The sequence below is a fragment of the Lepidochelys kempii genome, chromosome 1 (assembly GCF_965140265.1).
Source record: "Lepidochelys kempii isolate rLepKem1 chromosome 1, rLepKem1.hap2, whole genome shotgun sequence".
In the NCBI taxonomy this organism is placed as follows: Eukaryota; Metazoa; Chordata; order Testudines; family Cheloniidae; genus Lepidochelys; species Lepidochelys kempii.
Genome location: NC_133256.1, coordinates 179,907,343 through 179,979,431, shown reverse-complemented (window position 1 = coordinate 179,979,431; position 72,089 = coordinate 179,907,343).

Here is a 72,089-nt window from a genome sequence, read left to right as displayed (position 1 = left end):
ACCTTCTTAAACATTGGAGACCAGAACTGCACACAACATTAGAGATGAGGTCTCACCAGTGCCATGTATAATGGTACTAATACTTCCCTGGCTTTACAGATTCATTACAAATCCTTGCTATTGGGCTTTCAATTTCATGTGAAAGTTCCTTTAATATTCTTCGATGGAGATTATCTCTCCCCCTTCCGCCAGAGTTAGTCCCGTTAAAATGTTTGAGTTTGACTTCCACTTCAGATGTGGTAATTTCTACCTCCATATCCTCGTTCCCATTAGCTACCCTGCTACTACCTCTATGCTCTTCATTAGCCTTATTAAAAACTGAGGCAAAGTATTTGTTTAGGTGTTTGGCCTAGATTATTCTTTAATCTCCACCCCATCCTCAGTGCTTAGTGGTCTCACTTCTTTCCTTTTTTTTTTTTTTATTTATACAGTGATAGATCCTTTTACTATTAGTTTTAATTCCCTTTGCAAGGGCACTTCTCTGTGCATCAGGTTCCCCAGCTGTAACACAGCATTAATAATACTTACCTATTCCACAAGGATGTTGTGAGGCTTAATTATATAAATATTACATAAGGACAGTCATACTGGGTCAGCCCAATGGTCCAGCTAGCCCAGTATCCTGTGTTCCAACAGTGCCCAGTGCCAGATTCTTCAAGGGAGTGAACTGACCAGGGTAATTTACTGAGTGATCCATCCCCCTATCATGCAGTCCCAGCTTCTAGCAGTCAGAGGATTAGGGACACCTGGAACATGAGGTTGCCTTTTAGTTTTTAAGTAAATCTATTGAAATCTACCAAGAAAACAAATACTAGCTAAAAGTCTGGTGTTAGTTACCAGTGGATAATGAAGAAGTGTTTTATTGAAGAGGTTAGTTTTAAAAGCTCCTGAAGATGAAAGGAAGTGGAGTTTCTGCAGGAAGTGAACAGAAGGTCAGTTTGCTATTCAAGTGTATTGAAGCCATTTGTAGGAAGTAGGACATGGGGTCATGAAAATGCAAAACACAGTCAGTCAAACTGGAACACACAGAAAAATTGAGATCAGTACCCAATGGTGGTTATCAAAGTTCTGGCTACTAATTTTTGTAAGAGGCAAATGAAAAACAAACAAACAACCCTACTATATGGCAGAATGGAGCTATGGAAAAGTTATATGCAGACATTTTTAATGAAGAGTAGTATAACCACTCTCTTCATTTCTACTGTCATTTGGCATAAGTGTTAATATGCTGTCACTTAATTCAGAAAATATTCTTTATCTCCTTGCTGTTCCTTGTAAAAATAGCTACGTTGCTTTTAATGTTTGTGAATTTTATTCAAATTTTGAACATGACAGTAACAATGAAAAGTTTAAAAGAAATACTGGAGAGTATTTCAGGCTCCAAATTATAGACTGTTCATAATGAACACTGTATTAATTTCCTTTATTATTTTGGCAGATATTATTTTAAGGTCAGAAGGGACCACTGTGATCAACTAGTCTGATCTCCTATATAAAACAGACCATAGAATTTAAAATAATAAACTTACCCTGTGAAGAAGGTGATTTTCAAAGGGATGAAGGGGAGTTATGTATTCAATTTAGCCTCCTTTTCATTCTATTAATACTATTACTATTCTAATCTGCTCATATCATTACCATTTACACTATCTTACTTCATGGTCTGGACACATTTGCAAATACCTTAGAAGAAACACTGGGCCAAGTTTGTGATCTGATTAAATGAAAGAAGCTCTTTTCTTCCCATTCACTCTGTTCCATTCTGCCTAATGAGTGCTAAATGCAGGGGGGTCAGATGGGAAGAATGGTCAGGGCAAGTCTTTTGAGCTATTCAGCTATACTCCTTACTTAATGGAACATGCCATAGGGAAATGGAACAAGCCCCTTAGGCAAAAAGCTACAGGTATATTCAATGCCCAAGTAACCCAGTTACTTTTTGGTCAAGCCCAATTATATTGACACCTAAGAAAAATAAGGACAAGATTATTAAACTAGTTTTGACAGCTTTAGAATGGATTGAAATGTTATCAGGAAGGTTTTATGTCTATTGTAGGTCTACAGCAGGAATGACCTAGTTAACAGGAATACCCAAGTTAATGATATTAGCACTTCAGATTTGTGTAAGGGGAACAAACAGATCCCCTTAATTAATCATATTAAACTGTTGACAGCCTTCACTGTGACTTCCAGGATTTTTCAGTTTTGTTGCTATCCCTATAGAATTGCATGAGGGGGGCTCATGCAAAATGTCTGATAGCATGTGAATCAGGTTTTCCTTTGGCATGTCAAGAATGCAGTAGATTGCTCTAACAATTTTCTGTTTCAACTGCTCTGTGCTTGCAGAGAACTTCTCCAACATCTAGCTGTTGTTTTGAAGCAGCTACAAGAAACTGATTTATCTGTCAGTGCAGGAGAATGTGCTTTGCAAAGCAGTAAGTTACATAGCTGGGTCACATAATGTATGGTGTTAGACAAGTGTGTGTAACTCAGTCAGAAACTGGACAGAAAGCTATCAAAATTTTTTAAAAATCTTCAAACAGTGGGGTAGAAATGTTCTTGGGTCGAGAAATTACTGCACATTAAGCTCTGTTTGCCACTTATTAGATAGCCATAATATTAAACTATGTCTCCCATGACAAAATGCATTGGTCACTTTAGTTTCTGGAATTTAACTAGTTTTGTACAGAAAGGTAAACATCTTTGCATGAGCTGGATTTTAATGGACAATGTTTTTGTTCCAGATAATTATGAGCTGGAATGGGTTCACACAACCTTCTTTTTAACAATACTAGCCTTTGGGCACTATCTCAGCTTTCATTTAAAATGAAAATAAGTTTCTAGCCTGTTTCATCACAGAGATGGGGTAAACTGGTCACTGGGATGAAAAAGAACAGGACACTTGTCTGCTTCTGCTGCAGGAATATGAGATAGGGACGCCTAAGAATTCCCTCCCTTCTCCTCCACTTCACACACACACAATTTTAATGTAAAATGAATTAGTTAAGTTTGGACTGTACCCCACATAATTATCTTGCTTACCTTCCCTGGAGTCCTTAGGCTAGCCCTGTGCATAGAGGTATAACAATAGAGGACAGGAGTCATTTATATTTGGCAGGAAGCAGCTCAGTATATTATTCTCTCACAAGCTTGCCTGAAAATGGTAACGCTGGCTCTAATTGTTAATTGTTCAACACTTTCTGAAGCTGGGACTGAGCAGGCTTGTAACAGAGTGGCTTGCCCATGGGCTGGAGAATCTGGGGCTAAGCCAGCCCTGATTACAAGATGAGTGCCACCTGAGAGGAATGAGGCCAGGTGATTCTAATATAAAAGGCAGCAGGAAACTGTAGGGAGGGGGTGTGGCTGAGAGAGAGGGTAGCTGAGACTGCCAGAGACAGGAGATCCTGTAGTAAGCTGGGAAAGCTCAAGAAATGGGAGACTGAGTGGATCTGGGGTAGGTGGAAGAAGCAGCTATAGGAAAGAAGTTTGGTTCCTGGAGAGCCCTGGCTAGATAAAGCCTGTGACTGGGAGTTAAAGAAGGGAAGATGAGCTGAAAAATGTTGTTTGTTTGGATTTCTGTTTTTTGGTGAACTTTTTTTGACAGGAAGAGGAGAATTGCTGAAGAGTGAATTAAAGGATTGAACTCAGAAGGTCACTGGAGACTGAGTTCTTGGAGTATCTTGAATGAAGGGGAAATAGAGGTGGGATGGCTACAGAGGCAACCCTAACCACTGGGGGCACTCAGGCTGCAGTAATCAGTCACCATGCTCTAAGGGTGCTGCTTACTCTGGAAGTTTCCACACTGTTGGTATATCAGCTGTTGCTGTCATAACTTCTGGTAGGGAAATGCCACTCCTGAATACCCCGACAGCACCTCTGATTACTCATAGGAGATACACTTCAAAGTCCACATTTCCTCGTCTTCCCCATCTTGCTTCCATCACTGGCCACAAAAGCAGTGCATGAGGACAGGAGGCAGGGCAATCTGTTGCTGCATTGAGTGGAAGTATTGCAGCTCACCTCTTCCTCCCCTGCCATCAGTGTCCACCTGATGTGTCCCTGCCTGGAATTTGAAGATCCTATACCGGGAGGGAACCTGACTGCTGATCCTTTTCTCCTACGTGTCAATGAAGTCCTGCTCTTTTGATATCTAGGGGTTGCCTGTTCCCCTACTTTACTCCTGTCCCTAGCAACAAGATGAGACCTTCTTATCTATCTATTCTCCAAATCCCTCACCTGGTCTTTCTATGCTAGCCAGGGACCACCCACCCAGATCAAGAACAAAAAGGATCCATCCCCCAACTGGCTCTCCAGCTCAACACTTAAAGGGACCTGCATCCCATGCAGCCAATCATCCACAGCCAGATGCCCCAAGAAGTTTATTTGCTGACCCTAGGACATGCAGCTACCAGGTAGGGAGTCATCTAGAAAACCCTCTGTGACATTGTACTGGGGATGAGAAAGTATGGGGGATTGAAATATGCTTGTCAAGGGATGGGTGGTGGAAGGATATGTGTCTTTGTGTGTGTGGTGGGGAGAAGAGTATGGAGTTGATGGATTTTATTTTTTTTTGAACAGGGAAAAGTATATTACCCAGCGTTATCACAGATATCATCCAATGAGGGAGACACATTTTAAATTAATATTTTTAAGCACATCTCTGCACTGAACCAAATTCTTCCCTTGTGTGTGACTCTATTAAAGCCCACACATGAGAGTTTGGCCTCAAGTGTTAGGGATCAAGGCCCAGGTCATCAGAGGTATTTATCCTCCTAACTTCTGTATGGAAACTAAAAATGGTGATCAATGTATGTGCAAGTGTGGTGGGTTTTTTTAGGTGTGAAACCTTACTTGAATTTCTTGGCTTCTTGATTTTATTTATTTATTTATTTTTATTTTTAAACCCATGATATTCTTGTAAGACATCTCTCCTGAGATTACCAATATGTATTTTCAACTTTAATAGTAAAGATTCTCTCACTTAAAAATATCTGTTAATAAGGTTTGCTCTCTGATGGGTTTATTTGAACATTTTAATACCCCTTTTGGATCATTCAGTGAATAAATGTCCATGAAAGCCATACACAATACTTTAATTATTAACTCACCACATTCTCCTAAACTAGCCAAAGGCACAAGTCCTCATGGAAGTCACTGGAGGAGGTTTTATGCCAAGCCCTTTTGAGACACAAACCATAAATCCAATCCCAGCTCCCAAGCTAAAAGCAGGAACTAATTAATAACAAAATACTAGAACCAACTCATTTTCCAAGAAGTAAAATGTCTTGTCCAGTTTGCCTCAAACATCCCTTCAAAATGATTGTACTCTGGGATTTCAAATGATGAAGTTAGCTTCCGATTTAAGTATGGAGAGGTTAAGTATCAGATTATTACATGCTAACAGTGATGGAAAGATACAATCTGGGAATTTGTATTGATCATTCATGAATCATTCCTTATTGTAAAACTGTGGCAAAGACTATCCATTCTGTGAGGAAAATTTTTGCTCACTTTCAGTTTCTCATAGGCTCATGTAGAGACAAAATAATTCCTGTTAATGCACTGAATGCTTCCTCTCACTTTCTGATCATTTGTGGTGTGCAATTTTTGTCGTTGCCTAACTTGACTTAATGGTCCCTATGTCATAATCACCAAAATATTAGTAAAACTCTACAGGTGGTGAAATACAAGTCAGTCTGGAATCCATCTCCAAGTCTGGATTGAAGAGGACTGGGGTGGTGTAGTGCTCAGATACAAAGATTGTCTCCATGAAAATGCAGCATCACTCCCAAGCAGTGCTCCGAGAGGTGCTATACTATTCTAACAAAATTAGATACTGAACTCAAGTAATATGCTCCTAAGAAGGATTGCAGGGTAGTAGATCCACTTGAGTTAAGTGCTTCCATGATAGAATTATTATGAGCTACTGTAGCTCCGGTTCAATGTTCCTTTGTGTAATTACATGACTTAGGAAACTTGGTGAAGTGATGTTGAGCTCACAGTTTTCATTCTGTTTCATTTTCATTTCATGAAGTCTAGTGTGTATAGCTCTCAAGTTGAAATTATGTCCCTTTTGTGAATGGTCATAGATCATTTTTATCATATAAATAGAACTTTACACATTTAAAGGTCTGCAAGTAGGAGCACAACAACTCTACTAGCTTTAAAATAATAGGTTCATCCACATCCTTTCACTTTCAAATGGCATTTAAGGTCCCTCTTCCCATAAAATCTACACTTGCCAAATCATTCTTGTATGAAATTCTAATGGAAGATGAAATTTGTAAGGTGACTAACCAAATCTCCTTATATAGTGCATTATAGAAGTTTGCCTTGCTCTTAACTTTTTTTTTTCTTGTTTATCCCATGGGTAGAAGAGCTACTGAAAAAATTATGAAACTGTGGATCCTTTTAAAAATATACTTCATAGCAGTTAAGGAAGATGAGCGGCAGCTGTTATTAGCAGAAAGGAAAGGATCATGCTGAGAGTACACTTTATAAGAGCAGTTTAGACCAACACCTGTCAGATATAGTCTAGATAATACTTAGTCCTGCCATGAGTGCTGGGGACTGGACTAGATGGCTTCTCAACATCCCTTCCAGTCCTATAATTCTATGAAGTTAATTCATCATCTAATTTTCAAGTCATGGCTAGAGCACATACGAAGGATGGTCATGTGGTATGCAGTAGACCTCAGAAATGTAGGGATTTCCCATAGTGTTGACCAAAATGTCCACTCTGCATTATTATTATTCTGGGCACAGTGTGCCTGTTCACTGGGGCAGAAAACAAAAGTCAATGGCGGTATGAGTGGCAGTTTGTGAAGCACACTGGGGTATTTCAGATAGATGTTGTACATATATATGGAAACCTTCAATTATTTACTACCTTTTTAAAGAAGCAGTTTTATACTGGTTGCCATTATAGATCAGCATTTTTTTTAAACTGCCCTAAGCTTAGAGGATATAACTGTTTTTACCAAATGCTCATTCTTTAATGGTAACCGCTATCCTTAAAAAACCAGCCATTGCATCACATAAACAAATGTTACCTCAGTATTTGCAGGATTCACTACTTCAAGTATAAGAACCCATAGGGGGCAATGCAATTACTGAAGTAACCTGGCCTATTTAAGACAAAATTCCTAAGTGTTAAGTTTCAGAGTAGCAGCTGCGTTAGTCTGTATTCACAAAAAGAAAAGGAGGACTTGTGGCACCCTAGAGATTAACAAATTTATTTGAGCATAAGCATCCAAAGAAGTGAGCTGTAGCTCATGAAAGCTTATGCTCAGATAAATTTGTTAGTCTCTAAGGTGCCACAAGTCCTCCTTTTCTTTTTGCTAATTGTTAAGGGCATTCTGGTTGGAATTTAGCATGAGCATGTCTGGAGGTCCCCAGGCTAAATGACACTGTTGGCTCTGTGGCTGAGGCATTGGAAAGCTTGAGGGCCTGTTTATCTGAAGTGCTGAGCACCCACAGCTCCCATTGACTTAATTAGATCTGTGAGGAGACACATCTCTGGAAGGTAGCCCATTAGCTGTTTTTATGTAGCCTGTTCTACTTGAGGTGTAATCTGGTCCCATAATCAAAGTAAGATTTGGTTCTACCAGTGATCTCTCATGTATCCTAGGGCCTGCTATTTTCTCAACCAGCTGAAGTCCGGTCAGTTGAGCTGCAGTCACTGAATGGGCATATGATGATTAAACCTCTCAAGATAAGTATGTGTATTTCTATGAGCCCTGCCTGCATCTTTCCCTATTGCTCAATTTGGTAATGTTCAGAGCCCATGCAAGCAAAAGAACAACTCTGAAACGGTAAGCAGGGATTTCACTTGATGCACAAATTAGCAATGAAAGGGTTAACCTGCCTTGAGGAACTGAGGAACTTCCACAACTGTTAATGGTGATAGGGAGATCTCTGCAGCTGGGGCCCATTCAGACATAGGACACAGAGCAGGCAGTGCTGAGTGGGCTGGCTATTGGGAAGAGGCAGAATCATTCTTCCTTCTGCCTGGGGGAGAAAGGGAGGTTTATAAGGGCACTGAAACTAAGGGCTTGACCATAGCCATTGTGGAGTAAGATCTGTTGAACATTTCTCCACCCACAGTGGAGAAACTGGGCTGTACTAGGATGGAGTGAATGAAAATGGCCTTGTCACTTTTGAATTAGTCTGGAAAATGTTGTTTCTCCTTCCTCCCATGAAATAGTAGATTCTAATAGACTATTAATATCACACCACTATGCACTGGATTGGCCTAAGATTTTTGGAGGGTGTTAGTGATCTGCTTTTTTCCCCACATATGCCCTAATTATAGCTGACAGATACACAAGTCAAGTGTAAAATAAAACTTCGGGCTTTACACCACACTCCAGCCACAAAAGTGGATCCCAGATGATTGTTCCTTACAGTGCTAGTGAATGGCTCACATTAATATTTATTTTCAAGCTAACATGGCAAGGAAAAGCACTAAACATTTGCTATTGTAAAATGAAAGCTGAGATTCTCCCAACTCAGTGGGCTGCCTAGGACCCATCTGTTTGACTCGGACTTCATCCAGCTGCTCATTACATAATGGAGACATGGATACATCAGCAGCGTCCCTTGCAGCAAATACGTTGTCAAATATTCATTTCTGTTCCCTGGGTGGCATAGCAGAGTTTCTAGGTGTGACCAGAAATATAGGTGTTAATGGCGCACTTCACTATGAATGATTCCTTCAGACATATGTTAACTACTTATACTAAACAATCTGTTCCACCTTGTATTTGGCTGAGAGACTGAATACCTTTCCCAGACCTAAAGAAGAGAACTGTGGAGCTCAAAAGCTTGTCTCTCTTGCCAACAGAAGCTGACCCACCTAGGCCATGTCTATGCTAGTGAGCTTACAGCGGCAGAGCTGTACTGATCCAGCTGCACCACCGTCAGATCTCTCATACGGTCACTTTGTGCCAATGGGAGAGAGTGTTCCCATCGACATAATTAAACCACCCCCAACGAGTGGTATCAGCAGGAGAAGTTCCACCACTGACATAGCACTGTGCAGACCGATGGAACTGATGTCGCTCAGGGGGTGGAATATACACGTCTGTGAGCAACGTACGTTTTGCCAACATAAGTGATAATGTAGACATGGCCTTAGTCTCTCTAAGAAATGTGAAGGGTGGCACCACCTACCCGGAACTCCATGCTTGCAAAGTGTACAGTTTATGGTGCAGATGAAAGAAAATGGGAGAGAGAGGTCATCTTGCGTAGATGCTATTTATTGGTAGCAGCACTTTGGGTCACTACATAAAAACACTGATTCAAATCAAGCCAGAGAGAGACTTGATTTAAAGGTTTAATCTTGTAGAGCCAGCATCCCTTTGAACAGATCCACGTTCGTGGTATCTCCTGCAAAGCATCAGCACTAGAGTTAGTCAACACAAAAAAGTTACAGGTCTGAGTGGGCTTAAAAGTTATATGAATGAAACCTCCTATCCTTAATGTTACAGGCTGCTACTGCTGTATTCATATAACTATAGTTTGTTCTTGTTGGGACATACATAGAGATGATTTCAACCTCGGACATACGTAGGAAGGAAAGAGAAATTACGGGTAAAGTCACTGGAGTGCCCTATTTATAACTTAATCTTTCTGTAGGGCCAGGTTCTCAAGTGCACAGTGTTGCCAATTGGGGCCAGCTGCCAGGATGGCAGAGTTCTGCAAGTGCTCAGCATCCAATATCCTGAGCTCCTTTGAAAATCTGGCCACTCATTTAGGCCCTAAGCCAGATCTGACCAATCTGAAAATCTGCCCTTTAGTGCTGTGAATATTCACAGTATTTTAAGAGTATGTCTACACTTACAGCAGTGTATAGACGCTGCACAGCCAACTAGAATGGGTATAAAGAGCAGTGGAGACAGTGAGCCCCACCTTAGGTGAGTACAATAGGGTGACCTCCATAGCTCTGTATACACTCAAGCAGAGCCTTCCAGGTCTACGTGCTATCTTTAGCAGTGTCCCATTGCTAGGGCCTTTTCCCACTGCAGAGAAGGTTCCTGATGTACTAAAAGGCCCAAGCAGTAGGGAAAGATTTTGGCAGTGAAAAGGCTTTGGCACAGGGGAGCTGCTGGAGATTTTTCCTGCTGCCTCCTCACTGCTGGAACTTTCATTGCAGCATATGGCTACGCATTTTGGTGATGGGGATGCAGCCTGCCTTTAGCTTCGTCTTATAGCTACATGGACCCTAACCGCCAGAGGCTTGCCATCTTTCTAATTTCTGAAAACCTGACACTACAGCAGGACTGTGGAAACCTTCCCCTGCTCCAGCTCTTCACCCTAAGACCCCAGCCCCTGCTTGCTCCTCTCATCCCCCACCTCTATCGCTCACTGCTCTCTTCCCTCCTTCTTCCTCATTGCTTCGCCACCTCCCTCTCCCAGCTGGGCTCCCGCTGTTCTGGGGTTGGGATGGGAGCTGTGCCCCTGACAAGGAGCCTGCCTGCCTGCCCATGAGATTCAGGTAGGAGGCAGACCCAGCTGAGCAGGGCCTGGCCTGGGTTGATGACCTGGCAGACCCCTCCATCTCCCCTTCACCCCCCTGCCTGAGGTAATTGGATTTTTGCTGTCCAGTCAGTACATCTCTCCGGTTGAAAACTGCATATCTAAAGATAGACCCTGCCCCAAAGTACCCACAATCCAAATAGAGAGAGACAGGTACTTGTAAGAGGCTGATCTAGTAGCTTTGCTGCAAGTATTAAATGTGTTACAAACATAAAACTGAAAACAAAACAATATCAGTATGCTGAGATGGTTGCAATACACAAGAAGCCCACAATAATAGTTCATGAAGTAATCTGCCTCTCCAGTGGATTCAAGGGGCAGCAGCATGTGTTAAAAATTATGATCCTACTGTACTCAGATGTGGTAGGAAGTTTGAGAATATCTGAGAGTGGGAGATGTTTAGCAGGGATGAGAAACAGAGCTCAGATGATTCCTGGCTGAATTGTCCAGTGCAAGCCTATTGCACTCTTTTTACACTGGGGAGACCAGTATCTTCTTTAGTGTCCCTTTGCTTGTCTCTTCTTGAAATTCAAAGTGCTCTCATTTGACTTATACCAAGTGGCGCGCACTGCAAATAGGCAGTTCTTAGAATTAATTTCAAGCAAAGACACTTCCTAATTCCATGAGGAAATGGGCAAGGGAGCCTTTAGAGAGACGAAATTTAATAAAGCAATGAAACAAATGTGCACTTTGAAAGTAATTTTAATTTTGTTAGTAGGCAAGAAAAATAGCTATTTTGCTCCCTTTCTTCTGCAGTTGCTGAGGCACTGGGATATATCAAATGCTTTCTATAGGCCGCTCCTTAGAGTAATCCTATTTTTCAATTGATATTCATCTGTGAAGCGGAGGGAAGAGAAGAGACGCCTATGATAGTATGTCCCTTGTGATTGGATGGGTGTCTTGATGACTTTATTAATAATGTGTATTATGGTGGTAAGGGTCAACCAAAAATGGGGGGGCCCCCCATTGTGCTAGGGACTGCACAAACACAGAGTAATAGATGGAAAGAGCTTCCAGTCTACCTAGACAAAGCAGACACAGGGAGGGGAGGAAAAGAGAATGCACAATGTGATGGTGACAAGTATCATGTTAGTGCCATGATTTGTGTGTATGATAGAATGGGGTAAGCTAAAGGGAAATAGAAGGGAAGGAAGTGAGAGGGGCAGGAGAGAAGAGGGTTAGAGATGTGAAGTGATGCTGAGGTGAAGAGATGGGGAAGGAGGGGGGAAAGTCTTTAAGCTAATTAGCATACAGAAGAGAAGTCCAGAAAAACTGTAAAAAGTTCTCAACATCCAGAGGTTTCTGCTTTGGCTGCTTCTGCCTCTGTTCCAACTAGCTTGAATGTCTGGCTAGTTTCCTCCAAGTCCTCAATTTTTGCTACATGGCTGGGGGAGAGAGAGGAGGTGCACTACCTAGGTCCTAGTTTCCCTGGTCTCCTCTGCACACTTCAGGGGCGGGGGATTGGTGTCGCTGGAACTCATTTTACCCCAACCCCTGCAGTGCAGCAGTACCTGCTTTGGCTGCTTCTGGTATTTTATCATGGACTATTTCCTGCTCAACTTGGTACCAGCTTCCTTGGAGGCCCAGATCATGTGAACAACTCTGCACATTCTGAATTTAGATTGGAGTCTGAGACTACCATTCCCTTCTTACTGCTTCTCTCTAGGTATTTTTCCCTTCCCATGAAAATGAAAGGTGTTAGAAGAAATTGATCCAATCAAGATTCTGTGGGAGGAAGGATGGGGCTAGGCAAGTGGCTTTTGGCTGGAACTCCATCCAATGAACTACTAGAAAATAACTTCCTCATTTATGATGCGAATTACCTCCATGTCCTGCGTGCTACTCATGATAGCTGTAGTTACTTCTTACTTGCAACGATGTTAACTACACTGTGAGTCCTGGTAACAGTCCTGCAATTATCTTATAGGTGTGCTAGCACGGTTACTGAAATTCCTTAGCAAATATTTACAGGCGTGTATCAAGCCCATTGAATCATAGCTTTTAAATTGCTGGGAATACACTCTTGAAAACAAATCCTGTTTGTATCTGAAAGAAGTCACAATCGTTCTTTAAACTGTACAATAAATCTTGCAGCGCTGAAAAGGTTGAAAGCTATTTGCATTTGGGAGAGGTAATGAAATGCATTTTAATAGACTTAAATGTTCGGCCTTGTTAATAAAGAACAGCAGAATGTAACCATTTTATGGTGTGATCAGGTGGCTGCTATGAAATTAAGGTCTGGTTTTACAGTAAGATCTTGTGCATTCCCGGAACTCCTATTTTCTTGCTGCAGCAAATAAAGCAATAGACTTTAGAACGAATATGGCATCAGCATTGTTATCCTGTGGAAATAAACAAATCGCTTGTTTAGTCAGCAAATGCATGCTTAATAAACAATACAGATCAGTATACGGTTTTCAAATTGCTGTTCGCTTGATTAGTAAAATGCTCTTTGTAAAGAGTTTTACTGAACTCGGGAACAATAAAATATAATAGAATCTATATCCTGCGAGGGTTTGCGTGACACTGTGTAATTATCGGGTGCTGGTTTTGTTACAGCAGCTCTAGCCAAAGGCAGAATTCTATACGTGCAGCAGCTGCTTTTTTCTTGTAAGAACTAGTTGACATTTGAAAATCTTCTGGACTCTTTTTCTTTAAAAGAAATCGGCTAATTTGATGCTCAAGGTGGTAGACTTTCAAAGCTTACATTACTGTATTTAGAAAATGGTGCCATATGCTAATGAAGGGCTGCATGGTATTTCATAATTAGTATTCAGTGTTCATTTGCTTCAGGGAACATTGTCCCAACTGAAATAGTGGTTCCCCTAAACATAAAGGGAGCACTTATTTTCTGAGGTGCTGAACTTGAAGGTTTGCACAAAAAAAGAGAGAAATCTTCTCTATTAATGGCTCTGTGTGCATGTTTGTTCTTATTTGAATAATGTCCTTAAACAAATATAAACACCATTGCATAATGAAAAATGTCTTTTGTGTCCAAAAGAACGTCATGTTTACTGCATCTGGCTTTTCTTTCTTCGCCATCTACACGTGTAACAATGATTAGAGATCACATTCACTGATGAGGACAGGAATGAAGTGATTTAAAATTCTGCTGATTACCGCTGTAAAAAATCTCTCCACTGAGGTTCAGCCTTTCTCATCTTAAAATAATGGATACGTGCAAATATTTAACCGATGATGCCTGTAACCTTAACTTTAGTCTTTAACCAATGTTGTTTGGTTAGGTTAAGGCCCACTGTTTAATGAGTATCAGAAAGTTTAATAAGATCTCTTTAACGTTTTTGCAAATGGAAAAACAAACTGAGCGGAATCCAGCAGTATTAGTCAGCAGCTGCACCTTGCTGCCTCTGCTGATGTTTTAATTCTCGACATGCTGACTAGTAATGAACAAACCTTTTTATCATTTAAAAAAAAGGTGGAACTTCCAGATGTTCAACAACCCTTTCAGTGAATTGAAATGAGTCTTGTACTAGGCCTGAGTACTGGCAGGCTTTGCCTGTTAATTTGTATGGATTCCTACACGCACATACTGCAGAGGCTCACTCCCTCTCCAAAGACTCTAGTCATCAGTGAGCTTGTCCACTCTACAACCCAATGTAATCTTAGTTATTCTCATCTCTTACTTTTGCAGGGAGATAATCCACCTGCGTATCCCCTAGTTCCAGAACAATGGGAACGTAAACATAATTTTGATTGAGATAAGTTACAAGAAAAACTAGTTAAATTTCAGGCTGCATACGTAATGCCAGTATGTCACCGAGTAGGGAGTTGACAATGGGGCCACATGTACAATCTTCAGTTCTAGGCACTGCATTTACTTGGAAAAAACCTCGTTGAGTTGGAAGGAGCTTAGAGAAGAGCAACAGGAAAAACTGGTGCTGCTTTCTTGAAAATCTGACCCTAGTTTTATGCCGAGACTTTCCTTTGTTGCAAGTGCATCTTCATTTTCTTTTTGTCTATAGTGCCAGATCATCTCCTTTGCTGCAAAGCCTCCTTATTCTGCCCAGCTCACAGCTGCCAAGCTCGCATCCATTCAGCTAGAATGAGTCAAAAGCTCCAGTTGTATACATCTCAAGGGAGCTACTTTGCAAATCCCTGTATGTCAAATTCCACCCTGCTTCTGAGAGGGCCAAAAGGTCTTTTGACAGGGATTCAGAATTGTTTCATCCATTTGAGCTGTCTTCTCAGAAGCAAACAGTTTTGATGCTCTGAACACCAGCATTTATATCAAGTCCCCAAGGATCAGAATTTATTTGAACTGAAGAATCAATAATGTTACCTCGGTGGTTTATTTAAAGAAACTTTTGTTGTTGCTATGTAACCTTAGTTCTGACAGATACTGTGTGATGAGTAATTCTTCTGATTAATTTGGTGCCTATTTTATGTTTTAGTTTTTTTTGTTTTTTTTTAAACATGCCGTACTAACATTAAAACATTCTGATCCTTGGGGACTTGCCTCCAACTTAATGACTTATTGGATCCTTCTTGTCTTAATCCTCTTTGATAGAGAGTCATTTGGTAATACTTCTCTTTTGGTTTTCAAATGTAAATGAGTTTATGTGTGAGAATAGTTCTATTTGGCTTCCAGCTGAACTGAAATAAAGGTGGGCCACATTGTGATTTGTAGTACTTTGACAGCACAAGGGCTGCACTAGTGCTATGATATGGTTTTATGTATAAAGAATGCCTGAAAGTTGCTTATATTACTTAAATATTTATGAACAAGACAGTTGGTATGAAGGCTGCAGACAGAGCGATATAAATTATGTAAGCGGGAAAGTGGAAGAATTGCAATGGAATACCACAGCCTTGGAATGTATAGCAACAAAACCTTTCAACTCAAGATATAACTTGGGGAGGAGGGAATAACAGCAGAGTTATTTGGTGACACTTACACTCTGAGACAACAGCAAGAACAGAGCCATATACAATATTTTGAATATTTCAGATCTGTTAGAAGCACTTTTCTTAGTAGTAAAGGAAGATTAGGAAAACTCCCCTGGCTCAAATTTCAGGTACAGGATATCTCCTGAGTTAGAGGTAAAATTCAATGGGTCACTTTGCATCTGCAAATACTGAGGAATACAATTTAGGATGAGTTTTTAAAAAAAAAAGTGTTTCATCATAAAGTGCTTAAGATTGGCAATCATAGAATACCAGGTTGGAAGGGACCTCAGGAGGTCATCTAGTCCAACCCCCTGCTCAAAGCAGGACCAATCCCCAATTTTTGCCCGAGATCCCAAATGGCCCCCTCAAGGATTGAACTCACAACCCTGGGTTTAGCAGGCCAGTGCTCATACCACTTAGCTATCCCTCCCCCACTATCATGTGGATTTCCTTTCAGCTGGCCTCAGAACAGCAGGAATCCCCAAATTCCATATATGTTACAGCAACTAAGGACAGAACTTGAGTTTCAGTTCTGAATTTGGCTTTTGTGGCTTGACACACACCCTGAAAACATACATTCTCTCTTTCTCTCTCTCTCTTTTTTTGTTTGGTTTTAAATAAACAAAATTATATAAGAATAGAAATTTCATAAAATGTAACATACTTGCAACACTATAATTGCTCAGTAGGAGGCATTAAAATGTGTCAGGTAAATGTAACACTGTTTTTTTTTAGAGACTATTAAATATTATGTATTCATACAATACACTTTCTATCTGATTAGCTATCTACTTTGCAACTGTTTATAGCTCTGTCATGTGTCACCCTCATGCAGGTGGTGTCAGCAGCAACAAGAGCTGGGTTCAAAATCTAGGATTCCTCTTAGCATTACAAAACAGAATTGTCTTGAGCCCCAACCCAGAAATTTGGGGACACAGAGGCACCCAGGCATGGTGTTTAAAGAGGCAATATGTGCCTATTTATAAGTACTTTATGTATAACAAACTTTTAATAAAAGTTAGTGTGAACTCAGCATTAATTTGGGACAACAGTGTAACTATTTCAAAGTATGCAAGCCACAAGTAAACACTGTCCTGTCAGTATCCCAGGCATGCCTTCTTTGCCTCAGTGTCCCCCTTGCAGTATGAAATTTTGACAGACCAATGATCCTTGAACATACTACTCCCTTCTAGCATCCAATGCACGCAAGTTACTGTTGATTTCCAAAGTCAGAAAAGTATCTGAAAAATTAGGGATGAGTTCCCTACCTACCTCTGAAGGGGTGGCAGGAGGGAGAGGGTTTAAGTAAGGTCTCTCGGCTGCTGCTTACCGCTGTCACCTTTGCTGATGATCACTGCTGTCTTTGATGCTGCCACCTGTCACTGCTGTTATCGTTCCGCTGATTAGCGCTGTCTTTGCTGCTGCTTTGTGAAGCCTTTACCTGCAATTCTTTGCTCTGACGCTCCACAACTTAGGTTAGATACTCTTGATTTTTAGTTCTTTGATTTCAATGGGTAGTGGGGAACCTCACTGCTGTTGCATCCTTTGTGGTTTTTTTCACTGCAACACTGGCTACACTGCAATAACATCCACACCCTCTCTGACTTTCACTTGCATTTGGCCTCAGTGCCCCCTGTTTAGTGAGTGAGGTTAAAGTTAGTGACCCCTTCCATTAAGGCATATTAATTATCGTTCTCCTGCCCTTTAGTCATATAGTAAGGATGATATTTCATTACCCCTGCATTCAAGACAAAAGTGAATTTTAACCTCAAACTGCCAAAAATTAATCACTTTGGCAGAATTGATCACCTATGCAAAGAAAGTGTGTCTGTGAAAATCTGGTCTACTCCTGAGTTCTTTTCCCCAAATTCATTAGTAGAAGGTAGGGGAGAGCTCATTCAGACCCTGGTTTACATCTGTATTCAAGGACTTCTTTAAAAAGCTATTTTTGAGTTAATAGATTTTTTTGAGTAGTCATAGTGCAACATATGAGTGTACAAACTTTGAAATCCACAGATTGTTCACCTATCATGTATGTGCACTAGGTGTAGCCTATAGGATTAATCTGCTTGCTTACATAGATATATCTTGCAGTTTAAGTATTTGGTTTATTGTATTAGGTTTATAGATTTATATTTAAAGTAAGTTTGGCCAAGTAAAGTAAGGGACCTACAGGCCATATCCTACATGTTAAGCTAACGCAAAGTTAGTATATTTCTATCTGGGACCTTTCACCTAGATAGCAAGTTGACACCCACACATATGTCTCAGACCTTTTACCTAGACAGACAGATAATGGAAGAATGGTGTAGGGGGTTTCCAAGTTTGTACCCACAGACTTAACAGATACACCACAAGGAAAGAACTGAAATGACTAAAGAACAAAAATAACATATGTGCGTATGTACATGTTATCAATACGCACAAACATACTAGCCTATGAAGTAAGTGTACCCTAACATTTTTGTAGGTGAGGAATGAAATTTGGGCACAGAAGGATGGATTTCCAGCACTTGTGGCCTATAAAAGAGGCGACCCATCTTGCTAGAGAATTCTATTCTATCTATCTACGATGACTACTACTATTAGTAGGCTGTACTTGTTTTTCTTAACTTTCTAAGTTCCAAGGGGACTAGGATAAGCTTGGTTTTTTCCTTAGCTTATTAGGTTTTGATTTTAAACTTAAGCTAGTTGAGTAAATTCTAAGTTAGCTTTGATAGCTCTTAGCATTAGCTTCTCTAAGCTCTGCACCACTCAGTCAAGAATTGAGAAACCTGAACCATTAGAGGCAAGGCTGATCCTGTGTCTCTTACCAACAAGTTATCAAGAAAGGGTGTGAGTATATTAACCAAAGCTTTTTAGCATATAATACCATAATACTTTAAGTATCTTTTGAATAGCAGTAATGCAATTGTAACTTTGATTATTTTACCATTTAATTACTATTTCATTGATTTTAATAAGTCTTTATGGTTATCTCTCTCTGTGTGAGCTTCCTGTCATACCCCCAAGGGTCCTTTTTTAAATTCTGTGGGGCCTGATTCAGGACAAGAACTTTTATCTTCTGATCAAACAGATTGGTGAGCCAAAAACCCATAGTATCCAAATTTATATTAACACCACCCTAAATCAGGCAATATAGGTCTGCAAGGTGAAAAGTCCACTAAAACTTTCATGGGAAAAGGCACTGCATTCTAAGCATCACTTTGAAATAAAATAAAAATTGTCACACTGCCCCCCACTCCCCCCCCCCGCTCTTCCCTTAAGTATCTGAAAACAGTTCCAGTTTTCTAACAACTGGTCTGCAGGCGTAGAGCAAAGGAACAGGTAAACTGGCTTCCCTGTCTGTAGGGATGATGTAGTGACTCCTATTTAACCCCTTCTTCCACATCCCTGGACAACAGTGCATGACCAGATGAAATGGGTGTGGCCAGGGAGCTGCTGCTGCTGGTTGGTCTGCAGCTGAGGAGATGGCCCCTTGGGATGGGTGTGTACAAGCTGTTACCATCTGGAGCAGCTCGCAACACCATGTGGCTATGCTACACCGTGCCTCAGGATCAGAGCCAGGATGGAGGCAGAGTAGGCCTTGTAGACATTGTGGTGTTTAGATGTTGCTTGTTGTTGCAGTTCAAATACAAGACAGCACAAAGCTTTAAGCAAGCAAGCAGGCTGGTCTGCCAACGGGCTGGTCCTGTCAGCTTTCCACCCTCTCCTTTATTCTTTCTCTCCCCCCGCGCATTACATTCTCCAACAGATAAAAGGAATACACTGGCTTTGTTTAACATTCTTATTTACCAATTTCTATCTACCGCATTCCTTGCTCTCGGGCCTTGAGCCCAGTCCTGGGAGGCTTCCCACGGTTCATGTCATCTGGGCGAGATTCCAAGGTTCATGCCCTTGAGGGGAGCGGTGTGTTTACTGCTCCTACACAACACTCCGGGTGTGCCCTGAATGTTGCCAAGTGCATGAACCTTGTATGAATGCTACAGCTTGTAATTATTAGAATTGGGAGCACTGGCAGGACAGGAAACAGGAAGGAGTGGGAGGAGTTGAGAGGCTGGGAGAGAGCTACTGAGGGTGCAGCAGCAGCAGCTTGGTAAAGAGGTTTCCACTTTGAAAATAAAGTCCTATTGAAGCTTGTTCGTACCTTGCCTGGTTGATACAACATTTTGGTGATGAGGATGGATCTTCTGCCTCTGAACCCACCTGCACCCTTTCTGCAAAGCCCAGGTGAGCCTCCAATTGCTTTTACTGCCTGTATCCATATGTTTGAGACTTATCTGCTTGCAATCACTGCTAGAGATTTTTGAAGTAAGAAAGCGTGCTCTGCTAATCCACTGCCTTGGAGCAGAAGGACAGTGTATATTTTACACTTTTCCCCTTGCAGATAAATATGAGACTGCATTAAAGAACTTTTTTGTGCCAAAACTGAATGTAGTAGCTAATTGCAGAAACGAGGGGAAACTATAATGCAGTATATTGCTTCCCTGAAGACTCTGATTGTAATTTGTGACTTTGGGAATATGGCAGATGAGATGATTAGAGACCAGCTCATTGAGAAAACAACCATGCTTCATGTAAGAGAGCGCTTACTTCTAGAACCACAACATACACTAGAAAAAGCAATAACCATTGCTACTCATATTGAGTCAGCTACAGCTGAAGCCAAAATAATGAGCGTGGATACAGGAGGCACAGTCCAGGCTGTGACTCCTTTGCAGAAAAGTTCACTATCACTGCAGACACACAATTGCAAGAGGAAAACTAATGAAAAACCACTGAATTAGTAAACTCAAAATACAGTAAAAGCATGTTTTTGCTGTGGATCCCCACAGCACCTTGCAAACTACACAGGATGTCCAGCAAAAGTAGCTCAGGGCAATCATTGCAAAAAGATTGGACATTTTTGCTAAAGTATGTCGCAGAAGCCAGTTCAATCAACAGGTGCGTGCGGTTACAATACCAGATGTTACTGTGCTGCGCGTGGACAAAATCACTACTGCACATATTCCAGAACAGATAAAGTGCACTGTAAATGTTTGCGCCATACCCTCAGGCAAACCACACTCTATTCAGCTAATGTTGGACACTGGCTCAACAGTATCTATACTACCTGATTCCATCTATCTGTATTACTTTAAAGATGTGCCTCTTACTGAACCCAAACTTCACTTGGTGTGCTATTTGAAAAATTGCATTCCAGTACCTGGCTGCCTGCCATCAATAGTTACTTTTGGTGATTGCTGTGTAACTGCAGAGTTCTACATTGTCCACAAAGGCACTCCTATCCTTGGCAGACATTTGTTGGCTGCTTTAAATCTCAGGGTAGTTAATGGACAAATTGATCTTCCTCAGCAAAGCACTCTTGCGGTATGCGCACCAGTTTCAGCTGGGACCCAACACCAGGTTGAGGAGAAACTCAGCTATGCTTATGGGTTTCTACATAAAGTTAAAATGTGGAATAATGTGATGCCTGTACGACAGAAGTTACAGCACTTACCATTTTCAGTCAGGAAAGCTGTTTCAGAGGAATTTAGAAAACTTGTTCAAAAGGACATTATTGAAGAGATCGACTCCTTGGAATGGCTTTCACCTATAGTAGTGATGCAGAAGAAGGGTGGAGGCATTCGCCTTTTGTGTGGATTTAAGAGAGCCAAATAAAGCTATTGTGATTGACAGCCATCTTCTTCCTCACATAGAAGAAGTATTTGCAGAACTCTGTGGATCAAAGATGTTTTCTACTCTTGATTTGCAGAGCGCATACCACCAGGTTATTTTGCATGAAGATAGCAGAGACCTCACAGCATTTATTACACATGAGGGACTATTTCGCTTTAAACATGTTCCATATGGTCTTGCATCTGCCCCAAGTGCCTTCCAAAAAATGTCACTGATTCTGAAGAATCAACATGGAGTTCAGTGCTATCTGGATTATATTATCGTGTTTGGAAATACTTCTGAGGAGCATGACAATAACCTGCAGTCTGTACTAAACTGCATCAGCACAGCAGGCCTCCAGCTCAATAGGTCCAAATGCAAATTTAGACAAACTGAACTCTCCTTTCTGGGGCATACAATTTCATGGGCTGGACTAAAACCTGATCCAGATCATTTGAAATTGCCAGGATACGCTCCTCCTCCAACACATTTGCAAACCTTACAATAGTAGTGATCATTGGTAGTGTAGTGATCAATGGGTAGTGATCAATGGCTCCATGTCTAGTTGGCAGCTGGTATCAAGTGGAGTGCCCCAAGGATCGGTCCTGGGGCCGGTTTTGTTCAATACCTTCATAAATGATCTGGAGGATGGTGCGGATTGCACTCTCAGCAAATTTGCAGATGATACTAAACTAGGAGGAGTGGTAGATAGGGTGCGAGGTAGGGATAGGATACAGAGGGACCTAGACAAATTGGAGGATTGGGCCAAAAGAAATCTGATGAGGTTCAACAAGGATAAGTGCAGGGTCCTGCACTTAGGACGGAAGAATCCAATGCACCGCTACAGACTAGGGACCGAATGGCTAGGCAGCAGTTCTGTGGAAAAGGACCTGGGGTGACAGTGGATGAGGAGCTGGATATGAGTCAGCAGTGTGCCCTTGTTGCCAAGAAGGCCAATGGCATTTTGGGATGTATAAGTAGGGGCATAGCCAGCAGATCGAGGGACGTGATCGTCCCCCTCTATTCGACATTGGTGAGGCCTCATCTGGAGTACTGTGTCCAGTTTTGGGCCCCACACTACAAGAAGGATGTGGATAAATTGGAGAAAGTCCAGCGAAGGGCAACAAAAATGATTAGGGGTCTGGAACACATGACTTATGAGGAGAGGCTGAGGGAACTGGGATTGTTTAGTCTATGGAAGAGAAGAATGAGGGGGGATTTGATAGCTGCTTTCAACTATCTGAGAGGTGGTTCCAAAGAGGATGGTTCTAGACTATTCTCAGTGGTAGAAGATGACAGGATAAGGAGTAATGGTCTCAAGTTGCAGTGAGGGAGGTTTAGATTGGATATTAGGAAAAACTTTTTCACTATGAGGGTGGTGAAACACTGGAATGCATTACCTAGGGAGGTGGTAGAATCTCCTTCCTTAGAAGTTTTTAAGTTCAGGCTTGACAAAGCTCTGGCTGGGATGATTTAATTGGGGATTGGTCCTGCTTTGAGCAGGGAGTTGGACTAGATGACCTCCTGAGGTCCCTTCCAACCCTGATATTCTATGATTCTTGGGTCTTACCTCCTGGTATGCAAAATTCAATGACAGGAACATAACTGGGAATGAACTGTTACGAGAATTACTATGAAGAAGTTCAATCTTAGTGTGGACAATGGATGCACAAGCTAGTTTCGAAACAGTGAAAGACTTGATTGTACATAGTCCAGTACTTGCACTATTTAGTCTTGCATTGCCCACAATTGTAACTACTGATGCTTCTGATTATGGACTTGAGGCTGTCCGCACACAACTTCATGAGGACAACACAGAGAGGACTGTTGTATTTGCTTCAAGGACACTAAGTAATGCTGAGAGGAATTATTCTACAGTCGAAAAAGAAGCATTTGCTTGTGTCTGGGCTACTGAAAAATGGAGAACTTACCTGTGGGGCCGCACGTTCAAGTTGCACACAGACCACAGCCCTTTGACGACGTTGCTCACCATGAAAGGACTGGGAAGAGCAGGATACTGTATTGCTCGATGGTCTGCAAGACCACTCTCTTTCAATTATGAACTGGAATATAAGCTTGGAAACCAAAACATGGTCACTGATTGCCTTTCTCGCCTGCCTTTGCCTTCACCAGATGGTCCACCAGAGGATGGGATGTAGTGGTTGCGCTTATTACAAGTGCTTGCACTGCAGTTACAAGAGAACAATTTCAAGCTGCTTGTTCAGCGTACCCAATTCAACAAAAACTACGGGAATTTCTGACAAAGAGATGGCCCAGTCACCCTAAAAACCTTGACCCAGTTTTGCTGCCTTATTTTAGAGTTTGGGATTAACTTTCTTTGTTTGATGGCTATGTGCTATGAGGTAAACACCGGCTACTTGTGCCAGAAGAATCTGAGTCAAAACCTGGCACACGATACTCATCGAAGAATTGTCCGAACCAAACGACTACTACGGGATCTGTATTGGTGGCCAGGGATGGACTCTCAAACTGAAGCACTCATAAAATCCTGTGTCACTTGCCAAATGCATAAGACAGCAGTGACATGTACCCCTCCATTACAGCCTGTTCCTCTTCCTGCATCTGCATGGCAAAAAGTGGCAATTGACATTATAGGACCCTTTGATACTGCTCCAATTGACTGCCATTATGCCATCACTTTAATAGACTATTTCAGTAAATGGCCTGAGGTAGCATTTACATCGCAAATCTCTTCTGCTACAGTAATTAAGTTCCTCTCTTCAGTTTTTAGCAGGGAAGTTAAGCCCAAAGAACTGGTTTCAGATAATGGTAGTCAATTTACATCCTTGGAGTTTGAAACTTTTCTAGCACAGAGGAACATTTTACACAGAAGGTCATCCCTATATTACCTTCAAGCCAATGGGGAAATCAAATGGTTTAACAGAAGTTTGAAACCGAGTTTGCAAATGGCTAAACTGGAAGGGCAATTGTGGATAACCTTCACTACTGATTGCTTGCAAGCATACCAGGCTATACGACATGCCACAACACAAAGATCACTCACAGAGTTACTGCATGGGAAACAGATGAATACTAAACTGAACATTGCTGGATTGTTAAAGGCATGACCTGAGGCCCCAACCGAGGATGATGTGAGAAAAACGGTTGAACAGAACCAAGCAAATTATAAGGCTTTCACAGACAAGTGGCGGGGTGCTAACGAACCAAAGTTCAGTTCTTCGTTAGAATATGAAAACCTGGAATTTTATGCAAAGGGGACCATAAATTCACAGCTCCTCTTAAAATCATAGAGAAGAAGGGACCTTACACCTATAGACTGCCTGATGGGAGGGTATGGAATGCTTCTTATCTTGCACCTGCCTGTGCACCAAGAGGAGATTATGCCAACACCCAGTCTTCGCTGGATGACTTCACTGTAGTATCAACACAACAAGACATTGCGCTGAAACCGGAACTTGAGAGAGCCAGACTACCACCTGTCTGGACTAGAGATTGTTATGTAGCATCTACAGTGTTTTCAGTGTAATATTTCTGCCAACAGTATAGTGTTTTGTTCTATATTTGTTCCTGTGGTTAGAACAATAATGTTTATTTTAATTGGGAGCGTTTCTTGAGAGGAGGAAATGTGGTGTTTAGATGTTGCTTGTAATTATTAGAATTGGGAGCACTGGCTGTTGGGAGTGTGAAAGGACAGGAAACAGGAAGGAGCGGGGAGGAGTTGAGAGGCTGCGAGAAAGCTACAGAGGATGCAGCAGCAGCAGCTTGGTAAAGAGGTTTCCACTTTGAAAATAAAGTCTTTGTTGAAGCTTGTTATACCTTGCCTGGTTGATACAACAGACATCAGAAAATTGAGAGAATTTCAGAGGACAACTTTTGCATGTTTTCCACAAAGCAGAGATTAAATAGCTGCTTCCAGTCTGGATTATTTTGTTTTAGACTGAGAGCAACCAAACAAGTAGGGTTGCCAATTCTCATTATTTTAATGTGAGCCAGCAGTGGAAGTAGGCTGGTACGCCATACCAGCAAGCTATTTATAGTTGGTACGGCGTACCAGAAAGACATTGCAGCAGCCCCACCGGAGGAGAGGGCTGGGGGGCAGGTCTGGGAGTTCTGCTTCTTTCCCCCCTGGGAAGGGCAGCAGTGGGGAAAGGTGCAGAACTCTGGCCGCTTCTCTGCTGGCTGTATTGTCCCCAGCCTCTCCCTCCAGCGGGGCTGCTGCTTTGGTACACAGAGGGAGGAAGGAGACATAGCTTTGTGGAAGGGCAGGGGGCAGGGCTGGGAGTTCTGCTCCTTTCCCCACTGTGTTTCCCAGGAGAGCCCTGCCCCAAAGTCTCTGGTGCAGCAGGAGGAGGACAAAGCCCCCGCCCTCATGGGATGGATGTGGGGAGGGGATAGAGTGAGTATGGGGGCCCTGGGCTTGAGGTGGTGGGGAGTCACGTGGGGAGGTCACGTGCCCCCCTTAGCTGGTGCTTGCCTCCCCCCCACCCCGTACTGGTAAGAAACGGCTTTTACTTGCAGCACTGATGTGAGCCTTGGGATACTAAGAGTTTTACTTTAAAGCCTCAGCTCCTGGAGAAAAGGGTGAGTACATGAGAATCCTGGATTTCATTTTTTTTAAAGTACATTTCTAGCCCTTCTGATTGCAGAGAACTTGAAAAAAGTCAACATTTAGACTGGAAATAGTGCATATTTGCAACCTTGAGGATAATTAACCAATGGAAAAATGTAGTCCTCAGGATGTGGAGTATTCCTTTTCACCTGAGGCATTCAAATCCAGACTAGATATGTTTCTAAACAGTATGCTCTAGCTCAGCCAAGAGTTATGAGCTTGATGCAGAGTAAAACTCTGACTTCTTATGCAGGAGGTCAAACTAGATTATCATCATGGTCCCCTCTGGCCTGAAAATCTAGAAATTGCACTGTAGAATTACAATTCTCATAGACAACCACATGTCAGATCTTGAGAGACTTACTTTTTCTTGTCTGTTCTTGTTGTGTTTTAATTGAACCCCTACACATTATGCGCAAAAGGTCTGAATGTTTTTAATTACTGTAAAGCTTTTTTTTTTTTAAAGCCATGGCTTCCAAGTACTGATGCCTCTTACCCACTACATTTTCCTTTTAAAATGTTTTTTTTTAAATAGTTCCCTACCCTGCTCAAGACCCCAATAACTTTAGACTCATTGGACAAGATCTTTAGCTGGTCAAGTCAATGAAACTGTGATTACTTTACACCAGCTGCTGATCCATTCTAGAGTAAAACTTAGCCAAGCTCTTAAACCCACCAAAAAGAGTGTTTTGTTATTAAAATCTGGCAGATATTTAATAAGAAGTGACATGAATGACCAGCTATAAATCTTAATTTGGCAGCAGGGGATTTTAGTTAGCAGAGCACTGGCAGTACCAACAGATCATTCTGGCGTTACCATTTCTCCCAGGACTTCCTTCAGACTGCTCCCCTCCTAGTTTGACTCTCTGTGAAATACTTTGCCTGTGGTTAGACAGGCAGAGCTACAGGTCTTCTCGAAGGCTAATGTAAATGAAGGCCCTTCCATGAATTGATCTCTGGGGAGCATTACTAAATATAGCTTCTCTGGCAAACCTAATCTCAACCAGTCTGCAGATCAGAAACATCAAGTTAGCCATTTTGATTGCTGTAGAGAGAGAGCAGATTTTTCCTTGTTGCTTAAAATATTCCTATCCTTCTGACTTCAAGTCAGAGAGGCTTTTGAGCTCTAATGCTTTGACTTTGCTTCAGATATTTTCAACCTTTTCCCATAATTCTGAGTGGCATTTTGTTTGTAAACTTTTCCGAAACATTGCTTTTAATTCCCAGTCATTCCTGTATATATTTTTAGATCATTTACATTACACTTGGACTGAGTCCCTCAAAGAGGCTACTAAGAAAAAGACACCAAGATGTGAGGTGAAGTACCACCATGGATTGCAAATTGTTTGTGTCACAAAACACAGAGAAGGAACATTCACTATTGCCATTATTAAACTTTTTGCTAAGGTATGTCACATGAGATGGGTGTTCAATATCCTGATTTTTCCACCTCACTGTTTATATCTCTTTGTAAAATCTGCAGATTGAAAAATAGAGTAGGGAAGACTATGACAAACTTTAGAGCAACTTATCAAAGGGAGGTGAGTAGTTAGCATGATGCCAGCTGAAATCCTTTATTGTAAGTGCAAGGCAATACAGATGAGAAGGAATAGGGTTTTAGGGGCTTTTTTATGTTGGGGAGAACCAGGTTTTCAAACAATTCTGTTTGTGTGAAGTGTCTGTTTTCTGTGGGAAATGTTGACTTTGTAGAAAAAACAAAACTCCCAAAACGTTTGGGTTTGTGTTTTGTCAGTCAACGTTTTCCTCAAAGGATGATAAATTTTTCCCAACCAACTCCAATTGTCTTATATTCATATGGCTGGGATAAAATTACCCTTAACCATGAAGGGGACAACTCAGTAAAAAAACAGTGTAACGATACTCCAATAAGCAAACAACATTAGGATGTACAAAGAATGGATTAGCAAAAATTTATAACTTATTATCTTTGACAGAACTGTGCTCTTTAAGGTCTTGGTGTACCTCCGAGTGCAAGAGGTTCAGGGAGGCAGGTTGAGACAATATCGCTCTCTGCTGTTTGAACCCCCATAGAGTGAGCAGACAGGACCAGGGAGATGCATTTGCTCAAAGGCTACAGAAAAAGTTGTGAAGTGATTTGTCGGCAAATTCACAACCCCGGGGGAAATGGAAGGTTCTGCTGTTGCATAGCTCCCCATTGTGCAGTTATTCTGTCTGTGAACAGGTCTAAGGATTGGTACCACAGTTCTTACTAAATTTTGTGTATCTTTCCCTGAGACAGAGCTATGCTGGTATATTTGTTCACAGTCCTTTTATGCATTGTTTGTGCTTGAAAAATCAATAAAAACCTTCAGACTATGTAGCTGTCTGTTTTATGTTTTGAACGAAGCTCACTTTGCAGTGCTAGAATCATCTTCAAACAATTTGTCTCGTTCTGTTTACTGTCTAAGGGTCGTATTATGCCATCAATTACATTTTTTTTAAAAGTAAAGTTCCCGATGGAAATCAACAGGGAGTTCTGCTTAAAAATCAATGTTGTGTTAGGCCCCTGAAAACCAAGACAATGATGACACTTAAGCACTTCAAGTGATGTGATTAGTGGTCTGTGTGAGCATCCTAATCTGCAGGCAAAGGAAAGGTTACCCTATGTTTCTCTGTAATTTAGTTGAGTATGTCTATACTGCAATTAAACACCTGTGGCTTGGTGGGTCATCTGACTTGGGCTTGCAGGGCTGTGGGGCAGTAAAACTGTGGTGTAGACATTAGGGCTGAGGCTGGAGCCCTGGCTCCAGGACCCTCCGTCCTCATGGGATCCCAGAGCTCAGGGTCCAGCTCTGGGACCCTGCTTCTACACTGCAGTTTTGCAGCCTGAGCCACATGAGTCTGAGTCAGCTGATGTAGGCCAGCCATAGGTGTTTAATTGCAATGTAGACATACCCATTATGGGGATATTTACTAGATGCTTAACTTCCTTCAGTTCCTTTTCCTGACTGAGAGCAACAGAATTGGGCACAAAAATAATAGGCAGCAGCAACGTCAGAAGAATTACCCATCAAACAGTAGCTGTCATAGGACTAAGCTTACATACCAAAACCAAAATGGTCTTTAAATAGACCACCCAGGTAACATCACTGATTGTTCAATTCAAAGAAATTCTGATCCTTGGGGACTGGGAGCTCTGAACATCAGCATTTATCTCTAGAGCATCAAAACTGCTTGCTTCAGACAGGACAGCTTAAGCAGATAAAACAATTTTGAGTCCTTGTCAAAAGACCTTTTGGCCCCTTAAGAAGCAGAATGGAGTTTGACATGTGTTGCAGGGATTTCTGAAGGGGATCCCTTGAGATGTAAAGCAACTGGAGCTTCTGACTGCTCCTGGTTGTTCCAAGCCTCCTCACTCGCTAAAATATTATATCTTGGTTTCTGTTTTTTTAAATAAATAAAGATAAATGGAAAAGGCTGCTGAGAATGTTCCTCTTGGAAGTATCTTATTGACTGTCTTGTTTGTCCTGTTGCAGTCTATGGCCTTGATCCTGCAGTGACCTCTGTGAGAGCAATCATCAATTGTCTTTAATGGGACTTCATGCAGCCTCCCTGGATGGAGCCTCCCAGCGCTACATGGAACTCCTGGCAGGAGCAAGGCCTCCGAAAGGTCCCTTGGGAATTCATTGTTCATTAGTCCATAGTACAATGCCCTTTATACAATCAGCACTTGGCATTTAAAAGTGCAGTTTTAGGATGGAGTAATGTGGCTAATGAATTGGGTTTGATAATGGCTCGACAACCTTTATGGCAAAGTCAGAGATACTTCTGCCTTTTGGAGAAAATACAGAAGTGGTGACATTTTGTTTTGCGGTTTGCAACAGTAAATTTATTAACACGAACAATGAGAAGCTTGTGAAAATGCCCACAAAAGGATAGTATAGGCAGCACTCAGTACCTTTTTGCCTCTTGTGGGGCTCCTTTCACTACCCACATCTGGCTGTCTTGTCCTGACCTGGACCCCATCCACCTGTTCACCAGCCAGATGCTGTATCATAGCAGTCGATAAGAATTTTGCCATTGACTTCAATAAAAGCAGAATTAGGCCCTACTCTTTCTTATAACTATATCCTAGGCCCATTTTGAGGCTTGGAAGATTGTTCTCAGCAGGAATGAGCTTTTTATTATTCTGATCAACCCTTTTTGCTTTACTGCTAAAAATGAATTTAGAAGACTCTCCCCATTTTCAAAGGCTGGAACAAGAAGCCATTGGAATTTGGATTAGTGTTGCATCCTGTAAACTGAGAATGGTTTTTGTTTTCTGAAATCTGATTTACTTATTTTGTAAAATAATCCTAAGCGAGGCCATTGTTCATGTTCTCTGCATGGTCAGTGTGGCAAACAAGTCAGTTTAATTTGTGTTATAAGCTTGTTACAAGAGGCACAGTGGGGAATAGAGGCTGAAAAGAACTCTTGCATTTGTGGTTTTAATAAGAATTGTTTTCACCAGGGAACTCTCAGCCTGTCGGATTAAAATTGTAAAGAGACCTTTTACTGTAACAGCTCTGACAGTTATCCTCTTAGTAAAGTTTGCTTTTGGGATAATTACATTTTACATCTACTGTTTACTAAATGAACAGCTCTTTGGCACTGCTTTTAACCTTGACCGGATTTCCCCATGGAGATTTTTTTTGTGACTATGATGGAAACATTTAGAAATACATTTTGCCTCTTATTTTTGGTGGTTTTTGTTTTGATAAGGAAGGGGTTTTTCCCCTTGAATTTGTGAATATGGGTTTGTCGGATCATTTTAGCAATTATGCCTCAAGTAAGGTAACATTAAGATTGGCATCATCTGCAGCAGGAGGGGAAAACACAGGCTCATTCATTTTTGTTGTTTTATAGAAAATGTGTCTCTATTATGTAAGAAAGTTCCTAGCTTTTAAAATCTGTTGAAGAAAGAGGCAGGCTTTTGGGAACACATCCTGCCTCAGTGAAGGGGATGGACTAAATAACCTCTTGAGGTCCCTTCCAGACTTATGTTTCTCCGAGTCTAAGTCCATACTGCAAGATTTGATGATGGCCTATGATGGTGTGGAGGAGAGAGCTGGCTGTAGATGAAGCCCCACCTGGTATTTTTATACTTTGGATCAAATAATGCTTGACTACGTGCTTGTAAAGGTGATACTGGATCTGGAACAATAAGTCTAGACCACAGAGGCCCTAACTGGACATTCATCAGTCTTCTGAGAGGCAGTGGGATCAAGTAGTATCCACCTATCAAAGCCTTGTTTACTCATCAAACAGTGAAGCTAGCTACAAGCACACAGGGCTGGTTCAATCAAACCTGAAGTCTTTTTTTGTTATGGTGAATTAGAGCCAATGGCCACTTTCTACAGTTGTCTGAAATTCAGAACTGTTTCATAGGATTTAATATAAAAATACTTGCAGTTTTGCTTTTGTGCAGTGTTGTACACCCCAGTTTACACTTTGATCTAGCCATTTTTGCATAGAAAAATGTGAATTTTCATGTGTTTCATGCAAAGCCACTGTCATAAATCAGGCCAATTTCTGCACAAAACACTCTTGTGTCTGAGTCACAGATCTCAATTACCCATGCGAAGCCATATCCAAGCCCAAACACATTTAAGTCCAATTGCATCAGTATTTAGTCCCATGTCTCGCTAAAGGCCACATTTTCAACAAGCACCTATAAGGCAACTTAGACTGAGCATTAATGACTTGCTAAGTGGCTCCAAACATGATTAATAAGAGTCAGGATTCTGAACTGTCAGGGGGGTGTATGTTTTTTTTTTCTCTTTGTAATTTACTCCCAGAGAACAAAATGGTGGGACATACCAGGGTACAATCCAGATTAATGAGTAGCTGTGTCACCCCTGCCCAGCAACCTTGGATGCCTGAGCATACTTTGCTGAAGGAGTTCCCACTTGGGCTGCTCACAAAAGGCCTTCCAGGATACAAACTCCACTCTGAGTATTTATTTGTGTGTAACTGCAGCTTGCCAGCTATGGATGGGTTACACTCTGGCTCTCACCAGCCTGGGCGATGCCAATACACTCCATCTTACATTTCTGGGGGAAATGTATGTCCTATACTGCCCAGCTCTCTCCTGGACAACACAAGTTTACATAAAGTCCATGATTTCTTTAATAGAAATAATATGCACACAACTTGCCACCCTAAATGGAGTTTCCCAAACACTTCAATTTAAACACACAATATTGGATAAAATAATAAAACAAGTCTATTAACTACAAATGAAGATTTTTAAGTGAATACAAGTAATGGGGCATAAAAAGGAGAAATGGTTACAAGAAAAATAAAGTTAGGCACCAGTTGCATTTTAACAAACTATGTTACATTCAAAGCAAGGTTTTCTCACCAATTCTTTCAGCATTACTGACTAAACTTCTTAGGTCAATACTGACCAGCAAATCGTGAGGTTTTCAAAGGATACCTTACAATACACGCTCTGTACAAAAATTATTACAATAATGTGAACACGGGTACAATCTGTCTGATGGATGCAGTAATGGTGTAGGACTCCCAGCTCTAAATCTGTCTCAAATGCTGGGCTTTCAGAAGAAATACTACATATATTTCTACTGACTGATATGCACAGCTACACCATTGCAACAAGCACAAAACAAAACAGGAAAAGCTACATTAAAACAACACTAGTGATGAGCCAAACAAGAAAGTGAGGGAATTCTGAGACGAGGCAGGCAGAGTTCCTAATTCCCTCTTTAGCTATAAGACTCTCAGCTGTTGGCAATCAAGAATCTAGTCATACTCCACTGTTAGTCTGTCTGTCTGCTTTGCAGTCAACGTGGAACAATTTACCTGCATTTTAAAAACCTTTTGCATTCACAGGAGATCTGGTATCTTTGTTAATAATTATGGCAGTGCTGTAACTTACTGCAGATAACTCCCGCCGCAATGAGTTTACAATCTAAATAGACAACATAGACAAATGTAGTATTCTAGTTCTTCTCTGTTTTACAGATGTGGAAGTAAAGCCCAGAGACGTTAAATGACTGGTTGATGGTCACACAGGGAGTATGTGGCAGAGCTGGGAGCATAACTGAACCTAGACCTTTTGAGTGCAAGGACAGCATCTTAACTTGAAGGCCAGTGGTGGGCAACCTGTGGCCTGCACATGGCCTTTCAGGGTAATCACAGTTTGTTTACATTTGCACGGCCGCCTGCAGCTCCCAGTGGCTGCAGTTTGCCATTCCCGACCAATGGGAGTTGCAGAAAGCCACGCAAGCCGCAGGGACTTGCTGGCCACCGCTTCCTGCAGCTTCCATTGGCCGGGAACGGCGAACCGCGGCCACTGGGAGCTGTGGGCAGCCATGCAAATGTAAACAAACTGTCTGGCCCACCAGCGGATTACCCTAATGGGCTGCAGGTTGTCCACCACTGCTCAAGACCAACCTTTCTCTCCTTTAAAAGTACAAATCAAGTAAAACAATCCAGCACAATTTACTGTAGAACTAGGACTTTCGTGACGTGATAAGTGTGGTATAAGAACCACAATAGGAGAGAACAGAGGCGCAAGCCGTCTAATGGTGTTAGAATGTGATGCTTTCTACTTGTCAGCAGAAGTAGGTGAGATGCAACCCCACATATTGGTGGTAAGAGACCCCTTCTGTGATATGCTGATTCACAAAGAAGGTGGCTGATGCACTAGGCTGCTTGTTGGTTACATGCTACAGAAGGCAGACAGAGAGAGCGAGTAATTGAAAATCATTTTAATCTACCCCTAATGGAGTTCAATAATTTCCTTCCTATTTGCTCTATTTTCTCCCCTCCTTAATTGCTGCCAAGTAGCTAAAATGGAGCCTCCTAATTGTTTTCACTTTTTAAAAAAGTACAAATTCACAGTATGACATTGAGGTTCATACCTGGAGGTATTGGTTTTATTTTTTTTAATTTTATTTATTTTTTTTGGCCTTTTCAATCCAGGGAAGTTGGCCTAAATTCAAGAGCATGTGCTTGAGAAGTGATCTGACACACACACACACACACACACAAATATAAGACAAATTGGTAGACTTTTAGCTCAGTCAACTGCCTATTCTAACTTGGAGACAATGAATTAAGTTTGGAATTTCCAAAGGAGTGGAATGGAGTTAGGTGCCTATTTAATTTAACATCACTTCTTTTAGATTTCTTTGAAAATCCCAGAATAAAGTCCAATATTTGTCAGTTATAACAATAGCAGAAACAATTATATTTTAAACTTTGCACAGCCTGGATTGATTCTAAAATGGAAAACTTGTCTCATACATCCTAATCTGTAAAAAGATTTGGCCTTGAACCTTCATTTTTTTTCCCCACTAAAGAGTATTGACTTTTCGCTACCACTTTCTGTAGGTATTGCTGCATCTTGCATCCTGGGGGACTTGTCATTGTACTGTGTACACAGGCTTGCCTAATTTTTTTAAAAAATCCATGGTTAGTGTCAGACTTCAGGGCCACTGCACCTGTATTCCCTCTCTATGGTCCAGCAAGACTAAACCTACTTTTAGGCTTCTGGCTCCCAGCCATCACCTCTCTTGGTGGGGCCCTGCATCTCCTTACCAGGGTTTTTTCCGGGCAACCCAGTTCCCTACCTACAGTGCGCTGTCCCCAGCAAAGCAGGCTCCCTAAACAGGTCTGCATCTCTGCTTTGCTTTGCTTTTAGAAGTCTACGAACAGGGTAACTGCCCACATAAAGTTACCAAACAGTTTTTTCGACCAAGCACATTTATTTTTAAGATTAAATCATTACAGAGAAAACATGAAAAAACAATGAAAGAAGGTACAACTTACCAGAGATCATCCCTATCTCCACAAGGGCTCTGCTTGGAGTCAGTCCATCCACCTCTTCCTTAGGGATTGGGGGCCTCCCTTTGGCCAGAAGGTTCTGTCCATCTGCTGGATCAGCAAGAAGGCCCTGAGTCCATTTAAGCTCAGGCTTAAAAAATCCAAAAATCCTTTCTCTGTCTGGCCTCTTGAGAATCCAGTTTGAATTAGTTAGGGGAGACTTTCCAAGCGGTGGCAGTACCAGGTTTACTATGATGCCAAAGGCACTGTGGTACTGAGCCCACGCTCAGGAGGGGCTCCGGTGCCTGGACAGTGGCTCCCTGCTCGGCCTCTTGTCAACACCACCCCCCAGACCTTGCCTGGGGCTCTCCCTGCTCCTCTCTGCTCTCTTCCCCTCCTGTGTGAGCGGTGGGCAGGGGAAGAGGCTGTGTGCGGGCTGAGTCTGAGGGTGGAGCACAGGTGAAACCACAGTCTGGGTGCTGGGGACAACCAAAGATTAATCTGGCCCTGAGAGGTGGTACCTCTCTGGCGGCCTTACAACCTGAATTAATTCACCTCATCACACCCACACCTGCTTTTCTTAGTTCCTGGCCGGGCTCTGTGTGTGTGCATGGTTACTCTCCCTCATGGAATTACGTACCATTGGTAGCTCACAACAATATGTAAACATAATGCAGAAAGATTTCCCAAAGATATCACAGGAAATTGCCATATCTGTCAGTTAGTTGCATGTAATTTGATTTTGTATTTGTTGGAGTGTCATCTTTTAGAAAAGTTCACTTAAAATGAGTATAATTTAATGCAAATAGTTTTTGCTTCTCTAGACAGTCATATTAATATAGCCAGACATGACATTTCCTCTCTAGCAGTCATTTCCCAGTCAAGGTAATTTGGTTCTTTTCAAGAAGATTTGGCCAAGATTTTCAAAAAAGACAAGTGATATATGTCCCTTAATTTTTGGGTGCCTAATTTGAGACACCTTAAAAAGGCTGATGTTCAGGTGGTAGAATGCTGAATATATTGTGACAAAGCTCTGTCCTTGTCTCAGTGGGTTCTGCACTTCCTGGAGGATTTCGCTAACCTCAGAGGCTCACTGTGACCCTCCACATAGCCCTTCTCTCTCTAGAGGCAAGGGTCATAGCCTACTGAGCCATTTTCATCATAAGCCAGCAAGGGAGGTGAGGAGAAGCAACCCTTCCATGCCCAGTCTCTGTCTCCCAGTCTTCGTGATTAATCGGGGAGGGCAGGTGGGGAGCCTGGGCCCACCCTCTACTTCAGGCTCCAGCCCAGGGACCCTAATAGTAGCAGCTATGGTGGCTGACTTTTTGGAAATAGGATGTGTACATTTCCCTGGGCCGCTTCCCCACAGCAGCCCCCACTTCCTCAATATCTACTTCACCGTTACCTTCCTTGCGCCTGATATGGTTTACACTGCTTAGTTCCTCCAACAGCATGGCTTCCTTCTATAGCTCCTGACTCACATGCCTAACTGATTAATTGGGAGGATTTTAACTAGTTTCTGCCAGCCCCTAGTTGGCTTCAGGTGTCTCAATCAACCTAGCTATCTTCCCTGCCTTCTGGAAAGATCTTAATTGGCCCCAGGTGTCTTAATTGATCTGGAGCAGCTGCCATTTATTTATCCTGGTAACAGGAATTTGTTTAGCCTGGGGCTAATATTTCTGTCTCCCACTACTATTCTAGTCATCTGGCTTTGCCCTGTCACAATATATATAACAAAACCAAAAAAAAAAAAAAAAAAAAAACCACCGCCACAAAGGTGACTCAGATTTTTGAAAAATCATGGCCTATGTTTCAAATCAATTATATTTTATAAAAAATGGAAAATAGCCATTTAAAATTTCTCATTTTACATCCGTTCTCTTGAGTCTTCTCAACATGGAAGGCTTGTTGTTTGTGTATGTTTCTGTTGGCCGTCACCCATATATTCCTAAAAGCAAGGAGACAGGTAAAAATAAAAATCAGATTCCTGTGGAAAAGTGTGTGTGTGTGTGTGTGTGTGGAACCCCATACATTTTTCCTATGAAACAATGATAAGCAATGAGGAGTTGGATAATACAGTACTTTATCTCTTTGTCCGCTCTAACTAAGCTAAGAAAAGAATTCAAAAGGAAATCAGATATGAAATTGCTCTTCCTCTTCTCCGGTATGAAAGAGGGTAGGTAGAAGGATAAGGCAGCTTTTTTTGGAGAAGCAATCTACATGTCAAAAGAACCATTATTCAAATTGTTTGATGAAGTGCCAACTTAAAATCCTGGCTCTACTGTGGTGTGACCCAAGTATTGCCTCTTCTCACAGACAGTAACATGAACTCGAGAGGCATTTCTTTGCTCTGACACTCTCACTGATTGCATGTTCCTTAGTGTTCTGCCTGTTATGCAATGAAGTGTGATCGTTCAAATATGTGGAAATATTACCTTTTTGATAAGGAAAGATCAGTTGCACTAAAAAAAAAAAATCTCAAGTCTTTATAACCTGCTTTTGAATTCCTTCACTCAGGAGACACTATAAATGTGATCTCTCTTCTTTTCTGCCCCCTGATCAACCTAGGGCAGTGACTGGTGGTGGTGGTGGGTTTTTGTTTTTGTTTTTCCTTTTTGTGGGGAGAATAGTTAGGTTGTACAGGTGAATTATACTTTTTGGCATTTCTATGGCATCTAGCGTGTAAACCTGCTGTGTTTAATTTCAAAATCCACTTCTGCTATTAAAATGGAAATCCTGCTTGCTCTCATATCTGGGTCAAAACGTCAATCTTCTTTCCAAATTGCAAACATTCTGGAAGAACCAGGCTCTCCAAAAATTTCACATCTTGGGCCCCTGCTGTAAATTCATCTTACACATAGTTATCTGACATCTGAACTGTGTAAAATCTCCATTTTGTTTTTAAACTCTGCACTACCCCTTATTGCGCCACATCTTTCCTCAGCACCCATTGTGATTCTTCTCTCATGCAGGGCTATGGGTAGGTTCTGGTCACTGGTTTGTGGGAAATGGCTGCTTCCTGTCCTTCACATGTGTGGCTCTGGGCAATACAGGCTGCATACACAATTTGGGTGCCCGCCTCAGTCATGTACTGTCACTTGAATTACTCTTTTCTACTCTTTTTGGGGATGACTTTAGATATTATCTCAGACCTTTGTTGCAAGATGGTTGGACTATTGAAACACACTTTATGTGAGGATGCCTGGAAGTCAGATCAGATGCCTTCAGCTAGTGGAAAAATTCACTATTAAGGTCCCGACATTAATGAAAGGCATGGAACGTATTTTGGTGCGCTGTGCACTGGCTGCATCTGAAGAGGGAGGACTACAAGAAACACACTTCAGAGTGATAGCCGTGTTAGTCTGTATCAGCAAAATAACGAGGAGTCCTTGTGGCACCTTAGAGACTAAAACATTTATTTGGGCATAAGCTTTTGTGGGTTAGAACCCACTTCATCAGATGCGTGGAGTGAAAATACAGGAGCAGGTATACACTGTACTCCTCTCTCTCTTCCTTTATGCTTAGCAACTTTAAGAAATGTTCTTCGAATTTAAGCATCTATGTACTACAATTGGTTATATAGGCATTGGGGGAGGGCTTTGTGATTCATGATGAATTTTGTTCACAAGGCTGGATTTGCTACAGATCAGTGTGCCTGTGAGGAAACGTGATAGAGAGGAAGGTGGGTCTTGTTTTTAAAGGCACCAGCCTAGCTCTCAGAGCCAGGAATAGAATCCAAGTCTTCCATTAGATTCCTTGTGTGAACTTGACTAATAATTAAATCTCTTGGTGTATTTGTTTCCCACCTGAAAATGGGAATAATTCCTCATCTGTGTGGTAAAATCCATTCATGTTTTTGAGGTTTGTTCAGGCTTTTCAGTACTATCATCTTCAGCTAACTAGTTCAGAAGCAGTTGTTGGGATTGGGGAAAGGATCATTTGAAAGGTTGTGCTGTGTTCTTGCACCATTTATGACAGATGCAATGAAACATTTTGACTTATGGGAAACCGGTGTGTTTCTTGGAGCCAGGAACATGATATAAAGGAATGGGGCTGCTTTGAGACAAGACTGTTTATTTCCTGTACATTCTTTTTCTTTTTAAGAGTTGTGGTTAAGACCGACATCCTTGTAAAACTTTGTTGGCTATAAATAGGGCAATCCTCTTCTCTCATCTTTCTCCCTCTAAAAAAATCTTCAATTCTGGGATTATTTGCTTAAACCAAACTACTCTAATATAAGAGAAAGTGCAGTTCTCTCCTTCCTCAGCAGGTGGTCAGTTTTTCCAAACAAATGAAAATCAGGGTCACAGCAATTTAGGGAGCTTTTTTTCGCGCTGTTGAAGTCTAGACTGAAAACAATAGACTGCATTTTTCTGGCTGAGTGTGAAGTACATACGCTCCTCCTTGAAATATTTGCATGATTCCAACTCTCTTCTGGTTAAAGCATTTTAAGAAATAGCTATTTGCTTATTGATTTGTTTGTTTAGCTCCTTTGTGACTCCTTATTGTCTGACCTGATTTTCTAGCTCTGACCATATGAGCTAGCGGCTAATCAAACTTAAGTGCCATCTTTAGACTCAGATCTTGTTTAACTCAAAAGCTTGTTTCTCTCTCACTTTACTAGACAGAAGTGGGTCTAGTAAAAGATCTTGCCTCACCTACCTTGGATCTTTAGTAAGAGGACCATAGGCCCCAATCCTAGAAGCTAATCCATGCCAAAGGACTTCTTTGCCCCACTGACCATCTATGCATTTTATGGACTTCAAAGGAGTTGCATCAGGGTTGAATTGGGTGCGGTCCCTTATATGTAGAAGTGGGTGAAATGTTTCAGCTGGGTGTTAGTTTTTGGGGGGGAAGGTGAATTCTTGTTGATTGTGGAGGATTGTTTTGGTTAATATTAAAAAAGAAATGTTGAAATGAACTGTTTTGACATTTCTAATACAAAATGTTACAATTTGTCAGGCTAGAGAAATTGTGGTGTTGGAGGTGGTACCCCCCTAAACTCAGTAATTAGGACACTGAATGAGAAATCCTTAGTCTATGTGAAACAGGGTGGGATGGCCAAGGAGAATTCTATCATGATGTAAACATCTTATATCTGTCAGGAAGAGAAGATGGTGGATGTCATGTGCACGGGGCCTAAAGCCAACGGCGAGCCAGGCTTTTATGGCATTTAACCCAGTATCTTCTCATATGTTGAAGGTGAGACCCAGAATCAAATCTGGTGCAGTTAAGACTTTCCAAGGATATGTGCCAACTTCAGCACTGCACAAGGAACAGAGTGACAGACTTTATAAGGATCTTCAGAATGCAATATGGGAAATTTTAAGACAAGATGATGTGGTGGTAGAAGGTTTTACAGAGAAAGTAGGATCAGACTGAAATTCTTGGGTTGGAGCAATTGGCAGATTCAGACTCAGTGAAGAAACCAAAAGAGGAGAAGGGGAGAGACTTAGTAACATAAATAACATCCTAATGATGAGCTATTTCAATAAAGAAAGCTTCAGAGGAAGTTGTGCCACAGAGTCCCGTTGGGGCCTACTGGCAAAGGGTTCACTGTTCTTGCCAACCAACTTGTGACTCAGACCTGACAAACTCACTGTACCTAATATACTGCATTCATGGCCTTTATCCATAAAGGATAGCATGTGAGGTCTCTTCAGGAAGCTTTTAATTTATTAATATTCATAATCATGAGATGTGTAATTGGGTATGGGGTAATTAAGAAATAACATAAATGTTTTGAAAATTATGCCTTAATTGTCTTCTGGTGAAGTGAGTCACAAGGGAAATGGCAAATATCTAAAGTAAAAGAAAACTCTGGAAGGCTTAAAGACATTTCAATAAAAAAGAGAATCAGTTTATGTAAGACAACTGTTGTACTGATACTGCTGTATGGGTTGGAAGGTAAGAGTATGAAGAAAGCCACTGAACATATTTTACATTCAGATTTTATTTTACTACAAAATTTCATTTTGCTCACATGAATAGGCCCACTGAGCTCCTAAGCAGACTTTGACTCTTGGTTTGACCTCAGTTGGACCAGTCACATAGAGTAAAGTTACTCTCTGCCTACATGTTTACTTGGTGGTGGGGGGAAGTCTTGAAAAATAAAGAATAAATAACTCTTTCAAATATGCATCAACCCCAGAGAGGTTCTTTAGGTAAATAATCTGTTTATCAGTCTCTTCACATACAGCACACAACTTGACATATTTAATAAACTTTGGGAAAACTTCAGATTGGACCTCCTACTAAACATACAGTATATTTTGGTTATTTTTACCTAGATTTCATAGCAAATCTTCCAAAACCTTAGTACACACTGAAATGTTTTGTTTTGTTTAAGTCTGATCTATCTTTAACCAGTTCTGTTGCCTATATTCCTGTAATAGTTACTGGTACACTAGCCATTAGATTCAGACACTGGCTTCACATTTCTGACCTTGCAGGTTCTCATGCATAATGTAAGAGATGAAAAAGTAGGGTTTTTCCCCCCTTGTGATGCTTTTTTTTTTTTCAAATTAATTTCCATGTACAGTTGGAGTCTAGTATCCATTTTCTGTGCATTTCATCAACTTCCATCTTTAGTACAAAATGTAAAACCAACCTTTCCCTAGTCACCCCTAAGCAATCTTATTCAAAGACATACAAACAGTGATCACCTTGCTACACAACAGGCTAAAAGAGATGAGATCTCCTTATGTTCAAGGGTCTTGAATCTTTGGCTCTGTGAAGTGCTCAGATGGCAAGCATGGTGTGTGACAGACATTAAACTGTGACTTCATTTTTTATATAGCATACAACAATGTTAACAAGGAGTTATAATATAAAAAATAAGTCTTGCTTCTCTTAAATCAGACCGTGAACTGAATTAAGATTAAACACACGTAGCCAGACAATCCATGTGAAAACCATGGTTGTTAAATGTGAATTAAGAGCAGACAGATCCAGGGAGTGGGGGTGGGGATGTTTATTTGCAAGTAAGCTGCAAATGTGAGATGGGAGACCACCATTGTTTTTATACCTTCATTGTTACTTTTAAGTTGTGAATGTGGTACTAGAAAAACTGAAAGTGCATTCAAAGCAGCAAATCCCAGGATGAATGGAGGTGGAAAACATTCCGTGGAGACTCCATAAGAGACTTTCTAATCTTTGGCAAGGACTACATTTGGGAGAATGTATTTGTAGAGAGGATCACAGGGCCAAATCAAGAAATTTTGGAGTTTATAGTTTTGGCTTGTGGATCATAACCTGAAAAAAAAACGTGGTGTTACACTAAGCAGCTCTGCAGTAGCAGATAAAAATACTAAAATTGGTGTCACATATTTGGTTCAAGCACTGTGGCCATGGCAACTCTTCAGCTAAAGAAAGTCTGCTAACCTGAAACCAGTAAGGTGGTAATGTAATCCAAACCCTTCCTTCCCTCAAAACCAGAGGGGAGAAGCAGTGATATCAAGCCAGGAAACAGAACATCTCTCCAGTGTTGACCCACAGCTAATGACTGACATAGATTAAAGGTAGAAAAGCCTCATTATGATGATGCAATTTGACTTTCTGCATAATACAGGCCATAGTACCTTGCCTAGTAGTTTCTGCTTCGGGAACGTAACTTCTATTTGAGCTAGAGCATATCTGTTAGATTGCAAGTGACAGACCCCACCATGTCCCCGTGTGTAAGTTGTTCCAATGGTTAACTATTCTCACTGTCAAATAAAATTTTGTTTTGACTTTTTTCTAATTTGAATTTCTCTGGCTTCAGCTTCTAATCGACAATCGTGTTATGCCTTTTTCTGCTACATCTGCTATATTAGGCAAATATCTGTCTAGTGTCGCTAACTTCTTCCCCATGTAGGTACTTGAAACTGTGATCAAGTTACCTCTCAACCTTCTCTTGAGTAAACTAAATGTCTCTTGTTTATAAGGTTGGTTTCTGAGTCTTCAAATCAATCATATACCTATTTTATGAACCCTCTCCAATTTTTCAACCTTGTTTTTGAAATGTGGATGTCAGAATTATACACACTATTCCAGTAAGGGTCTCGCTAATGCCATATACAGAAGCAGGGCCACCTCCCTCCTCCTGTTTCTATAGTTTCCTGCTTATGCATATCGTTGCCGGGGGAAGTAGTATGCATGCTCCTTTGCCCTTCCTCTTTCTTGGTCGGAGCTAGAAGTTTCGGATTTCTCCCTCCCTTACCAAAGGGCCTGAAAAGGAGTCCAAGTATTGGAGGAGACCCTTCAAAACTCAACAGAACTTGTGCTGTAGCTTGATGATTGCAAGGCATCATCAGAAGGTGATCAGTCGTCTGTCTTGCCATGTGCTGAATCCATCTTTAAAAACATCCTGGGAATAGAGAATTTTTTGAAGAGTAGCCATGTCACTTGACCAGACAATAAATCCCACGCTCATCCTCACTTTCTACAAATATGCTCTGCAAGCTCCACCTGCTGTTAAATTTCATAGAGTATCACACTCTGATATTACCCCACACGGCAATGAGTTTACCAAAAGAGGCAGACAATATCCTATTAACTTCCTTCTGCAGGCAATTCCTAAAAATGGGTTTTTAGTTTTCGATGGTGTTGCATCTATACAGCAGTTTATACCAAACAATTTATTTCTGGGATTAAAAAGACCCGTTCAAGGATGAAGCAATACCCCAAAGTATAAAAACATGTGTTGCTTTTGACTGCTGCTTGTCATTAGTTCTCAGAATAGCTATTGCCTTGTCCCTGAATCAGTGAGATGAAATGTGGGTTACTTGTGGGAAGATTCTGAATCAAGATTGTACGTGCCTTTAGGAACAATAATTCCACTATGCTCAAAGCTGTGTATGCTTTTAATTTAGAATATTCAAATAAATAAGGGACTTTTTTTTAATTAAAGGTGACTTTCCAAAAGGTGATAGAATGGAGACTGATTCAATTCAATATAGCTTGGAAAGAGACAGACGCATCAGGTGCAAATAAACAGGCATGGTCCAAGCAGATAACTGGGACATCCGAATTCCATCATAGACTCTGGCATGTGTCCTTTGACAAGTCACTCACTCTGCCTCAGTTTTCTTGGGGATAATGCTTAACTTCCTCATGCTTAACTTGTTAATGTTTGTAAAATGCCCTGATGTGCTATTTTTTATTTTTTTATTACTCCTCCATAGCCAAGGCAATCTAAAGACATTGAGCTAGTCAACGTTGCTGCATCTTTCCTGGTTTGTTAACGTCTTATAATAGCAAATTGTTCATGTAGACTTTAGTCTAGAGATCAGACTAAAGCAGATGAAGAAAAGTTTAACCTAGAAATGAAAGATGGAAGAGAACGGAGTGTGTATGGAACACCAATAAAATGCATTAAAAAAACCCCTTTCATTCTAGAAAATGTCAATGGACTTGCCATGCACCAAGGAAACTAAAAAAATATTTTTATACCAGTCAAGCCTACAGCATGTGTCAGCAGTGGATCAAATATTAAAAGCAAATTTTAATAAGTAGGTATCAAAGAGGTATTTTAACAGCTCAAGGGATTTGGAGATGAGAGTTCAGTTCAGGGAATTCCACAGCTCAGGCATAACAGGTGAATGCTCTGTTACCTATGGATGAGACCTAACAAGGGGGCTGATGAATTTGAGATTTATTATTAGAAAGCAAGGATTGAGGTCATGTGTAAATGGAGACCAATTCTGATAGGTTTAAAAGGGATGATTCAGATAGGTAGTGAAAAACTCTGAGTAAAATTTTAAAGTCAATGTGTTGACTAATGGGAAGCAGGTGTAAGTCTGCCATAGCTGGAGTAATATGATTGAATTTATTGCTATGAGTAAATGGATGGGATGTAGCATACTGAACAATGGGGTCATTTGTGACTATTATTCTCTAAAGTATCTGCCTATTAGTGTAATCTAGAAGCAATAACGATATGCATTAAAACACGGCAAGCAACATAAATAGTAGCAATATTACCTGTGTAATACTTGAAAAATCTGGCAATATTTCACCTTAAGTGATGCTTTTGAGAAAAGCTTTTAAGAAGTTAACAGTAATTGAGAAAGCAAAGACGAATACAGACTTGAAAGTTTTCAGGCATTTGTCAGATCTACGCAACTGCCACCAGAAGGGAGAAGGGAGAATATGAAAAATAGGAGATGTCAATATTAAAAGAAAAAAATAAAAACAAAAAAAGCATTGAGAAGGGGAAGGTCGCATCTGGGGATTTGATTTCAGAATATAGTGATGTCATGTAGCCATCACAAATAATGGTTTCCAATTCTTCTCACCTCATACCCCCCACCCCTCTTTTCTCCACTGTCTTCTTTCTTGGGCTTTGAAATACTTCATAGCCCACAATTTACATAAACAGAAATCCATACCACCTTGTCCTCTATCATAAGCTGAGGGGTCTAATGAAATAGAAGTTAAGCATAGTGGGGCCCACGCAGCATCTGGGTGGGAGACCTGTGGGAAAGATTCATGTACTTCAGTCAGTGACACCTGAGTATATACTGAAGCATCCCGTTACTTGAAAATAGTACGAGGAGGCACTGTGCTTCTTGAGGAAACCTCTTTCATAGGAGGCTCAGAACAAAGCCCTGCCCACTGACCGTTAAAGATCCCTTATTATATTTCGTAGAGGGGATGTTGATTTCTGGTTTCCTGACCAAATTCTGTCCTGGGTAATTACATCCTGACTATGAAAAATTCCCTTTATAATTTCACTTGGAGAAGATATTCTTCAACTTCCTTTCTAAAATTGGTTGGGCAGTGTTGCTGGTGCAACGTGGCTGATGTGTCATGCCCAAGAGGAAGCTGCATTTGTGAATGGACTGACCACACATCCCCTGGGACAAGTCTGTATCTGGGGAGGGGACTGATACCATGTTCTTTTAGGCTGAATTTTTACTAGTTTTGCTCGCTGAGGGCCTGATTCTGCAACCTTTATTGCATTGAATAGTGCTTTCCCATCTGCACAGTCTACTCAAAATAAGGATTGAAGAAATGTACCATGAGAGTCTAGCCATGCTATTTGTGTCCCGCCCCCCCTCCCCACCCCCATCATCTGCTTGTCACAGGGAGACCAGCCCCTTTAAGATAGAGCAGGGTCTGGTGTGAAAGCCTACCCATTGAGCTTGAGAGAGCGCCTGAGCCATGTAAAGGGAGCAGACTGGGAGAGTCAGGAAGGAGCAGGTGAGAGCTTCTTGAGAGCAGAAGGAGCAGCAGAGAAGTTGCCTGAGGAGAAGAGCTGAAGGAGGGCAATAACCAGGACCTGTTGCTGCTGCATTCTGAGGAGAGCTGTTGGGATTGGAATGGCAAGAGCTGGAGAACCTGCTGAGTTGCAGGAAAGCTTCTGGAGAAGCCCCTCGGAACCAGGGGAAGAACAACTTGATCAGAGTACGCTGAGCCTAGAAGCGACAGGAGGTCCCCAGGAGCAGGAGTAGGACTCATGGGTTGATGAAAGAGAAACTAACTAAGGTTGTGCCCGTGCTGCTGAGGTGCCTGTATTGGGGTTTCCTGTAACTTTGCCGTTTGGACCACATATCCCTTGGGCGTGTAAAATCAGGAACGAAGGGGTTAGGTTTATTTGTAGAGATCTGCAATGCATTCCACAGGATAAACAGAGTGCTAGTGTGTAGTTTTTTACAGGTTGTTATGCCCTCGCCCCAGAAAGCATTTGCTAACTATTGCTATGTCTCCAGCCTGTCTCTTTTGGCTATGGATATCGGGGAGAGTTATTTTCCTACCCCCTTATCTATGGTCTGCACACTTTTATTTTTATTCCTGGTTATACTAGTATATGTTCATTTCACTCCGTATTAATCAATTTCTAATGATGGACAAAGTTCAGGTATTCATGCTGATTCTTTTAGATCTGTCTGCAGCCTTTGATTCTCTTCAGCATAATGTTTCACAGACTCCAATTATAGATCCCAGCAGAAGTGGATAGGTTTCATTCTTTCCTTATAGAGAGACCTGAGGGATCAGCATTGGATAATTACTGAGCTGTCTTGAGAGTTCTGTCACTACTACTGTCATACCAAAAAAACTAAACACCTCATCAGTTTTATGCCTACTATGTTCCATAATATTGTGAAAAAAACATGTTTACTTAAATTTAGTTAGGAAGCTTGTAAATAACAATATTGTGATGACTTGCTGTTAGTTTGGAGCAGACATGATTGCTCCTTGTAAGTTGCACCTTCACAATTGTTTAAGATGATGAGTTTGAATGCTCCTATTAAATTTTTAAAATGTATTTTTAAAATTTCCTTGCCACTCCAACATGTATGTGATGTTGACGGGAGACCATGGAGGTGAGGTAATATCTTTTTGTTGGATCAGCCACACAGACCCCTTTGGGTGTGGGAAAGGTACGCTGAGCGTCACAAATGAATGCAAAGCAGAACAGATTGTTTACTATAAGTAGTTCATACATGTTCTAAGGAACCATTCAAAGTAGAGTGGCCTGTTAACACCTCTGCTGTCATAGGACAAAAAGAGGTGATAAGTGGGTTATAGATTGTTGTAATAAGCCATATATCCAGTCTCTGTTCAGTCCATGATTTTTAGTGTCTAGCAATGTTATGAATTTAAGTTCCCAGACTTGCCTTTTGAAAACATTATGCAGGTTTCCTTTGAGGATGAGGACTGATAGGTTAAATGAATGGTCCTTTAGAATATGTATGTTAACAAATTATGCAAGGTGGAACAGATTGTTTAACATTTAGTTGTCATGTAAGGTAGTGGCTGTGGAAAGGGTGGCCAACACATCCCTTGGCCTGCGCTGCTTCCCCCAGTGGCCTGGAGCGGCAAACCGTGGCCAGTGGGAGCCGTGATCAGCCGAACCTGAGAATGTGGCAGGTAAACAAACCAGTCCAGCGCGCCAGGGGCTTTCTCTGAACAAGCAGCGGACAGGCCTTGAGAACCACTGATGTAAGGGATACCTTTCCCAGACCTGAAGAAGAGCTCTGTGTGGCTTCAAAACTTGTCCCTCACCAACAGAAGTTGGTCCAATAAAAGATATTACCTCTCCCATCTTGTGTGTCTAATATCCTGGAACTGACACAGCTACAGCTCCACTGCATACATAGGCTGATGGGAGACAATTCAGTAGTTTTAGGTCTGGTGCCTTTGGCTTATTGCTGTATTTAAGTGCTATGATTTTTCATCAGAGTGAGACAATGTGGTGTCCCTGGTGCCAGACCAGTGTAGAAACTGGAGTGAGAGTTGTGTGATTTAGGCTTAATCCAGATAATATGAAGCTGATTCAGATTGTTTTGGGCAAGAGTTTAGGATGTTTTATTCTATTATTGGACTGTGGAAAATTAATCACCCTTCATTAGGATATTGCAATGCAGAAGTACTTTTACAGCCCAGATTAATCCTGGTGGCCACTTCTAATTTGCTGATCTCTGGAATCTGTTTATTTCTGTGTATGGACAACTCTTGTGACCTCCAGATTGGATTACTGTAAGGCCACTCCAAAACTTAAACTAGTTTAATCAAATTGTGGCAGCCTGTTTGCTCAGTGGTGCCTGTTCCATGTGAGAAGAGAACTGACCTGGAGGGAGGAGGCATCATATAAGGAGTAGGAACTTCATGCAAAAAGAGACTGAAAGCTAGTGGTTGATGCTGTGGATGTACAAAAATATGACTGTGTAGCATTGCAGACAAAAGTTTTGTAGAACAGGAGTAAAATTTGCTCCTTTTCTGTGCTTACTGTGTGGGCTTATTTAAGACTAATATGTTTGGGTTCAAGGTGATCTTAAGTACACATATTTTGTTGATTCCTTTGTAGGTATAAATGCTGAAAATGGGGTTCATAAGGGAGATCCTGATGGCCTGTTGAACAAATGTGACATACCCACAACTTGTTCATGACTGTGCAAGTTACCTTGCCTAGCAAGGGAGTGTGGGTGTGCCAAGAAGGTGACACATTCTGTCTAAAGGAAGGAAACTATAGCACACTTGCACATCTTGTAGCTGGTGACAGAACGTTGCTGCCATCTTGAGGAGACTCTCTGTAGTGCCAACCTCTAAATGAGTAGATGGATTGATTATGACTACTGAGACATGGGGGTGGAGAAGGAGCCTCTGTGGAACAACAGTGTCCAAAAAAGGATATATGAAAATCCTAATGCTTTCATTGAGACTGACAATAACTTCTTTGAGGAGGTTAATTGCTGATTCCTGGGAGATAGAAATGGAAAGAACCTGTTAGCCAGAAATAAATAATTCATTTAGCATTAAACCCTTTCCCCTATGATTATAGGATTGTTCATATATTTTTTTGAACTTTGTCCCATCTGATATTAAATAACTCCATTGCTTGACATTTGGCCTTTTAGGGGGGTTATGGGGATCATGGCAAAGCCCATGATTAGATCCTAAAGACTTACTTACACACACACACACACACACACACACACACACAATATGTAGTTTTCTATAGCAGCGTTAGAAGAAGAGCAGAGCAGAAGAATTATTTTCTGCTCCATTCTTTTGTGTTTAGGGTTGGAGTCAGAGGATCTTGCATGATAAAATAGAATGTTATTCAGATAAAGTAGGGCATTTTACTAGGAATAGAATGCATCCAAATATTATCACCAGTAGGAGAAAAATAATCAGTCATCTATGGTTATCAAGAAAAATGACTAGTAACAAAATATGGCTTTTTGTGATAAAGTCTAGAAATGACTCAGACAGGAGAAGCCTATGTTTAGATCCTATTACCCTTTTTGCTGAAGAGTCTTAAAAATGTCTAGTATACACTATTTTGTTTAAATAGAATTGATTATAGTCTTATAGTTGGGGGAAAGAGTGGGAGGTATCTGCTGGGCTGACATTTCTGGACTTTGGCTCTCAGCTGGGAGGAAAAAGTGACAATATAATACTACTGCACTGGACAGCCACCGATCAGGCTTTCATGTGACCTGTTAATTATGTTTGCTATGTGGGTGAAGGCAGTAACTAAGCAGTTGAAATGGTGCAGAAGAGGGGCTTGAGCATCTTAAAAAAAAAAAAAAAAGAAACCATCAATCCTTTAAGTCTTCATGTCCCACCTGGTTGGTTTACAATTCCATCATCTTAAGTTTCTAACTTTCCTAAGTCTCCTTTGTTCTTCTAAGTTCGTCATCATTCTGTCAACAATTTGTTTCTTCAAATAAATAAAAATAGGAAAGCCACTGCAAGCAGTTATGTAACAGGGCATCCTGCTCATTCCTTCTGCTGCTTGACTCGGAAGCCATCTGATGAGGACTATATCCTTCCAATTACTGTACAGTGAGTTCAGTGGTAGGCATTGCATCTATAAGGCATAGTTTTCTGGTGGCAAAAAGTTTGTCAATTTTTAGCTGAGATTTTATTGCAATTAAGGCTGGCTGGAAAACAACTATTCGGTTTCACAAAACATTTTGAAGTTTTGAAATTAGTTTTCATTCTGCATTGTCACAAGAATGGGACCTTACATTTTTTTCATGTGGACAGTTGTGGGGGAGAAGGAGAGATGATTTCTAAAGCCTGGTGATTAGGGCACTGGCATAGGATGTGGGAAACCCAGTTTCAAATTCCTGATCTGCCTGAGTCAGTTACCAGATTTTCCCACCATATTGGGGTATGCTCATTCATTAGGGTTACACTTTGGGGGGGAGGGGGTCTGTAATTCTATTAATGTACTGCTTATGTCACTTGTGTTTTCATATGGAGCTCTACTTCTCCTTTTGGCAAGTCTCCTCTCCAATGGAGCAACTCTGCAGACCTAGTTTCCCTAGGGCTGGGTTCCTCCAGCCCCAGATGAACTTCCCCCCCCCCACAAAAACAGAGCAATCTGAGTGGACTGGGTCAATCAGCACTTTCAAGCTGACCCCTTCTATGCCCCTGGACTCAGTAGTCTGGGTTGAGCAGCCTTCCAAGCTGCAAACCCTTGTATGTCACAGGTTCAGCACATCCCTATCCCCACTTTCATGTTACTATTGCACTGGTAGTAACCCCCTTGATGAGCAAACCCCACAGTATTTTGGGCACTACAGGGATCTTTAGCTTAGGTAAGAGAAGCGCTGCTGCTGAGTAAATGGGGAAGCTAAAAATACAAAAGAGTAAAGTTCAGAGAGAGCGAGAAGCAGCCAGCTTAACCATAAAAGTTATTTATTGAATAATAGTGATAACTACACAAGGAGAGCCTAAACCAACATAAGTTACATTATTAAAGGTTACAAAAGTCCTATATAGAAAACTATACCGATCAAACAAGTCAGGGTTAGAAAGTTATACCTGAGTAGAAAAGAAAACACAGAGAGAGAGGGATCTCATCACTTCCATGAAACTTGAACTGGTTGGAGTTCCCAGGTGATGGTGGTAGCTCAGGGTCCTGAGTGCTGGAGAACCGCAGAGCCCCCAGCACGATCAGCCAGGAGAAGATGATGAATTCCCAGTGGAACTGATGCAGAGTTTGGATCCATGCATCAGAACACTTACTGGAGTGTGAATAGGGGTTTTTGTAGGGAAAATACAATGGTTCAAGGGAGAATGCTAGATTTGTTTATGGGTAAACTGATGACTCAAGGGTTTTCTTTAGGCTAGACAATAGGAGCGGATCACTCTTGGCTATGGATGATGATCCTTCCAGGGAGCTCACAATGCAATTAGGGTGCTTCAGTATTTTGGATATCAATCAAGGATTCATTACTAGAATTGGTCTGATAATGGCTGAGCTGGGTGTGTGCAGGCGTAGGTTCATTAACATCTGGAGCAGAGATCCCCCATGATGCAGTGCTTCCCTGCTTTTCTGATCCCAGAGCACAGTGCGGTTCTCTGTTCTGCATTCTGTATGCTAATGGAGATGCCTCTCTGTCCCATTTTTGATGCAGATGAGGCTAGGGGATTTGCCTTTAATCTTGTCACCCTGGTCAGGAGGGGTCTAGGCGTGTCTCCCACCACCCTTCACTGCTTTCTGCAAGTCTTTTCTCTGATTGGTTTTGGTTCAAGCAGAGGCTGAGGGAGGGGTGTCTTTCATGAGTCAGAGACAGGCTGGACACTGCTCCCTGGTTCTCCAAGAACACAGAGCTAACTGGTATCCGGGCAGGGGCATGAACCTGAGTCTCCCATGTCAGTGCCCCATCTATCCGGCTTTAGAGAGAGTCTCTCACTCTCCTCTACGCCTGATAAATTTTTCCCACTAAGTTTTCATTGAAACCAATACGTTTCCACAAAACATTGTTTCCCAAAATTAACTTTTTTACACAAGTTCCATCTAAAAGTTTTTACCCTATCAAGTTATAATTGTAGTCTGTATGTAGCCCCTGGTGACAAATTACGTAAATCAAAATGGAGAATAAAAAAAGACTAATAGTAAATCCCTTCTGCTTTGAAAGGCCATAGCACACTCATCCAGCCACAGTGTCAATAGTACAGATGGTATCTATATCAGTATATATTAACATCCATATATAATGGTCAATACTGCCAGTACAATGGAAGTAGAGTTGCATGCATAGTACAACTCTTTGGCTTAGGTAAGCAATCTTTGGTTCCTCCCATTTCCAGTAGGCAATAAATTGAGATTTCTCTTTAGCATCTCTAACAGTAGATGGCATCTATTTATTCTAGCATCCTGTTTGTTGAATTAGTCACCACTTTTTTCTTGTTAAAATCTATAAAATGTTTTTTCTAGTTTAGTAGTCTTGCTTTGAGAGGGGTAGCAAATCTTCTCTGTTAAAGGTTCCAATGGGTGATTTCAGTAGGAGCAGAGTTAGACCAATGCTGAGAGCTTCGGAAAATCTCACCCTTGGGAATCAGTGGCTGAAATCTTAGTCTACAGCTTCAAATATGCTCTTCCTTTCTTAGGTGCTATTTCCCCATCTCCCCACGTGCCACTTCCCATCCTAAGAAAAGGAGTACTTGTGGCATCGTAGAGACTAACCAATTCATTTGAGCATAAGCTTTCGTGAGCTACAGCTCACTTCATCGGATGCATACTGTGGAAAGTACAGAAGATCTTTTTATACACACAAACCATGAAAAAAATGGGTGTTTACCACTACAAAAGGTTTTATCTTACTTTAGATAAGTTATTACCAGCAGGAGAGTGGGATGGGGGGAGAGAAAACCTTTTGTAGTGGTAAACACCCGTTTTTTCATGGTTTGTGTGCATAAAAAGATCTTCTGTACTTTCCACAGTATGCATCCGATGAAGTGAGCTGTAGCTCACGAAAGCTTATGCTCAAATAAATTGGTTAGTCTCTAAGGTGCCACAAGTACTCCTTTTCTTTTTGCGGATACAGACTAACACGGCTGTTACTCTAAAACTTCCCATTCTAGTCAATTGTGATTATCTATCCTTTTTCCCCAGATGTAGGCCTTATTGGTTATCTACTGTCACACTGAGATTGGATTTCTGTAATCATCATTCATGTGGCTATACTTGGGGACCAATCAAACACCGGGGAGCTTATATCTCTGCTGCATGTAAGTGGTGCTCTTCATAGTGAGTGCACCATGCCCGTGTTCTATGAACTACATTGGCTTCCAGTTCAATTTTTGGGGTAAGTGAAGATGTTAGTCAGTATGGGACTCTATAGGTTAAAGCTATTTGAGAGAGGGCCCTGACTACCTGAGTGACTTCCTTTCTTTTTATATCTAGAAATCAGTTAAGATGGTCAAGCATATAGACTCATGATTTAAATGGAGGGGGTTTAGTAGCAGGATATTTGCATTAGGGGACCCTTGAGTTTTTAACTCCTGATAGAGCCCGTTGATCATGTAGGCACACACTGCAATGCTTATCTGTCTTCCCACGCTTTCAAAAAGGGGGTGGGCTGAGGAGGGATTATGGTGGATGGTAATTCCTTGATGAGGTCATATTTAAAAATGTATATTGATGGGTGTGTGTGTGTTCTACAATACCTAAGTATGTAAGGAGCACCAGTCACACTGACTTGCAGATTCAGAGTAACATATTTGGGTGCATCTAAATACCATTTTCCAAGGGGGACTTGGGCATTTAGGAGCCTAAATTTCACTGCAAGTCAATAGGGCTTAGGCTTCTATAAGAAACTGGGAATGGGTGACAGGGGACAGATGACTTGATTACCTGTTGTGGTGTTTCCCTCTGAAGCACCTAACATTAGCCACTGTCAGAAGACAGGATACTGGGTGAGATGGACCTTTGGTCTGACCAAATTTGGCCATTCTTTTGTTCTGTAATTTTGTACACTTTACTGTGCATGTGCCTAAAGCAAGGGCAGGGGGGAAGAAAAGTTGAAAATATAAAGCAATAGACTTGTACATTTGCCTTACTTTCTTGTCAGTAATTTTTGTACTAACTGAAATGTCTTTCTCATGGCATTATTTGGGAATTTTTTGAGAACATTGTATTTTTTCTTGAAAAATCAGTAAAGAAAATGTTGTAAATGTTGCAATAAATACTAGGCTAGCTTAAAGTAGGATTGCTAGTGAACAGATGCAGTTTCTTTTGTCCTCTGCATGGGAATGGCGTGTGAAATCTTACTTTCCTTGTTTTCTCATGCACAGCTGTGTTTTTCATGCATTTATCCAAAACAGATGATGCTTCATTATGTTCTTGTTATTAAAGACTTATTGATGAGTGCAGGGGCCAGAGACTGGAGAGTACAAAAGCCTAAAAGAGCCAAGAGCACAGGTCAACCTAGTTTGAGTGATACCTAGATCAAAATTTTTAACAGAAAAGATCCTCATATTAAGCTTAAGTATAGGTGCCTCCTGCAGTTCCTATAATGTCTGCTTTTTATATGATGTGATAGAACAGTTTGCCTTTGGGAATGTAGAGTGGGACTGTGCTGCTTATAACCCAGATGTAGGCTCTGATTAGCAAAGCGTTAGCATAACAGTAAGCACATGAGTAGTTCCACTGGGGAAGGGGGAGGAGGAAGAGGACAACTACTCACATGCTTAAAGTTCTGCATGAGCTTCCTTGGGGACAGAATTTCAGAACTGCTCAGCTACCATTTAGGCATGAAATAAGTGGCTGAATTTTCAGAAGTGCTAAGCTCATTGTGGTTTGGGTTCTTTTGAAAATGTCACCATCTGTGTCACAATGAGAGCTACTGTGCTGAGCACTTCAGATAATCTGGCCCTTGTGTGGGTGCTTAAATAGGAGATGAGCTCTTTTGAAAACCTAGTTCAATTGTGGGTGCTGAGCATCTGAAAACCTGTCTTTGGGTTTTTTAGAAAATGTGTCCTTTAGTCCCCTAGTTCTGATTCACCCTTTCTAGGTTGAGATTTAGATTTATAGATTTGTTTTAAAGACAAAATGGATAATTTAATCTGACCTCCTATATAACACAAGACACAAAATTTCATCCAGTTACTCTTGAGGAATGCTATGCCATCAGCATATTCATTCTGTGGCAAAAGTATTCTGCATCATTATGGAGGAATCCCTGTGACCAAGCCTGGAAGTCTTCAATGGGCTGGTTCCACTGAAGGCTAGGAGGAAAAACAGTAATCTTTTTCTGAGGATAGAGGTGGGGGGAGCCAGATGTTACAACGGTATTCTGTTTAAATATAGAAGAAAAAATTATTCATGTTTGGCTTTCTTAAAAGGGAGGATGGACTTGTGAGTAAAGTACAGGTTGGAGAGCTGGGGGATATAAGCTCACTTCCTGTCTCTGCCTTTGACTTCCTGAATGACCTTAGAGCCAATACCATTTAAACTCTGTTCATTTTCCCTTTCCCATCTGTAAAATCAGACTAATACTCTTCTCCCTCAAGTGTTTTTGGAGGCTTAATTACTGTAAATCAGCATTCTCCAATTGTGGGGGCTACAATGTAAAACAGGATCAGAATGGAAACTCTTCAGAACTGTAGCTGTGACGGTTGATACTGGAGACCATAGTAACTTATGTAATGTGCACACACTTTTCTAGAAATCACTTTTCTGGTTTTTTTAGCATGATTTGTTCCCTAGTATCTTCCTGTGACATATAAATTTAATACATCAAGATGCCATTGTTTCTTCTGAAAACAATGACTTCTGCTTAATGCATGACTTGGTGCTTAAAATCATGTGCCTGCTGCCTGAGAATGTAACATGTCATGAACAATTATAAAATCTTTGAATAGTTATTTTTTTTAAACTGCATACTGGTAGTCTTCTGGTGTCGGGGGAGGGGTGGTGATGTCAGCGGGAGGGCTTCTAAAACTGGGGAATTTCTCAGTGTGAGGGAATCTTCCACAGGAATATCTGGCTTTGATGCCCACTTTTTTCCCCCTGCAACTCTTCATGAGTATGTCATAGGCTCAGAGGACAGATGTCTGGAACTTAATGCACTTCAGCAACTCCTTAACCAGCTGGCATAGATTAGAGCAGCCTGAGGGCAAATCTATTTCTCATATGGCCCTCTGCTTAAAATACTCCCAGTGCAAACTTGGGCTCAGCAGGTAAGTCAGCCCAGCATGGCAAAGAATGACAATAAATGCAGTGTGGGGGAAGGGAATATAAAGGTTTAATTATTCTACATGCTTTGTACTTTATAAGCATATTTTTGACCATAATGTACAGCACGTTTACAAACATTATATTAAAAGGGAGATATTTCAAGGACAAAGAAGCATTCATAAAAGGATGTCTTTTTGTTTTTAAATTGACTGAGTATCTGCCACCATTATATGTTTAGTCCTGGCTTTTACCAATCATGCTGAGAACCACATTAATAAGGGAAGCTTGTTTCTTTGAGAATAAAGCAATATTTTCTTCTTCCCTAAATTCAAAATTAGTTCACATGTAGAAAAAAATTGTCAAAGGTTTTTGTAAAATGAAATGATGGAGACAATTATCTCTCAAAAATTATTCCGTCCAGAAGCTTTAAAAGGTGACAGAATTTTCATATGGAATAAGTGTGTGTGTGTGTGTGTGTATACTGCTGCTTATCATAAATTGGCTGTATGTTGGCTCCAAATCAAATTGAAAAATCATCTTAAACATTTCCAAAATAGCCTATTCACTATGATGATTGGCTCTTGCTATGTTGAGGTGTGATATAGTTAAGTAAGTAAATGCTGTTGCATGGATTCTATTAATATTCTGCCATATGGACACAGTAGATATTATTTTTTAACTCTGACCTCCACAGGACTGTAGCATCTAAAGATTATCCAGGATCAGTACAAAGTTAGAGGGACAGAACCAGTAAAATGTCAATTTTATTCCCCTTTACGGTCATTGGGAAACACTTAGAGCAATTTTAACATATATAGGACTTTATATGCAGTTCCCACTGCTGTGGAATGTGTGACATTCCTTGCATACTGAACAGACTAGCAGCATTTCAGCTCTGGTTATGAGTTAATATATTTAGACTACAGTATAGTATGTTTCAGTTTGTTATAGCTAGAATAATTCCATGTCTTGTTTTGTATAGTTCAAGCAAGTTATATGTAGCGTGAGAGTAATTAGCCTGTGGTAATGGAACCTCTTTGTATGTAGCAGTATAATATGTAATTCATTAACAGAGTATGCGCTTTGCAAAGTATCTACGCTTTTTAAACAAGAAGCATTAAAATTGAAAACTATGTATTAAAACAAGACTTAAACTTGTTGGGAGAAGGAAACAGAGTAATAGTCATATACAAAGAATGTCTGGAAGCATTGTGGGGCAGATCCTCATCTGGTGTAAATGATCATAGCTCCACTGAAGCCCATGGTAATCACTAGAGATATGATAATGCTAGCCAATACATATGTTGGGTATAGTATTAATATAAGTATCGGGAAGTTATGTTAAAAAATTTGTTCATCCATGTCAAGTATCCCATAACACTTTGCATTAGCTGCAGTAGTAAACTTTGGCTTAAGGAGATCGGAATGCTGTTAAGATCAGGACATATGACTGTTTTACCATAGCAACCGGTAGGGAGTTACACTCACAAGCTAATACTGGAATGTCCCAAGGAAAAGAACAAGATATATCAATCTTCTACCTGGTACAAAATAAGGAGCTGTCTTCATGGTCCTTGATACCTGGAATGCATGTGTTCAGAACAAAGAGATAAGGGGTATACCAGGGTATCAGAAAAACAAGGAAGAAAGCTGATTGTCATCTGAAACTAGATTTATCCATACTGTACCTTTTATTTGTAAACAGGTAGATAATAAAAAGATGGCTTTAGGAATATAACTTGGGAGTACATCTTCTGGATAAGGTGAATAGAACACCTCATGAGATGGCTTCCAAGAAACAGGTATTAAACTTTTCTTCCTATACTTTGTTGTTTATTGGCTTTTTGCAATGAGCCTGACTGATAGTGGTTATTTAGTCTTGTGAATATATTTCATACTGAACCAAAGTGTGGCCAAGCAATTGCCTAATTTATCAACAAGTTGCACCAGCAGAGCATCAGCCCCTGTTTTTCTTTCAAATGCTACAGTGAAACTGTGCCCATAGTTACCTGTTCAGACTCATGACTTCCATGAGGTTCCAGAGGTGTAAAACAGGAGACACTTGAGTCTGTAATGATTTGGAAGGCTTATTTCATGATTCTTGGGACTAATTATCTCCAGACACCACCTTCTGGAAAGCTCTGCACTTATCTGGACCATGTTATAGAGCTACCTTGAAACATGTTGTCATAAATATAAAGGGAAGGGTAAACCCCTTTGAAATCCCTCCTGGCCAGGGGAAAGCTCCTCTCACCTGTAAAGGGTTAAGAAGCTAAAGGTAACCTCGCTGGCACCTGACCAAAATGACCAATGAGGAGACAAGATACTTTCAAAAGCTGGGAGGAGGGAGAGAAACAAAGGGTCTGTGTCTGTCTGTAGTCGTCTTGGCCAGGGACAAAACAGGAATGGAGTCTTAGAACTTTTAGTAAGTAATCTAGCTAGGTATGTGTTAGATTATGATTTCTTTAAATGGCTGAGAAAAGAATTGTGCTGAATAGAATAACTATTTCTGTCTGTGTATCTTTTTTGTAACTTAAGGTTTTGCCTAGAGGGGTTCTCTATGTTTTGAATCTAATTACCCTGTAAGATATCTACCATCCTGATTTTACAGGGGGGATTTCTTTATTTCTATTTACTTCTATTTTTTATTAAAAGTCTCCTTGTAAAACACTGAATGCTTTTTCATTGTTCTCAGATCCAAGGGTTTGGGTCTGTGGTCACCTATGCAAATTGGTGAGGCTTTTTATCCAACATTTCCCAGGAAAGGGGGGGTGCAAGTGTTGGGAGGATTGTTCATTGTTCTTAAGATCCAAGGGTCTGGGTCTGTAGTCACCTAGGCAAATTGGTGAGGCTTTTTACCAAACCTTGTCCAGGAAGTGGGGTGCAAGGTTTTGGGAAGTATTTTGGGGGGAAGGACGCATCCAAACAGCTCTTCCCCAGTAACCAGTATTAGTTTGGTGGTGGTAGCGGCCAGTCCAAGGATAACGGATGTAATATTTTGTACCTTGGGGAAGTTTTGACCTAAGCTGGTAAAGATAAGCTTAGGAGGTTTTTCATGCAGGTCCCCACATCTGTACCCTAGAGTTCAGAGTGGGGGAGGAACCGTGACACATGTATTCAGTATAAAAGGTAGAACAATGTTTAAAAATATTAAATAAATGCAGGGCTATTTTGAAACGCAAATATTTGACTTTTGTCCACAGATAACTTAATTCTACTGATCAGCTGTGATTTAAAGGAAAAAGCAAACAAGCAACCTATTTAAAAATCCTATTTTAAAACCTATTTAAGTGTTACTTATAACATTAGGTGTATTGTAATCTCTCAGGCATTTTTATCACGGGCATGCCGAAGTGCATAATGCTAAAGATCACCAGATGTGTGGGCAGTGAAATATACATGAAGCACAGGCCTCATCATTATGAAATTTTCTCACTGGATTGGAGGGAAAAAGATATCTTTGATGAGAAAAAGAGATGGGTGAAAGCATCTTGCCTATAGAAACTGCACTAATTTTCATTCCCTGAAATAAAAAAAAATGAGGTGGCAGCATAGGAAGAAGCAAGTAGTTTTACTGTGGCTTTCTGTTTTAATAGGTGTGTTGTATTTAATTGAAGGTTGTAAGTTTTCTACAAAACACCATAGTAGGAGAAAGCCTTCCTAAGGGTTTGCCGCTGTTGACATATGTAATTTAGGAACCACGGACCATGGTCCATACTAGTGCCAATTATAGTGAGCGGCAAAATGGCGTTGCTGAAACAGATTGGTCCTACTGAAGCCAATGGCAAAATGTCCATTGATGCCAACGGGTAAAATAGCCCTGCCTGCTACATCTGGGATGAAGTATTCAGTTTAATTAAAACTAGCTATCTATGGAGGAGGTGATACCTCTATAAAGGGCAGCAGAAAGTAGCAGAAATGGAAAAGAAGCTCAGGAGCTGTAGAGAGACTGCGGAGAGTAAGAGACTCCTACAAGGAAGATCCTGGGAGAAGGGCAGTGGCGCCAGCTAAGAAGGGCTGTGAATACACTGCTAAGGCAGGAAAGACCCTGACTAGACCAGAGAAGTTTGCAGTTGTGCCTGGCTTAAGGCTCCAGGGAAGACTTCTTGTTTTTGAGCTTTTGTTGTTGAATCAGACCCTGATCTTTGAGGGGGTCAACAAACTTGGCCAGGGTGATTCAGTGGATATAATGTACTTGGATTTTCAGAGAGCCTTTGACGAGTTCCCTCACCAAAGGCTTTTAAGCAAAATAAGCAGTCATGGGGTAAGAGGGAAGGTCCTCTCATCGATCAGTAATTGGTTAAAAGACAAGAAACAAAGGATAGGAATAAATGGTTAGTTTTCACAGTGAAGAGAGGTAAATAGTGGTGGTTTCCCAGGGTCTGTACTGGGACCAGCGCTGTTCAACATACTCAGAAATTATCTGGAAAAAAAAGGGGGGCAAAGTGAGGTGGCAATGTTTGCAGATGATACAAAATTACTCAAGATAGTTAAGTTCAAAGCAGACTGTGAAGAGTTGCAATGGGATTGCACATGAAATTCAATGTTGATATGTGCAAAGTAATGCACGTTGGAAGTCATAATCCCAACAATACATATACAATGAAGGGATCTAAATAAGCTGTTACCACACACAAAGAGATCTTGGGGATAATTGCAGATAGTTCTCTGAAAACATCCATTCAGTGTGCAAAAAGAAAAGGAGTACTTGTGGCACCTTAGAGACTAACCAATTTATTTGAGCATAAGCTTTCGTGAGCTCCAGCTCAATGAAGTGAGCTGGAGCTCACGAAAGCTTATGCTCAAATAAATTGGTTAGTCTCTAAGGTGCCACAAGTACTCCTTTTCTTTTTGCGAATACAGAATTCAGGCTGTTACTCTGAAACCATTCAGTGTGCAGTGGCAGTCAAACTGGTGCATAGAATATTAGAAGCCATTAGGAAAGGACTATTTAATAAGACAGAAAATATCCTAATGCTACTACATTAATCTAAGGTATGCCACAGCTTGAATACTGCACGCAGTTCTGGCCGCCCCATCTGAAAACAGATATATTAGAACTGGAAAAAATAAGAGAAGGGCCACAAAAATTATTAGGGGTATGAAACTGCTTTTATATGAGGTGAGATTAAAAGACTGAGACTTTTCAGTTTGGAGTAAAAGAGATGACTGGAGGGGGCGGGAAATAAAATAAAGGCTTAAAATCTGAATGGTGTGGTGAAAGTGAATAAGGAAGAGTTATTTACCCTTTCACATAACACAAGAATCAGGGGTCACCCAGTGAAATTAATAAGCAGAAGGTTTAAAACCAGCATAAGAAGCTTCTTCACCCAATGCACTGTCAACCTGTGGAACTTGTTGCTAGGGGATGTTGTGAAGGACAGAAGTATGACCGGGTTAGAAAAAGAACTACATACGTTCATGGAGGACAGGTCTATCAACACTGTTATCCCAGATGGTCAAGGGTGCAATCCCTGCTCTGTGTCACCAAGTCTCTGACTGCCAGAAGCTGCACGACAGGGGAGGGATTGCCCTGTTCTTTTCATTCCCAGTGAAGCATCTTTCATTGGCCACTGTCAGAAGACAGGATACTGGGCTAAATGGACCATTGGTCTAGGGTGACCAGATGTCCCGTTTTTTTGGACTTTTTCTTATATATGCGCCTATTTCCCCCCGACCCCCGTCCTGTTTTTTTGCAGTTGCTATCTGGTCACCCTACATTGGTCTGATCCAGTATTGGCTGTTTTTATGTTCTGAAGCAGGGTAAATCCTTCCCTCATTTAAAACCATGAGAAAATTCCCTTTGAGATAAATGGAAGCAGGATCAGGCCAAAAAGGACACCATAAATATGTCTAAAGGCCTGATCCTATATGCGCTTTTTGCACAATAGATCTACTTGTGCATGATCCTACTGAGATCAGTGAAACTAATAAAGTTATTAACATTATGTATAAGTGTATGCAGGATTGGGTTCTGTAATCCTCAACAAGAGCAGGTCATAGAGGGGGAATATTGTTCTGTACAAAAAGTTTCAGTATGTTCTACATAAAATAAATCTCTTGGTGGAAAGGGCCTTGAGGCAGAATCTTACTAAATAAAATCCTGGGTGACAAGAATTTATAGTTAAAGTGACGTTTGGGGTGAGGGTAGGGTAGAATTACTCCTATCTTCTAGAGTTAGACAGTGATGGTGAGGAAGCTGTACCCAGCAGCCAAGGGCAGATTGAAACCCCCCAAATATTTAAAAAAAAAATAGAAATGTTGAGCTGGAAGAGACCTGAAAAGTCAAGTTCACCCCTGCACTGAGGCAGGACCAAGTAAATCTAGACCATCCCTGTCAAGTGTTTTGACCAAGCCAGTTCTTAAAAACCTCCAATGATGGGAATTCCCCAACTTCCCTTGGAAGCCTATTCCAGATCATACCTACCCTGTGAGACCTAATAAAATAATCAGAGTTGGCAGCACTGAACTGCACTGACAGCTTGTGCCTTCAAGCTACACCGTGGTTATGTCCTTTTTAAAACAAAATACCCATTAGTGACATTTAGTGGAGCCAATGGAGGACAATGGCCACTATGGCATAAGCACCAACCCAATTGCCCCCTCACTGTTTTGGTAGATCTAGGGGTTCCCAGAAGTATTTCAACAGGGGAAAATTACTGAATTTTTACAGAGGTAACTGCTACCTTAAAGATGTTGTGTCAGATATTGTATACATGCTGCTTCTTGGATCCTAAACAGTCTGAGAGAGGAAGACTGAAGTATGACACAGAGGCCCATTAGAGTTCACTGTTCTGTAACAGCAACTATAAGTAGGCCTGACAAACTGACTATACCTAGCACTCTGCTTTCATAGCATTCATCCATAAAGAATACAATGTGAAGTCTTAAATGGAAACCAGTGTCTCACTGGTTTTTAGTCTCATTGTAAAATATATGTACTGCTAGTATATAGCAGTGAGGGGGGTGTGGTTGTGCTTGTTCTGGAAATGTGTTCTTACCGTCAGTAAGTATTAAGGCAGAGTTGATGAACAGTTTATGCCAGACAAAGGATGTTCACATGTAAATTATCAGAGGGGTAGCCGTGTTAGTCTGGATCTGTAGAAGCAGCAAAGAGTCCTGTGGCACCTTATAGACTAACAGACGTATTGGAGTATAAACTGTCGTAGGTGAATACCACTTCGTCAGATGCATGTAGTGGAAATTTCCATAGGCAGGTATAAATATGCAAGGTATTAATATGTATAGCTCTTAAAGTGTGCCTAGCATTATACAGTGGATAAAATGTGTTAACATGAGTCTCTGCCCATAGAAGCTTGTAGTCTTAATAGCACTAGTGATACCAGTATAGAAAGAGAGAGTGGGAAGTGGTCTGTGTATTTAGATAGCTTTTTGGATACAAAGTTAAAAAATATTGTTTAGGTGGCAAAGTCAAGCATTTGAATGTTAGGAAATGAGATTTAAGGCTTCCCATCCATCCTTCATTCCACCTGTTTGTGCATCCATCCTCGCCTCCTCCCCTGAGCACTCCGCGTCCCCGCTCCTCCGCCTACCTTCCAGCGCTTGCTGCCACCAAACAGCTATAAACTCAATGGAAGCCTCATTCACATATGAAGTAAATGGGGGGTGGCGATCGGAAGTCAACTGGGAGGCAAGAGACTGGAAACTGAACTACAGGGAGGGTTGTCTTGTCTAGGGCAGGCAGTGGACGTGGGGATGTAGGTAAAACGAAAGGAGATACCCTTTTAATGCTGTACCTGAGACAGTAAACAGACAGAATGTTAACATTCAGAAAAGGGGGTTTCGCTTAGGCTTGGTTGGCAAACGCTTAGGCAAAGGACATTTGAGGTGAGAGAAGGTTAGTCTTTTAGGTTCAATCTCTAGAAAATGTGTTATAATTTTGTTTTATATGTAACCTTTCTGTTTCTATTATCCTTACTCACCATCACTTAAATATCTATTTTTAATAATAAACCTATGGTTTCACTATAAATATATCTGTGCTGTGGTGTTATACAAGAAGCTGATCATAAACTGAATGCTCCAAGCTGGTTTGTCTACTCTTCCTTTGGGGACAACTGACTTGGTAATTCTGTAACTGTTCAGTGGATAAGGGGAACACTTCAAAAAGGTCAAGAACTGGGGTACACCTATTTTTTAATCTGCAAGACAAAGGAAGGGCTGCAATTTACCTGAGATTGGTGGGGTGGTAGCACATGGGAGGTGGCAGGGAGCTGACACCCAATTAAGCATGGGCAATTCTCCTTCTTGCTGGAGATGGGAAGGTTAGAAGGGGGCGATAACAAAATGTCTCACGGTACGAATAACCTAAGAACCATCACTCCAGAATACTAAACCAGCCATGAGAGAGAGACCAAAGGCCTTCATGTTTATGTTCCTGCATTTTAGGAAGGAAATGCTTTTGTAAAAACCAGACTGTTGTGAAAGCCTTCTTGAAGACCCAAGAATCCTAAAATTGTATTTTTCAAGATCATAGCGGAGATGTACAAGAACACAGGGTTACATTTCAACCCACCAAAGAGCTTGACGGAGGGGAGGGGGAATAGAAAATTTCCAATCTCCTATAGAAGTGGAGGACGTACTTAAAGGTCCTTAACTATATATTTCACCCCAAACAATTATCCTTAGCTCTGCACCACAAATAACAGATGATCTGAACCAGAATCTGTTTAGTTAAGGTGTTGCTATATTTTTTATGTAGAGCTATTTTGCTTCACAAGTTTATTTTACTTTGCAAGAATCTGCTTGTCTGAATAAGATTTTTCAGTATTTCCAATGGGGAATACAGCTGCAACTGGTAATCTTTTTTTGAAATGGGAGAAACATTTTAACTATGGCCACTGTTGTCATTTGTCTGACCTCAACCGCAGTACAAGAATACCTTTAGAGTCACAGATGGTATATAGCAAACACCAGCATACAAAGGGTGAAATCTCCACTGAAGTCAATGGGAGTTTTGTCATTATAATAGAGTGAAGAGTATACATATACAACTTGTAGATGACATAGAGTTGGGAGGGGTTGCTAGCACTTTGGAGGACAGGATTAGAATTCAAAACGACCTTGACAAATTATAAAATGGGTCTGAAATCAACAACTTAAAATTCAATACAGGCAAGTGCAATGTATTGGGCATTCAGTTTTTCCTTCCTAACTACCAAATGGGGAATAACTAGATAGGAAGTGGTACTGAAAAGGATCTGGGGATTATAGTGGATCACGAATTAAATGAGTCGTCAATGTTTTGCAGCTGCAGAAAAGGCTAATATTCTGTGGTGTATCATTCTCTGGTGTATTAACAGGAGTGTTGTATGTATTAACCCAGAGATAATTGTTCTGCTCTACTGAGCATTGGTGAGATCACATCTCGAGTGCTATGTCCAGCTCTGGGTGCTATAGTTTAGAAAAGATGGGGACAAATTGGAGAGATCACAGAGGAGAGCAACAAAAATGCTAATCGGTTTACAAAACCTGACCTATGAGGAAAAGGTTAAAAAGACTGGGTATGTTTAGTCTTGAGACAAGAAGAATGGGGCAGGAGGACCTGATAAGTCTTCCGATACATTACAGGCTTTTATAAAGAGGATGATGTTCTCCATGTCCACTGAAGATAGGACAAAAAGCAGTGGACTTAATCTGCTGTAAAGGAGATTTAGGTTAGATATTAGGAAACCCTTTCTCACTGTAAGGGTAGGTAAGTACTGGCACAGACTTCCAAGGCAGATTGTGGAATCCCTCTCATTGGAAGTTAAGAACAGGTTAGACAAACACCTAGACCATCCTGACAGGTATACATGATCCGGCCTCAGCGCAGGGGGTTGGACTAAATTACATCTTAAGGTCCCTTCCAGCCCTGCCATATCTATGATCAGTGGGATCAGGATTTCAACCAGAGAGAGAGAAACTGTCATTACATGGTAGGATGCAAGAGTATGTTTGGATCAAGATAGTCTCAATACATTGCAATTTGCATGTCTCATTTTTGGTTAGAATAAACTTATTGTGAAGCTGTTCAAAGGGTAAAATATAACCTCACTCTGTAAGTCAGTTCCACTTTGTTTTCCTAACATATTAAAAACTGGCTCAGAAATCTAAGAGAATACAACGCAGGCAGAGAAACTAAAGGAGCTCCGGCTATTTAGTTTATTGAAGAGAAGGTTATGAAGCAGCTTGATCACAGTCCATATGTGCCAACTGAGATGGCAGATACCTGACACACGAGGGTATGTTAATCTAGCAGACAAAGGCTTTACAGAATCCAATGACTGAAAGTCAGTGAATTTCAAACTAAAAATAAGACACAATTTTAGCAGTCAAGGTGATTAACCATCGGAACATAATACCAAGAGATTTGCTAAATTCTCCATTATTTGGAGTCTTTAAATCAAGGCTAGATGTCTGAGACATGATAGAGTTCAACCACAAATTATTAGGCTAACTGCAGGAATCACAGAATGCAATTCTATGGCCTGTGTTACACAGGAGGTCAGACTTGATGATTGTAATTGTTGCCTTTGATGTTAAAATCTGAATTTCTTTGCATCAGTCTTTACCACATATGAAAAGGAGAAATAACTACCGGTAGTTGCTCTTTATAGGCAGAGGCAGTGGGGCACTCTCTGAGACGGAGGTATCGGAGTCATGTTAGCAATTCAAGATATTAAATTTGAAGGAAATCACCAGCATCAAATAGCACTCATCCAGGAGCTCTGATGGAACAAAATCACTGAGAGCAAAATAGCTGAGTTGCTATGGAAATATGTAACTTTAATTTAGTGTTGTTTGGCAGGGGACCAACATTGTATCCATCTTTACAAAATGTACCTAAGGGTGTTTGATGGGTGCCCCAAGGGATTATAGACCAATTAGCCTTCAGTAACAGGAAAAAAGTTCAGAAAACTTCTTTCAGTAAGTGAACTGATGTTGTGTGTGAATGTGTGTGGCTGACTTCGTTTTGTGTATTCATTTACAGAATAACCCCGTGGCCACTGTGTTTTGATAATCCAAAAGTATTTGTGGAGGGGAGGGAAATTGTGAGGTGGCGTTTGATGAAACATTTCCTTGATGAATGTGGCATTGGCCACAGGCTGAAACAAAATATCAGACTAGATGTACCATTCCTCTGTTGTGCTATGACCATTCCTGTGTTCCTATAGCAACAGAGTTCACTATAATGTTTAGGATGGATGAACTCCTGATAAAACTTTCCATGTAGTGTAATCTCAAGTGAAGCCCAATTGACAGGATATTGTATAAAATAAATTGTTCTAGCCTATTGTCTGTCTCTCTCTCTTTCTCTTTAGGTAGTCTGAATTAAAGGGTTTGACTAGAGCAGCACAGTGGCTCCTTTTCAAAAATACACTGTAAAATGCGGGCACAGTCTTCCCTAAAACAGCCTTTCTTACTTAAATTAGATAACAGTAAAGTGTAAAATTGTAAGGATTTGACTTTCTCCCTTGGTCTGCTCAGGTAGAGTGGATATATTTTCAAGTTTAATCTTATAGCTCCATTCCTAAATAGCTCTATTCAGTTTGAGTATAATCACTTTATTTCCAAATGTATGCAACCAAATTATCTGTTAGACCTCATTTTAAAACTGCAGTTCAATCAATATACTCCAGATGGCACACAACGATGATAAAATTATGCATATGTTACTTTGAGGAATTGAATATGCAAACAGAAGAAGCTTGTTAACTAAGGCTTTAGAAACTGCCTTCAGTATTTTCCCAATCTCCCGTACACTTCAAAAAAACAATCCCCCTCCCCCCACTTTTGACTTGGTTTTTAGATAGGACATTTTTTAAAATACCACATGAAATGTAACTATAAGTAGACAACTCAGCGAACAAAAATGTTGGAATAGTTAGTACTTTTTGCATGCAAATAGAAATACTAAGATGTTTCCTAAGCAAATAGGGGATTCACTTGGCCCTAAGTTGCTTCAGCATTATGCTGCACATGTGTGAGGTGGGGAGAGAAACTCCTATTTGCAAGCAATCAGAAATGACTATACAAATAACTGCTCATTTTAGGACCACATTTTGCCACCCTCACTCAAACTGAGTAGTACCTTTCTTTGTGAATAGTCCCCCTGAAATCGGCTATCAATGATTTTAGGTGCAACAAAAGCTGAACCTTTAATGACAGGTTTCAGAGTAACAGCAGTGTTAGTCTGTATTCGCAAAAAGAAAAGGAGTACTTGTGGCACCTTAGAGACTAACCAATTTATTTGAGCATAAGCTTTCGTGAGCTACAGCTCACTTCCTCAGATGCATATCGTGGAAACTGCAGCAGACTTTATATATACACAGAGAATATGAAACAATACCTCCTCCCACCCCACTGTCCTCCCACTGTGGGGTGGGAGGAGATATTGTTTCATATTCTCTGTGTATATATAAAGTCTGCTGCAGTTTCCACGATATGCATCTGAGGAAGTGAGCTGTAGCTCACGAAAGCTTATGCTCTAATAAATTGGTTAGTCTCTAAGGTGCCACAAGTACTCCTTTTCTTTTTGTGAACCTTTAATAGTATTTTTGTTTTCAAGAATTATTCTATGATGTGAAATAAATACAGCTTGTGTTTTGAGAATTGATCATAAGTCCTAGTCTACCAAAATACTATGGCCCCAATCCTTTAGGCATTAGTTATGCAAGATTCTCACTGAGTTAAATGGGATTTAACTACAGGATCAAGTCATGTATTTAGGCTGACCAGACAGCAAGTGTGAAAAATCGGGATGGGGGTGGGGAGTAATAGGAGCCTATATAAGAAAAAGCCCCAAATACCAGGAGTATCGCAATAAAATCAGGACATCTGGTCACCCAAAATGTATTTCAAATTAAATGCTCAAGTGCACAGAGCATAAGTGAGAGTGTTGTTTTCATGGTGAATGGGTAGTTTGCTCTTTGGATAATTTTTTTTTTTGTATATGGGAAAAACATCTCTGGAGCTCTTTCAGTGTTAAAATAATTACTGATAAAGATGCAATTCTGTAGTAATGATCCCTTTATGGAGTGACAAATTAACATTCCTGCTTTGCCAGCCAAAAGGTTACCTTCAGTCCCCATGGCAACTGCTTTTCTAAAGTATTGGGTATTTCCTCCTGTAGACAAATGGTAGGCCATTTAGTAATAGGAAGATGACGGGTTCCAAGTGGAACCAGTAGGATTTCTTTTCTGACAGCATCAGTCTAAAACTTATTTGTTTTAAATGGTTCGTTTACAGACATGGGTGACTTTTGATAAACTCCATAGAAATATTCTTTGTTAATGCACAAACAGAGGTAAGTACTGTATTGTGCAAGGGGCCAGGCTTTATGGTTTTTTTGTAGTTTCACACAGTGATGCTGATGAACATTTCATGCAAAAGGAATTTCTGTAGTAGAACATTTCAGAATTCATGAATAGTAATGGAAACCTTTAGTTCTGTACTAAACTTAAATCCATTATTCTCCATTTAAAGCAGACATATCATGTTGCTCTACAGAACACTGCTCTGTCACTTCAATGCTTTTTTTCAGAGAGCTGGGCTGGAATATTAAGCATTCTTTGCTCTCGGTATTCTTGCTGTGCGTAGCACATTTGGATACTATTTGAAATAGGCAAATAGCAATTCTGTTGCTCATAAAGAGTAGCTGGTATGTGTGTATACACCTTGCTTCTGATGGAAGCACAGAGGGTGTATTATTTGCCGCAACTCCAATGTTTGGCAACCAGCTTCATCTCTGTGCTGTATGTAGGCATTAAATGTAAAATACAATAAGTCGCCGTCAGATTTCTGCCTCCCATACCAAACAAATTGGCTTTCTTCAATGTTCGGGCCATATAAACTTTGTCTGTCACAGACTAATTTTAAAATGACATGTAAAAAGAAAGTTAAAGCAAGATTAACATTTTTAAAGGATACAGTCAATATTTAACATTTGTTTTAGCATTTGATTAAATGTAGCTGCTATTGTGCCTAGGTATCTGTGGAATGATGCAGGCAAATGTCTCCACCAAGCTAGAAGGGGTACAATTCATAGTTTGATTTTTTTAATGCAATCTTTCCTTTTTGCTAAAGGTGTCTGAATACATAAGCTTAAATCCTGCTAACATGATATGTTTCTATACTAGAAGGATTTTATACTCCTCTTAACCAACACATCACACAATTTTGCTTCAATAAAATAATCTGGTTTGGGAGAAATTGACCTGGACATTTGAAAAAATATATTCTGTTTTGATTCATACGTCCACTGCATGGAGTTTTCATTATCAAGTAAAGTGATGAGGAGTGAGAGGTTTCTAGCTGAAGAGGTTCAGTAGCTTGTAAAACCTATTTACAAGATCCTATGGAGAAATTCAATGTATAAGCATCATATGGTGCTGATATAATACTGTACTGTGCTACAAAGTACAGTGCCTTTGTTCTTGCATACTTCAAACTTGAAACAGAACTTTAGGAACTTCTTTATACCTTACCCAGTCACTACTTTGTATAAGATGCTGAAATGCGACCTACGGGCCCTATTACACTAACATTGTCTTTAAAAGCATTTCAGTTCATATAGCTCTTCTCTGGAGCAGGGTTGACCAACAACATTTTGGCACCTGAGGTGGGGAGCTCAGATGACACCCTCATGCCCCCTTGCTTGGGCCAAAACTTCGAAAGGTCTCAGTTCTGCCTTCTCCCCGTTCTTCTCGTCTCACAGTACTGCTCTGCTACCTACCCCAATAAAGGGGAACTAACAACTTAAAATGCCTTGTTCAAAAATTGTAAGTAACACTTAACTTTCAAATGCCTGAACAGCAAATGTAACTTTTCTTGTCTGCATAGTAAACACTGGCATTTTTATCTGTTTGAATAATCAAAGTGGTGCTTTCCGTGCCTTCTTGGTTGCAAAGATTTGAACTGCTTCCTGCTGAAGTTCCCTGGTCTGGGCCAGCTCATGCTCTACTGAGATGGTTGCAAGGCCGACCTGCCTCTCCTGTGTCATTGTGGAGTGTAGATGTGTTTTTATTAACTTCAGCTTGGAGAAGCTGCATTCTCCACTGGCAACTGTAACAGGAAGTGTTAGAAGTTTGCGCAGAACAACAAAAGCATTTGGAAAGAGGGTGGTCCTCTTATTTGTGTACATATATTCCAGAACAGCCTTTGGAGTTGATCCTGCTGAAATGTATCTTGAAAGGGCTTTCAGTTCATCACCTAAATCACTCGCATCAATATTGCGCATGTCATCATGTGTCAACACGGTCTCTAGTGCCCTGCATTGCTGGTGTAGGTCTTCTTCAGGTACAGTGAGGAGTTTTGGAATATCATACAACATCCCAAATATACTGCTGTGTTCCTTGAGCTGCATGAAACGTTCTTCAACTGACTGTATTGCACAATCCAGCACCAGGTTAAAGAATTCGAGTTTGAATTGTTGTTTGGGGGTATCTTATGGGATTATCTCGTGCCTCGTAATCAAAATGTTGTCTTCTTCGGTGACTCTTGTATTCTTGAATGGGTGGGAAAATAGCTTCAGTGTGAAGTTCCTGTGCCAATTTCTGTGCACTCTTCAGAATGTTTTGAAATCCCTCATCTGACTGGTAAGACTGTAGGTATGACTTTGCTTTGTTCCATTGCTCCAGATATATCAAGGTCAACACCTCGGAGTCTCTTGCTTACAACATTTATTTCAAACAGTATGTCATGCCACAACACTGAGGCACACAGAAATTTGAAGTTATGTATGTTTCTGGTGATTCCGTTTCCCTCTGCCACTGTTCTCCCACAAACAGTTCTTGTCATAGAATTATCCTCCATAATGGCATCATCTATTTTCCCAATTTGGTGTCTGATAGGCTTTATTGCCTGCACTCGACTTTCCCATCGTGTGGCACTCAGTGGTTTCAGTGTCAGAGAGGATGTTCCCAGATATTGCTTCAAAATTTGCCATTGATGAGTTGATGCAGAGAAAAATTATGCTTTGAATTACATTAAAAAATTCAGCAGCCTCACTAGAAGCTGATGCTGCATCACTGACCACCGGGCTCAATGAATGAGAACTGCATGGGACAAAAAAAGCTTGAGGGTTTAACTCTCGGATCTGTGTCTGCACTCCTCTGTTCTTTCCTCTGATGTTGGCACCATTATCGTAGCCCTGACCTCTCATGTCAGCTATCGCAATTCCCTGTATCTTCCAGC